Source organism: Astatotilapia calliptera, chromosome 3, assembly GCF_900246225.1.
Source record: "Astatotilapia calliptera chromosome 3, fAstCal1.2, whole genome shotgun sequence".
Lineage (NCBI taxonomy): Eukaryota > Metazoa > Chordata > Actinopteri > Cichliformes > Cichlidae > Astatotilapia > Astatotilapia calliptera.
This window is the reverse complement of record NC_039304.1, coordinates 43,944,425-44,010,712: the sequence shown is the minus strand read 5'-3', so window position 1 is coordinate 44,010,712 and position 66,288 is coordinate 43,944,425. Positions and strand designations below refer to the sequence as shown.

The window sequence follows — 66,288 nt, the reverse complement described above, 5'->3', positions numbered from 1 at the left end:
CTTGTGCTTGGTTGTAAATGACAAACTTAATCAATGCCGCCCCATTGTAAGAAAATTATTCTGATACCAACTAGCTGCAGAGTACTACTTTGCAAATGAGTGAAAATGACCATGTTTGGTGATGTTCTGTATGTACATACATCTTTTTAACTGTAATAAACTGAAAAATATTTACAAATTCATGTGCTTGTATTTAAATTTCACATTTTTTAGAGTCAGGATTCCCCCCCCCCCCCATTTTTCTATCGTTTTGTTTCCATTTTGTATTTCAGACAGACATCACAGCATGGGAATATTAAGTTAATATTAACGTTTCCCTAATGTTAAAGGGTAACAGTAATCAGAAGTTAAAAGAGACTTGAAATTAATAAGCTGTTTTTTCCCCCACCATGATGAAAAAACATGAGAACAAATCCAAAACATCCACATGATTTATTAAAGGAAAGTGCAAGTAAGTAAAAACTCATCGTGCTTAATCGTCATCAATCATCATGCTCTGAAAATCAAAACTTACTATAGGCTACTCACCTTTAAAACACAACATCAATAATTTCTAAAATAGCAGAAACCAACCAACCAAATAAACACACAAATTTTTTTTATGTAACCACAGTGGCAATTTTAAGAGGTGGTTGTGCTGTTAAAATGTGGCAACAGCAAGCAGCTGTACAGAGAAACAGTTCCAGTTAGTGGGACATGCACTGGGGCTTCATCACTGGTGGTGTGGGACTTTGCCTTGATAAGAAACTTTTGTAAGAGCTAGTAGTTTCTTCAATAACAAATCATTAAGATTTATCGTAGCCCAAAATGCAATCCGTCTAAAAATACAAAGAAAGAAAAATCTATTTATTAATTTGTAATAAAAGTGTAACGCGCGGCGGACACTAAAGCGGTCGCGCCAGAATGTCACGCTAAAAAGAAAGATTCTTTAAAATACAAGGGGGAGCAAGCGAGTCAGATACCACAGGCACAGAGAGGGAGCAGGTCTGATCAGAAACAGTTTATTACTAGGCCAGGGAGCACAAATAAAACACCCTTAAAATGTACATAATAAAATGTTTGCTCTCTACTAAAAACAATTCTAAAACCCATAAAACTACCATTTTCTACATTCACTAAAACCCCCCCTGCTATAATTAGGCCACATGTTCATTATGGGTCCATCAGCAGGCCAGGAATTCCTCCTTTAGAGCAGAGTCCACGCCAGCCCCGTCTTCAGCAAAGAAAGAGCCACCCATCTTCTTGTCCTTCCGCTGGCCCATCACTTCCCAGCCCGGCTTGCGTTCTGCACCCGAATCCATGATGCGACCACCGCCACAGCTCCCCTTGCATCGGTGTCCTGCAACATAACAAATAGGGGCCAGAACAATGGTCCCAGAAGCGGCCCTGGCTCATGGCCATGGTGACCCTCTCCCAATCCAGCTGCACCCAGTAAACAACAGTAGAGACCCTACTCACAAATGCAGGCAGAGGTAAACCTCTGCCCTGCTGTCAATCACACGCGTTGTCTCTTACTGTTGCCGTTCCATGAGGTCAGGACTTGGTCGCCACATCACACTGGCCGTCTTGCATTAACCTTCCAGTCTGGGACCTCTCTCCTTCGGTGCCCAGCTAGCCTGTTTTTAAAAGGTCTTTACACAGCTGATAGGCCACCTCTGGACACACCCCTGCCTCAGCAGGTGGTCCCTATCAGCTAATTTGTCCCATGTGCAGCCAGTCCACAGTGGATAAAAACCATGTCACATAAAACACTAAAACCATGCAATAGAAACAGAATAAAACCATGCAAATAAAACACTCTTAAATAAACACTAAAATCAGAATAAAAACAATATACAAGATAAATACAAATTTCCACTGTGTGACAAAAGTACACTCTTCTAATGTTCTAAAATGAAATAAACAAATGTTTTTCCACTGGTTCCACTTAAGCAGTGGAAGCAGTCTTTGTGTGTCACCCCGGGGACGATTTCAGCACTCACTGCACAACACGTTTCCTGTTTGTTTTGCATCGCTGCTGACCTGTGCCAGAGCTGAGTCTGTTCTCATTCACAGCTCATCTTGGAAGTGCTGATGTGATTCATTATTCACCTGTGCAGAGAATACAGCTGCAAACGCCACTGATGATAACGGAAGAAATAGGTTGCTCTAATCTTAAGTATTGCCCGCGGTTTGTCTGCATCCAGCATTCTCACTTGTCAGGTTGATGACATGCAGCATTGCCACAGATGTTCTCACCATATATCTATAATTCACTTTTCAGACTGGCTATTTTCACCTTGCCTTTGAGGTTAATACGGTTTCATTATGCTACATAATGTGTAACGAAAGATGGTAAAAGAGCAGCAGGTGCATTTTACACAATGTTTGTTTGTTTGTTTGTTTTTTTAAGTAATCACAGTCTCTCTAACGGCCTGAAGCTGTATCGGTGTCATCAGTCCAGTGCAACACCGCCCCCTGCTGGGGAGATGAAATTGTTTTCTAACTTAAGCTCGAAACGGGGTTTTCTTCTTTTTTCTTGTCTTCATTTCATCTTTTTAAATAAATCTATAATAATACTCACATGATGTCACCATGGAGCTACCAACACCATCTGAAAATCAACCCGATCAACCGAGTTCATCGTCTCGTCTAGTTACGCTCAAGTATGTACTGTGGGAGAGTGCTGTCTCCCACATATCTGTCTTTAGCAAAGGAAATCATAAACTTGGGGGAAAAAACACTGAGCTCATTGACCTCCTCCACTTCCTCATCGTCTGTGTTGTCCATAAATATCTTTTTTCCCACGGAGCTGGTTCCCGAAGCTGGGAGGCTCTTGCTGGAGACGACAGGTGTCACTGTATCCTTGCGCTTTGTGCGCGCCCTCATGCATCAACCGGCGCCACGAGACAATGTTTACCCAAAAACAGTCAGCCAGTTCCCTGTACGGCTGCTATCATTTCACCAGCCAGGACAGATAAGAGTTGGATTGTCAGGCTTTTTTGTGGGTCCTGCCTGTGAGCAGCGATTCGCAGGTGGGCACTTTGAATATTCACTGACTTCCCGTTAAAAGCTTTCCGCACATTTATCGGATAGTTTGTGGTTTATGGCTTCAACAGAAGACACTCACAGAGCAACCAAAATTTCTAATAATCCATTAAGCTATTGGGTTACATGTTTCTGACTAAAATCATGTCAATTTTCTCTTCCACATCTTGTTGCTCCTGCTTTGGAGTGAACAGGGTCAAAGACACACTTCTGTTTCCGTGATCCAAATCATCAAATTAACGGTGAATAGAAAATAAAAGATCCCCGGAAAAAACATCAGAAAATTTGACACTACATGTAAGCACGTGACTGTAAAAATCAGTGTATTATTAGCTAAAATTACAAACTAAAATATGGTTGGTTCATAATTAGAGCTGTAGTTTTAGCCGCTCCACAGCATAGACACCAACAGGGTGTTAAACCCACTGAAGTCGCCATTAACTGTTGCAGCTTTAGTTTGTTTGTGAGAGACGAGCACAACTGAAGTCAAGATTATCACAACACTTTTTTCAGTGTGTCTGCTGACTCCTGCATTCTGAGCGCGCCCGGCACACACTGATGATAAGCAGCGTACTCTGTGTCCTCTCTTCGAGATTTCCCTCCTTCGAGTCACCCTGCTGGAGCGATTTTTTTTAGTGGAACACAAACAATGCATTCAGCACAGTTTCTGTGGTAAGAAAGACTTTCTGAGAAGAGTCTGGGAGTTTGGACCATAATGAATCCCCCAGTGGATGAAATCTAAAGAAATGCTAAAAGTGTCCAAACCAAACAAAAGCGCAGGCTTCTCCAGCTATAAATTGTATACATAAAAAGAGGGGATTAGCATTTGTGGGGTTTGCGAAGTCTTGTGAGATTTTTGATCTAATGTCAGAGGAATACTGCCCACACTGTATGTGTCAGATTTAGGAAAATAACTACTTTCTAGTTGACTTAAGTAATACTTAAAACTGACTCTTTATTACTCTCTTTTTAAATGTTCCCTTGCTGTCTTAGATTTATGAAAAACATTTTCCGGCTTCGGCGCACTGTTGGTTTATTTTAAAGTTCAGTAAAGATCCAGTCTTTATCCTTTTTTCATACTGATAAATATGTTTTTAGTGTTAAATTGTTGCAGCTGTTGTGTGATTACCTGGCACATCCTTAGTCTATGGACGCAATGCATCATATGACAGGTAAATATAGTAAGTAAACTGGACTGGGCAGAGTAATGCAAGCATCAGGTGAAGTTAAATATTTGAATTCAAACATCAGGTGAACTACTGAACAGAGTTCATGACATGTAAAGAGACAAAGGGTTTCTATTCATAGTTATAGTCAAATTTCTGCGTGTTTGGGTGTGACTCGGAGTGACTGTTAATTAGGAGGTTGAGAGATAAGGTTTGTCATGATGTCAGAATGCTGAAAAGGAATATTTGGGCAGGTTTATTTCAGGTCACTGGGTAACTTTTTATCACTTTGCAGGATTTGTCTTGCAAAGTGGATTGCACAGTGACTCCTAATAGGCTTGTATTGTGATACATGTCCCACTATACAACTTTTTCACAAGAAACAGCTTTCGATTCTCATTACATGGCAAGACAGTCACACAGGACACATTAGAAAATAAATAGAAAGGCAAAAATATGTTTGATATTTATTTAATTTGAACCATTTTAATTTAATTTTTAGCTTTATCCTCATTATCCACTTTTAATGCCCTATAAGTCAGCAGCCACCATGAGATTACACTGAAGAAGAAAACCACCTGCATGTTTGAAGAAAAATATTACTTGGCAGCAATCTGTTTATATCACGAGATACTGATAAGATCGTCTGTGCCAATAAAAAAAAAGTTCTGCTAATCACTGAACTTGCTTCAATAAGTGGCCACAGAGAAACACACACACAGAGAGGACTCCTTATAGAACAGGTTGTATTTTTTTTAGATTCTGTTGGGAATACAGAGCTAATACTCTACATCTGCCTGAGCCTCTGCTACCATTGGCCACTTTGTTATATGTATCCTTCAGGCAAACAGGTCTGTGAGTCAGTCGGAGGTCCGCTCTCGAAAAAGTTTGGGGACTCCCTTGTGTGTTCTACATGGAGTGTGAAAGGTGGCCAAATAAATTAGGTTTGGTGGGTAATAAAATGCTTCTCTGATATCCACATGGTGTGTCCATGGCAGCTGCTTAGCAACAGAGTCTAGCAGCTGCACTGCAAAAAATATCTGTCCCAACACGGCCTGTACTTTACGCTTTCAATAGTCTCTTTTTGAACTGCAAAATGTGGCTTCTTACTCAGTGACCTGAATTAAAACCTCCATAACTTTGCCACAAAAAAGCGTTCTTTCTCTTGCAGTAATTCTGCCTTTAGTATCTATTTACTCTGGCTGTTTTTTCGTTTTAAAAATCAGGATCACGAGGCGTCATGTCAAACACCTGGAGCAGTAATTCTTGAAGGGGAACAAATTAAATTAAACAAAAATGTAACAACATCGCATGATCCAGATATACCTGTTATTTCGTTCAGAAGTTGCACAAGTTTTCTTTTCTTTTCATTTCTTTTCTTTTCCATCTCCGCCTCCCCGTTGCACTAAGCTTGCAGACCGTATTTTGTGTGCGATATGTTGCCAGGTAAACATGGCATGGCAAAACGCCAGTGTTGACACTCCGCGGAAGCACAGTGGCCCGGTGATGGGGACACTTTTTGCAGCGTGCGGAATATAAAGAGAGGGAGTGGCGCACTGGTTAACACTGAGGAGAGAAACTCCACACGCAGACAGAAGCACGGCAGCGCCCGGGATAACGTGATTAGCGCTCTATTAGGTCCGCTACTGAGCACAACTAGATGCAGCACAGAGATCATTGTGTGAGGAGAGAGAGAGGAGACGCAGAGGAAACGCTTCATCTGCCTCATGGAGCCTCTTTTCTTTCAAACGGTCTGCCTGAAGAAGTTACCCACTGACAGTTTTTTAATGCCTGTGCCTCTCATGCACTGGACACGTTGTGCCACTGCCCTTCATCTCAGGTAAGGCTGCTCCGCTCTTTTTTACGCTCTTTTCTCAGTGTTACTCCCTAATGTCTCAGACAGGTGAAATTAGTACATAAGTCATGTCATAGTTAAGCGAGAACAGAATTGTTAGCACTGAAGGATCTGATGTTTGTTTCTTTGTGTTGCCTCATATTTTCAGATGAACTGTCAGCCTTATAAATAATAAGGGCTAATTCTTGGAGGAGGCAGTGCACAATGAAAGAGAAAAAGCTGAGGAAAGCCCCAGAGGAGTGATTCATTTGCTTCCTTTCCTCATCCCTGCTGTGAGCTACAAGCTCTGTCCTTCCTGGTGGATGATATTTGTTAACCTCAGGTGAACTCAGATAGGCAGTGGGTCAACCTGCTCCAATGGAGTGTGCTATGGAGACCAACCAGACAGACATGAAAGTTTACACCCTCCAGATTGCCCTGCCACTCACAGTGCTGGTGGCGATCATGATCCTGTTGATAGTGTTTGGTAATGTCCTGGTGGTCATAGCTGTGTTTACAAGCCGGGCCCTGCGGGCTCCCCAGAACTTATTCTTGGTGTCTCTGGCATCAGCAGACATTTTAGTGGCTACCCTTGTGATGCCTTTCTCCTTGGCCAATGAGCTCATGGGATACTGGTACTTCGGTGGAGTGTGGTGTGAGATCTATCTTGCACTTGATGTTCTCTTCTGCACTGCCTCCATTGCCCACCTTTGTGCTATCAGCTTAGACCGCTACTGGTCCATCACCCAGGCCATCGAGTACAACCTGAAAAGGACACCGCGTCGCATCAAATGCATCATCTTCATTGTGTGGGTTATTGCAGCAGTTATATCCTTCCCACCTCTAATCACCATGAAGAAAGACAAGAATACTGAAAATGATTATAACAATAATAACAGTTTTACTAATGTTACTAAACCTTCGTGTAGGATCAATGATGAGAAATGGTATGTCATCTCCTCCTGCATCGGGTCTTTCTTCCTCCCTTGCATCATCATGGTTCTGGTCTATATTCGGATCTACCAGATTGCCAAAAAGAGGACACGAGCACCACCCGGAGACAGAAAGCGAAAGGATCTGCCAAAGGCTGCCACCGTCGCTGCTTCCAACCAGAAGCAGAACGGCATGGGGGATGATGAGGATCACGACAAGCTGAATGGCGAACAGGTCATCAAACTGAAGGAGGAAGTGAAACGAGGCGATGGTGCAGAGGATGAGAAAGGTGAGGCCAACGGGGTGGACATTGAGGACTCATCCTCCTCTGATCATCATATGCACAATCCATGCTCAATTAAAAAAAAATCGACCAAGGGGAAACCCAGACTGAGTCAAATCAAACCAGGGGAAGATGATGTCAGAAAGCGCGAGCCGAGCACCAAAGGCAGCCGCTGGAAAGGCCGCCAGAACCGAGAGAAACGCTTCACTTTCGTCCTGGCAGTGGTCATTGGAGCATTTGTGATCTGCTGGTTTCCCTTTTTCTTTACATACATGCTGAAGACACTGTGTCTGTCCTGCTGTGTCCCTGAAAAACTGTTCAAGTTTTTCTTCTGGTTCGGCTATTGCAACAGTGCACTGAACCCCATCATTTACACCATCTTCAACAACGACTTCCGGAGGTCATTCAAAAAGATTCTGTGCAGGAGGGACACTAGGAGATATGTATGATGGACTTGATCTTGTACATATATTCTTTTTTGCCATCCTGTACATAAATTGTAAAAGACATTGATCTTTGTGCATGGATCACCAGTTTGCTCTAGGTGTTACTGCTTGGAAAAGCTTTGCCAGGATGAGCTTCCTGTGCACTAGTGGGAAAAGTTTGCCTTTAGAACTTTCTGGCAGAAAATCTCGTTTTCTTTTATGCTTTTCTAGGTTTGAGCAACACAAATATTTGGTAAGATTTCAGAAAGATTGTTGTTTGGGTTAAGAAACATTCTATGAAATACAACAGAAAGAACTGAAGGCTAACTTCTCTCATGTCTTGCAGCATCTTTTCGAAACGTCTGCCACCCACAGCCTCAACATTGACCAAGTTCACACAAAAAAGAGGCTTAAAGTACCGAACACCACAGCGAGAACATGTTTTATTGTAACTGCTCTTTGTATTTTTATAAAAGAAACAAACACAGTGAAGTCCATGATATGTATTGTATTTTATGAACGTGTATTGTACAAAGTGATCTGTCTGAATATTTGTCTCTATTTTTGTTGTTATGGATACAGTATTCTGCATTTTTTTATGATATGATGTTGATGACGATGACGGTTAAGATAATGATGATGATGATGGCGGTGTGGGAAAAAATGCAGACCCTTTTAAAGAGTAAATAAAGGCCATTTCCTGAAGCAGTCTCAAGGAGCCATATAAAACTTCAGACTGGTGATGACATGTTATAATTTACAGTATGTTACTGTGTGTTTACTTCACACAAACCACACTAGAGGCGTGTAATAAAATGGCACAAAGGCAGCACGAACAAAAGAAAACGTCTGAATTTGTTCTCAGAAAATGATCACAGGTTAAAGAGTTCCCAAAGGAGAAAATAAAGCGGTCCTACGTGCCACCCGTGCAAGGGTGTGAAAACCTTCTTGTACAGTGAATTGGATACTCCAACAGAAAAGTGCAAATACGCAGGTCTGTTGAATCTGACCTTTGCAAGAGATTAACAAAGAGCTTAGCTCTTAATGAGCCTGAACAGAACATGTGCAAATGTTCTTTTGCGCTTTGAATTAACAAAGATTGTGATAAGATGCTCGACTTTTTTCTTTTTGGGAAGATGTCAAATTAAATTACCCTTCTAATCTTTTTTTCCCATCCCAAGTCTGTCTTGTGGAGCTTTAGATTTCAGAGTTCGTTTTGGATGATAAGAAGTAACGGTTCATTTGCTGTCTTGTGCTACCACAGTATGCGTCATTAAATAAAGACACGCAGCCTGTCAAACCAGATCCTGATTGACTGGTTCATCTCTCTTTTGCTCTCTCTCTGTCTTTTCACTGTCTTCCCTCCATCAGACTTCGAAGAGCAGGTGAAAAAAAAACAATTGAGTAACTATAATCTGTGCATCGAAAACAGAGAGCATAGCTTTTCCCCGCAGAGGAGGAGTATGTAAATGGATTCCTTTTGACTGTCAGGAAGGCAGTTGAGCAGCACAGTCCTCAGAAAGCTAAATGGTCTTTTGGGAGTTTTTCTAACTGTGTATCCACCTTATCCAACACAGCCTGATGTACACTTATATTTAGCCGGGGGAGTGTTTCTCTGCACGTTTACAACATGTATAAGTGTGGTGAGTCTGTGAGAAAAAGGCAGTGCATGTGTGTGAGAATGTGCAAGTGTATTTGCAGCACATATAAACACAGGGGGTGAGCTCCCACTGGACAGACATGTTTGCAGTCGTGCTGATACTCCATGCTCATTTTAAATGTGAGGAGAAATTTTCTGGGAGATTTTGTTATGTTGTAGAAAAGAAAAGAAAACTTTACCAGAGAGATGGGTGTCAATAAAGGTTACAGAACTAATACATCAAAGTCAAGTCTTCTCAAATTCTGGTCACTTGTTTAGAAATGGACAGGAAAGCCAAGCTTTTGCTGTCAGTCTATTTGTAATAAATTCTCTTGCAGTGCTGTGTCCTAATTAATGCCAGTCACAAACTATGACCTAAATCAACATGTTTGTTGTTACTTTTTTACAATACCCAGAACAGAGAGTTTTTCATTGATTCCCCAGAGCCTGATTTAAGTCCTTCTACTTCCTGTGAGGTTGCAGGTTGAGAACATAAGCTCTTCATATGTTTTTGCTGGAGAATTCTCATAACAGAAAGATACACATTGATATTTGTTGTGAAATATCCATTGTCAAGAAAGAGTAGCCAACTCATAAGATTAAACATCAAGTTAAAACTAAACTGAACTTATTTAGGAAGTTTAGATGTTTTGTATCCTTACAAAAGTATCACTACTTACTTTTTGAAGTATTTCATAATGAAATACTCATATTCACAGAACTTTACAGTACATTGACAGAGTTCCTGGTTAGATCTAAAAAATTTACCATCTCATTCCTCCTCTCGGCCCCAACTAGTCCCAGCAGATGGCCGCCCCTCCCTGTGCCTGGTTCTGGTTTCTTCCTGTCAAAAGTGAGTTTTTCCTTCCCACTATCTCCAAGTCCTTACTCATAGGGGGTTGTTTGATTGTTGGGGTTTTCTCTATATTGTATTGTTGAGTCTCTACCTTGCAGTATAAAGCACCTATTATTGTGATTTGGCCCTATATAAATAAAATTGAATTAAATTGAACTGAACCATGCTATTTTTTTTTGCTTCTTCTTATAATTACCATAATATTGATTTTTATAAATACTGCATACTGTTGCTGGTGTATATGGACAGTGTGCACACTGCTATAGTAACATATATACAGTATATATACACTGATGTGGTGTGACCAGCATGCTGGTATGAGCTAATATTAATAGATACACAATCCTGTGTAACTAAAGTCATTTTGCTTAACATAAACATTAATTAAATTTCTAAACTGGGAATTACTGACATTAATAAGTGGGAAGGTCAAAACAAAACCAACATATTGCCCTGTAAATTGATATGGCAACCCTTTTAGTTGCTTATTTATGCAAACGGCAGCTGTGTGACAGGAACATGATTCAACTGAAGCTGGGTTGCGGAACAGCTGATGAACATAATCCAATATTTACTGTCGTTTTTGCTCTGTTTTTGGATTCTAGCTAACTCCTGAGAGAAATATCACTAGTTACAGTATCCATCTGCTTTTTGGCGCTGAGCAGATTGCAGTGCTTTCGTATTGTCACTTTATAGATTAGTGCTATATCAATTATAGCTGATTTAAATGTATGTGTCGTCGTGATATCCTCTTCCTTTGAGACAGAGCTGAAATATTGCACAGCAGGTCACAGGGGTTTGTGAATGGATACTAACTAATATATATGTGTTGTGTGTTTACCTCGTCTCGTCCTCCTGTTCCTCTCTGTCTCTCCCGCTGCACCTTTCACATCAACAAGCAGTAGTGATATCATTAGGCGGATGTACTCGCTGACTGCCTATTGGAGGAAGCCAGCTGTCGAAGTCAGCAGACCCTCTACACACATACACACACACAGACATAGACACACACAAACATTTAGCCTCTGGGAATCAGGGCATGGATCATCAGGTTAGAGTGCACATCCGTCTCTAAAGGCAAAGCGTGGTTCAGTGCAGCTACCACTGAAAATGACAGGAACAAAATGTCAGTATGCTTCGAAAATCCTACAGGACAAATAATCAGTGATAGATGGAGGATGCATGTGGGGATAAAGTTGCATTTTACTTGGCTGCTTTGTTTTGAGATGAGTGCTTATAAGTGGCCGTGGGAGGATGGGTGTGTCTGTGTGTTGTGCACATATGCTGTAGGTGGCCGGGGTGAAAAGGTCATGATGACAGCGAATGTTGGCTGAGGCACCCACGTACTACAACCTGTACAGCTTTTTTTCAGAGTGACATCCGCCTATTTGAGGTGGCTTTAATATACATGATTATTCACAGTGTTACTGATGACTCACTGTGTTTTTTTCTCCTCCTACTTTGATTTGCCTGCTTTCCTTTTTGCGATTTCACAGGAGGCCTGTACTTGTCATCTTAACTACGATTTACACCACGAACAAACGACTAGAGAAGGATCATATTTTCTAGCAGTCTTAGCCGGCTGTCAGCTCCTCTTTGAGGAAAGAGAGAATTTCACAGGTGTCATCTAAAATGAAATTCCAGTCTCATTAACGACAAGCTGATTATCTGTCAGACTGGAGAAACAAAACAACGCAGGGCAATGGATATTTCCCTTGAAGAATAATTTGTCGCGACAAATCTATTTTCCAGGAACTCATTATGATTGAGTGCAATCAGCTCCCATCGTCCCAGAGACCACACAGCATTATGCAACGTGGTTATTAAACTTGTGAGGTACTTTGGTCTGCATTGGAGAAAGGATAGCATGCAGGATTTAGTGTTCTGGTCATGCACATAAAATTGTTGGCGCAGCAGATCAGTTTTCATGTGTCTAAAATATCTTTGAACAAAGTGGACTGGAAATATGCAGTCAAGGAAAGAAAAGCACAAAAGCAGTCTTAAAACATTTATACATTTAAGCTTCTACCATTTAAGAATCATACTGAGCCAGAGTGCACAAGTGTGCACATGCATCATCTCACTTTTAACAGCTGTGTGGATTTTGGCAGCAATTTTTAGCAACAGAATCAAAACATGTGTTTCTATTTTTTGCCAGTCAAACCCAGTTTTAGTAACAGTGAAATACAGCATGTAGAAAACCCCTCCTCATCAAAACAAAACAACAACAAAAAACAAACAAACAGAAAAATCATCCAATATGTAAATATATTTATTTATTATATAATTATCTTGAATACACAACATACCATGCAGTTAAATGCTCTCTGGTACAAACTAATATCATCTTACACTTTGTTTTTTAAATTAAATTAAATTAAATCTTTGTTTGTTTGTTTTTTACTTTTGTAACACATTAAATTTGATATTTTGTTATGATGTGCACCCTGTATATTCATTTCATCTCACCTGACTAGAGCCTAAACATAGACAGAGATGTTGTATTGTGATGCACACAAGTACAAGAGTTTTATTAACATAAATCAAGTTGCTTTACTTTGGTTTTAAAGTAAATAGTATAACAAATAATTAATGAATTAAAAATTATAATTGAGACAGAATAAATCGCCACAAGTAACAGAACATATGTCAGAGATGCATCATTACATCAGGGATGAAACTAGTTAAAAAAATCCACACATGTTCTTATTCATATAAATGCAATACAAGTAGTAGTAGATATTAGGCATGTATATGTTTATATACATTTATATTATATTCTATATTTCTTTTAGCAAGGTTTTTAAGTTGTGCAGTTCAACTTCCTCATCTCTGGAACGGAAATTTCATTCTGTAAGTATCCAGTTGTGCTGCTATGCCACATACACTATTACAACGGTGTATGTTCATGTTAAACATAGCCAAAACGTTAAATAATTAGGTTGAGGCTTCAGACTGCTCGAAACACTCGATTTCTGGAATTTCTTTCTACTCATGGATCTGTGTGACCTGTGAACACCCCCCCCCCCCCCCACACACACACACACACATTACATTAAAAACATCCTTAACATCCTAACAGCCAAATGTGTCATGATTGTGTGGAGCAAAGAGTGGTGAGGACCCAAAAGCAGACGCAGGGAGCCAAGCGAGTCGTTTTATTGTGGCTGAGTAAAGATGCAAATACAAGGGAAAAGGAGACCAATGCACTGCTAACAAACAAGGTGAAACTAAACATAAGAAACATGAAAAACCTGAGACTCAGAACGTACAGGATGACAAACCAACAAAAGTGGAAACACATGGGTACACAGCTGCAACAAATAGACATAACTGGGGAAGCAAAACTGAACACGCTGAACACACGACTGTTAAAATAAAACAGGAAACACATCGAGGGGGAGACTAAGACACACAAGCTTGACACTGGGACTGAGGGAGAAACAGAAAAGACACAAGACAGAAAAGGAACACCAAACATGGAGACAAGAGATAAAACATGAAGTCAAGAGTCACTAAACATGAAGTGTGGAACACAGGGGAGGCATGATAACAGAAACCAAATACAAACTAGAATAAAAAAAAAAAAAAAAAAAAAAGTGGAAACACATGGGTACCGTGGCTCAGGGGGTTGGGAATCGCATCTGTAACCGGAAGGTCACCAGTTCGATCCCTGGGCTCTCTGTCCTGGTCGTTGTGTCCTTGGGCAAGACACTTTACCCTACCGCCTGCTGGTGTTGGCCAGATATGGCAGCCTCGCTTCTATCAGTCTGCCCCAGGGTAGCTGTGGCTACAACAGTAGCTGCCTCCACCAGTGTATGCATGTGAGAGTGACTGAATAGTGGTATTGTAAAGTGCCTTGAAAAGCGCTAAACAAATCCAATCCATTATTATTATTAAAATAAACCAGAATCCAAAGAGTCAAAGCCCCCAAAACACAAAAAGATTGTGTTAAGGACCCAAGACCACGAGAAAATGAAACAAGTAGCTGTTAAATTTGATATTTCTGTATTTGTAATTGATTTCCTGTGTAATCCATTCAGCACTCTCTGCGCAGTCTCTGTCCATGTGCATGTGTATACTGTCTGTCCAAGCAGAGCTTCCTGTTGAAGAGCTATTTAACCTGATGGACACACCACACGCACCTGTCACACATCAATCACAAGAGAACCAGCTGATAAGCGAGAGTAGCATTTTGAAGAAATGATGGCTGAAAAAGCTTCATGAAAGAATGTTTAACAGGGGTGGAAGATTAAAAAAACAACCAATACTTTTCCAGCCCCGCGCGAACTGTGCGGCCCGCTAATTATCACAGACAAAAGCAACAAATGGCTGATCTCTCTCTCACCATTATTTAAGGTCTTTGTGCTGGAAATTCCCATCTCTCCATGAGTGATTGACAGCCGAGAAGAATATCTGTACGGTGACACGGGAACAGCAGAGTGAATGGGAGGCAGAGAGGGCATTTGAAGTAGGTTGCTGTAGTGTCTATAATGACTGTCTAGTGTGTCCTGATGGACAGGCCGGTGGGCGTTTGAAGGAGATTATACCTGAGCACTCTGCTGTTTCATTGCTGCAGGCCTTAATAACGATGACTTAATGAAAGCAGTCGGTTCATGAATAGCAGCTTTTTATGTGCGGTATAAATTTGGACATGTTTGATCTTTTTTTTTCATGGTACCATGATTGTAAGTTAATAGCATGTGTTTTAGGCAGCTTTTATAATCACAATAACTGGAAAGGAAACATGGATGAACATTTTCTTATTTTGAAATTACAGCAGAATTACTTTATAGTGTTGACAAAAGAAGTTCAGGTTGCAAATGCAGTCACTCTTTTTAGCTTGTTCTCACTCTGAGGGTAACAAATGTTGTCACTTAACTGTTTTATAGTAAGCATTTGAACCTTTGTATGTTAAAGTAAAAAATAGCTACAAAAGTGCTTTAGAGAAGTATCAATAAAAAACAAATTGTCCAAGGACAAAGTGAATGCTATTTTTTTAAGGTGTGAAGAGAGGGTGGTAAGCTGTTCTGTAGTTTTGGAGCCAAGTCACATGATTATTTTACTATTTCCTTAGAAAGATACAGTTTAAACATAGATTGGATATAAATGTAGGTGCTGAGAAGTCACACATTGGTTTCTGGACTCCAGCAGATTGTGCAACACACAGACGCGAAGAGCTGTCAGTTAGTACAGGTTAGTAAAATAACAGAATTTCGCTGATCAGAACCAAACATAGAGTTCCTGGATGGGCTTCTGACTGCAAGTTGTAATATTTGAGAGTTTATGATACCTTCAAGCTTGCTTCATTTTGCAACAGGGCTGTAAACTGTACCCATGGGTTTCTTTGAACCCAGTATCTATGATGTAGTTCAATTGAAATTTCAATTATTGAAGTTAAACATTTGGTAAATTTATGCAGCAAAGAGCATTTTTATTAAAAAGAGAAAACTAAATTAGTAGCCCCCCTACTGGTGCATCAACCTTTCTCTTTATCAATGAATGCTAGGGCTTCTAATACCAATTGGAGTTAAATCTGAATCACAACTTGCCTCATAAAGCAGTGTGAGAATAGTGACACAAGGAATAACGCAATGAACCTAAATCCGCAGCTTCCCTAAATCTCATTAGTTTTCAGATCCAGAAGGCAGCTATTTTCTCTGGACCTGCTCCAAAAGCCTTCTGTCCAGTAACGTCTTATTGCCACAAGGCTGAGAGACAAATTTGGCAACAAGACGTTGAGAAAAACTGGAAGGTTTATCAGTGTAAAACCCAGATATCTCCCTTAGAAGTTGGTAGAGACCAAAAACTCAGCGTAAATGGGACATTCAGACAGAAACATGTCTTTAAGTCAGTGACACATGACTCACATCCAACATGTACTGCATGTTATTTATTATTGTTTTATTGAACAGATAGTGTTAGTTAATGTGGTTTTATCATAACTGACTGACATAAAGAGACAGTCCTGCCACTATAATAAAGCTTTTATGCAAAAGTGGCAAAATCCATCCATCCATCCATCCATTTTCTTCTGCTTATTCACTCTTTCACAGCATGTCTCTGTCCTTTCTCAATCCACTCACCCCCAACCCGTCATGGCAAATACCCGTCCATCCGTGAGATTGGTTCCCCTGGAAGTGTCACGGGGCCGAGTGGCCTGTACTGAACAGGACTCAGGTGCAGAGACAGCAGATGATGTAACAATTTATTAGGCTAAAGTGCAAAAAAGAAAACGTAGCAAAGACAAAAAAACCAATAAGACGTGGAGTTTGACGAGGCGTGGCCTGGGAAACATGGCTAGGGCGAGGGAATGAGGCCTGAGATGCGGAGTGGAGCTGAGCAGGGAACAGTCACACTGAAGAGAGAAGATAGAGTTAGGGAGGTAGTGGAGGCAGCTCTGAAGTGGCCAGTTGTAAGAGTAGCAATTCTTACTTGCAGTAGGGGACATGGAGTGTTGAGAGGGGGGTGATGAGAATCCAGGGGAGGTTGAGTGCCGTGGAAAGGCTGGCCTGAGATCCGGGGCTTCAGATGGAGTGTGATGGCAGGAGGGCAGGCAGGTGAGGCACAGAGAGATTTTCAGAAGGATTGCTTGGTATCCTGAGATCAGAGGTGGAGCGTGAGCCAAGGTGAATACAGCAACTGCAGCACAAGAGAGTCGTGTTAACAAGATAGATCACAGCAAGAACTTGAAGTACAAGGCCTGTTACCAACATGTGTCGATGACAAACTGGCAGTGAATGAACATCAACGTGTGGTTTAAATCCCTCTGCTTTGATTGCCTGCAATAGGCTCCAGGTGTGCAGGAGCTGGAGTTGGCCCTGCCCAGGGGCGGATCACAGGTTAGTTCAGGAGCCTTATGGAAATTCCAGCCACCCACCGCAGACCATGACAGGAAGTTTCTTCCTGTTAAAAGGAAGTTTTTTTCTTTTCCACTCCCTGTATTATTGTAAGTTCTTTACCTTACAATACAAAGTGTGATGAAGCAACTGTTGTGCGCTATATAAATAAAATTGAATTGAACTCATCCTTTGACTCACCCATTCTTACCCACCTATGTCCATGCCTGTAAAACTCAAGCTGTGTTTCTCCATAAGTGCTTTCAGGAAATACAGTCCAGAGAATAGGAGCCATGCTACTGCGTGGTAATTATGAGTAATTCAGAAGCATGGCATTTTATGTGCGGTTTAAGCAGGAAGCTTGCAAATCCCAGAAAAAGAACCACATTATAGGCAATTATCAGAAAAAAGGGCTGTGCCAGTGAGCATGTATCCAAATGGTGTAGATGATCTGATATGTGGGTGTTACGACCTAGATCTCATTTGCTTCATGTGAGACAGGTGGAACAAATATAATGAGGAGAAGAAAAAAGACACAAGAGCAATAAAAGTGAGCAAGTAAACTCCCAAGATTATTTGAAATTATGAAAACAAACAGCTAACAGAGATCATTGCCAAAGTTTTACATGCAGCAGGTATATGTGTATTTAGGAAACTGGCAAAAGGGAGAGAAGTGAGTACACAGGGTACCTTGGTGGGAGTCCATCTCATCTACATGCCAAAACCTCCTGCTCCGTTTTGTACAAGACAATCTTCAGATCTCTACAATAAAAGCTCTGCCCTGGTTGCATTCTGCCCAAACTGTATTCAGGCTGCCATCTTCTCATACGACAGCCTTTTTTGGTCTAAGCAGATGTGATTCTGCCTCTTCCCATCAATGAGAATAATCCTATTTCCCTGAGACAAAAGGCTCATCTTTCGTATCAGTGCCAGTGGTAAATTAGTCTGCGGCTCAGGCATGGAAAATGGACATGATAGCCCATATTTATAGGTGAATTGGGTTATGTCACTGGCAAACACAGATGGAAGAAAACCACTGGTATTCTCTCTGGAACATTCCCAGCAAATGAGAAGGCTGAGACAAGCAGTGTATACATTAAACAGTGGATCAGTCAGGGAATATGGGTCTGGAACCCCTGGGACACGGTGCAAAATTGAAAAAGTCATGACATAAACAGCTGTATATTGAAACATCCCATAATAGAGCAGCAGCAAATCACACTGACTGATTGCCTTCATCTTTTCCCTTCAACCCAAACATAGTGAATCTCAGGCTGTGTCCTTTAAACCTTTAGAAAAAAAAAAAAGAGCATGGCTTCTTTCTGAGGGTGCTTGGCCTACTCACAAGCCAAGCTTTAAAGTCCCCCAGTAAATATTTGTTATGTGAAATATGAAACATAATTAGTCAAGAAAAATCATGTAAGAGATAAATATTCCTTTGTTGTCTTAAGGTAAATGTGGCAACGGCTGGACTTTGCTACCATGTAGACATTGTTCCTTTAAATGAAGTGATAAGACAGGCTTGTTGCAGCACTTTAGATTGCGCTGTACACTTGAAATAACAGGCTATTATTTATCAAAGAGAACACAAGGGATTGTTTAGAAAACCTGATATATACACTGTACGTAGTGCTGCAGTAAAAGGAGACAGCTTTCAGTTACACAACAGTCTTTTAACCTCACAGAGAAAAACAACAATGACAAAACAAAATAAAACCACTGACGCAACTAAATTTCCGTAATTTTCCTCTATGATCGCTGCTAAGGTTGACTCACACCTGAAAGGCTTTTTAAACTGTGTCACTGAATTCATAGCCTCCTTTCCCAACAAAGGTCAGCCTTAAAATTGCTCCCCGAACAAATCAGCAGGGAGCCACATAGTAACCATTCACATTACCATTTGTAAGTCTGTCTGTCTGTTTGTTTGCCTGTATCATCATGGCAAAAGCTGGTCCTGGAGACATCTACTTTGCAGGATCTGTTATTCATAAGTACCAGATTAACATTTTGGGAAGAGATCAGTGTGATTGCAAAACAAATTTCAGTGGACCCAAAGTTATTTCTAGCTGGAAACAGTTGTAATAAACAAGAATTATAATGAATTAGCCTCAGTTTTTAAATGCCAAAAAGATAATCAAACTTTTAGAGAAAATTGCATAGCCCAAATGTAGTTCTCCAGATGGCGTCAAATCTTGAAATCCTGAGGCAAAAACCTGCTAGAAATTCTAAACTCCTGCTTCAAACCTAAGGCAACCAAAAATTACATTTTGTTTATATAGCACCAGTTTATGGCAATAGTGTCCTCCTTTCTGCTGTAAGTTAAATTTCCTACAGTATAATGGAGAAAATGGCAATAGTAAAAGTAGGGAGAAAGAACTCCCTTCTGACAGGAAGAGGGGAGCTCTGGCAGCACTAAGCCCATCTGTTGTGGCTGGTTGGGTTCTGAGCAGAAGAGAAGACAAAAAGAGAGATTGAGAGGCATCTCATCATTGAGAGACAAGGACAAAACTCAAACTGCTGGAGTAAGTAGACAAAAGAGGCATATAAACACATCAGCATTGAAAGGCAGTAAGTGTAGAAGAAACGCTCGGTGCACCCCCCAGCAGCCACAGCCAATGACAGCATAACTCAGAAATGGTTTAAGGTCAATACATCGAGCCCAAAGTATAATCTTTACCTAAAAGGAAAGAGTAACGTCTTACTTAAATAATGGAAATGTCTCCCAGACCTAAACTGGGAGCTGGTTCTGCAGGTGAAGGGCCTGAAAGTTAAAGGCTCTAACTCTCATTCAACTTTTAGAAACACCAGGAACCACAAGTAAGCCTGCACTAGCGAAGTGCTCAATTAGGATATTTATGAGTGTACTATGAATTTTTTAAGAAATTCAATTGTGGCTTTAACAAGGAGCCAACGAAGAGAAGCCAGTAAGGGAGAAATGTGATTTTTCTTTCTGGTATTGAGTGCTCTGTTAGTACTCTTGCCACAGCATTTTGATGGCTTTCCGGGAGCTTTCAGAACAGCCTGATAATAATGAATTACAATTGTCCAGCCTAAAAGTAACAAGTGCATGCAAAAGGTTTTCAGCATCTCTCAAAATTTAGCAATATTGCACAGACGAAAACAAGATCTCCTAGAAATCTGTTTAATATCCATGCAAGTTTCCCTACAGTGTTTCTGGAAGCCTGCACAATGCCAGGAGGAATATGTATTTGATTAGACACCATGTTTCCATTTTTTATGACCAAATAAAATAAGCTTCACAAACATGTTTAACAGAAATAAAAGAAAAATATGTATATATGAACCTAAAATATTGCACAGAAAATAAGGTACATAACTCTTCCTACCAGACTGATGATGACTCGGCTTTTGTACTACAGCTTTTGAGATAAGTTGTTTCAGTCTATTTGTGCATTCATTCTTAGTTCTAAACTGCCTGCCTGATGGTGGGAGCTTGAACAAATGGTGTCCAGGGCCTATAGTGTCTTTAAAGATTTTCTTAGCACTCCTCACACAGCAGGTGCTGTAGAGATCTTCTGCAGTACTAGAGATCTGCTTTCCAGATCTGTTTTGAATCCTACTCATTGTATTTCCCCTTTAACCTCTCATCCATCTGCCTCTTCCCTTCCCATCCCATGTGGATATGCTTTGAAGGAAACTGCAAAATGCCCAACAAAAACACATACAGTTTTCATGACAGACTTTCTGCTGCTTTCTGCTAATTTATTCCATTATTTAATTATTTAATTCATCAAACCTTTTAGGTGGGAGCTGGTGTAGAGCTCAAAAAGAGATGCAGAATATGAAAGATGAGACAAAAAAAATGGCTTCACGTGGCTAGCAGCGAGGTAGATAGCAGTAGGGATAGGGCCTGGCTCTGAATACTGATGGGATGATCAGTTGTTTCGATTGCACTAGTCAGCTAGTCAGCATTGGCTTGGAAAAGAAAAAAGAAAAAAGGGATGAGAGCTACGCTTTGGGGAAGATTACATCTGGCACAGGCTTGCACTCTTTCCTCATCACGTTTTTTTGGTTTTTGTTTGTTTCTGGGGGAATTACTCAAGCCGTGGGGGAGTTGTCTGAGGGAAATACAGACATCAATCTCCCATAACATGTAGGAGAAATAATAACACATCAAAGTCGTGCTCTCAGCATGCTGTTGGGAATTAGTCAAGAACAGCGAGTTTCGATGGTCAAAATGCATGTCTTCATATTTCGAATGCATGGGAAACAGTTCAGCACCTTTTGTCTCTGTTTCATAAAACATGTCAGGATCTCTCCAGGCTTCTCCTGAGAAGTCGATTGAGCTCAGTGAGCGGATGTTTACATTGTGGTTATCATTCACTGTAATGCATTATTAACATCTTGACAGATAGGAAGATCTATGTCTTATGACTTAATGTCTTACTAAAACTGCCACTAAACATGTTCATTTCAATCAATATCTCAGCTGTCAAAATGGACTTTGAATTAGCAGGGGGTGAGCTGCTGCGTAACAGTTCTCAGTCCTCATCACTTAGCACCCTGCTGAGTTATGACTGGAGCTGAACTTCTAGAATCTGCGTGTGTGTGTGTGTGTGCGTGCGTGTGTGTGGTGCCTCTTGCCCTCTCCACATGGAGTCTGTCCAGGGTTCCACAGTAGTCAGTTCTCACAAGATTTCACCCTTCCTGAGGGGATTAACGATAAACATCCAAGCTTATTCTGGAACTGCACACCCCCGCTCTACTGCCTCTTCTCTCATTTTCCTTTTAATTTTTGGGGTTTTTTTTCCATTTCATTTCATTTCTTCCTTCTTCTGTCCCAGTTTTGGATTTTTTTTTACCCCACCTTCCCTCTTTACATTCCCATCCATTTCTGTTTTCTCTGCTGCCCCCCCCCCCCCCCCCACTTTAAAAAAAACCCCTGATCCTTCTTTTCTCCTTTCCTTTCCTTTTGTTCTTTTCTCTTCTATTCTCTTTTCTTCATCTTCATTATCTATTTTCCCCTTCCTGCACTCATTTATCCTTTTCCTGTCATTACTCATCCTCTCCATCTTCTCTCCTCCTCCTCCTTCTTCTCCCCCTCTTGTATCTGGTGACCTCTCCTCCCCTGTGACGATTTGACCAAGTGGGAACTTGTAGCACAAAAATGAAAACAACAACTCAGACGATAGGCAGGGTGGGGGGGGTGGGGGTGGGGTGGGGTGGGGGGGTTGGCAGGATAAGAGACAAAGCGCCAGAAACATTTTGGAGTCACTTCTCATCGTGCATATAAATATACATGCACAAACAGCAGGCAGGTAGTTGGTGCTGTTTTTGGTGGGCAGAAAGGGAAATTCAATGTGAAGGACATTGTGAGTAATTTCAGAGACCTCCCGAAGGCTTCCCATCCATTCTCCCATCACAAGGGGATGATGAACATTCTGATGCAACACTGGGGAGATGCAAACAGAAACATCCATGAGCTGCACAATATTATTGCAGCATTTTAGCGCACTAAATCTGATGAAGTGGAAAAATAACAACAGGCAATAGTGGGTTACACACACTGTAAAAAATCAAACTTGCAGTTGTTGAGCTTACAGTCATTTCTTTCACAATTCAACAATAAAAGTTCAGTTGGCCCATAAACTCAAATACATTAAGGGTTTCAACTAATCATTTAACGTTTTGGAGCAAAAGTTGGTCTCAGATGAAATTTATTGCTGGCAAAATGAATGAATTCAAGTTTTACATGAGTTGAAGCTGTTGGCGCCTTTCTGTGCCTGAGTACGCATGCGCATCTCATATTTTTGGATGCTACGGGGTCTACTTTGCGCTTTTGCAAGGACTGAAAGCCACCTGCCCGTCTGCCTTAATGAGAACGTGAGGCTAGGAGCTGGATAGATCGTTCATCTCAAGTTTCTAAAGGCAAGTAATGTTTCTTTTATTATATCAGACAGTATATGTTTGAACAGTCTCAATTTGTCTGTTAGAAATATCACAACTGAAGTTCTTCGTATTTTTCCGAAACTTAGCATAGCATTACTTTCTTGGCTAAGAAGCCTTGTGGCTAATGGGTATGTGTTTACTATATCATTTAAGATTCCATGTCACAAACTACGTGCCATGTCACAAAGCAATGAAAATCCGACAAACTTCGCTACTAAAGAGGCGCGCTCATATCTGACAAGCCTCCGCGACACCCCCTATGCGTATTTCATGAAGTGCAGTCTGTGGCCGCCATACCACCGAACGAAACAAAATAGGCTGGCTCACTCATGACCAACGGCAGCAACCCCCCGCCGCTATTTAAATAAAATAAAATAAAGTTCGGGGGCGCCTGCTGCCATGTCGTTTAATTTGTTCGAATCACATCTAGCCAATAAAATGTGTGCTTTAGTTTCTGTGTGAACGGGGTGGTGGAGTCCTCATGGCCAGCGAGCTCCACTAAATGAACTAAATGAAATATGAGATGTGACAATATAGTTTATATCGATATAGTCTACATTATCATTATACTCGTGGAGCCGCAAGTTTGCCTCTCTTTCGTCCACTTTTGTCTCTACGCTGTGTTACTCCGCCTCTCTCCTTCACTGAACACAACTCCCCCTCCCCCATCGCTTCACCTGCAGGCAACGACAAGATGGACACGGCAGCTATCAAAGAGGAGCTGGTCGGTAAAAAGAAAACATTTGAAGATTACTATTTTAGTACTGTCAGCGTAAAGTTAATGCCATAACTGCATTAACGGGGCAAATCTCCGTTAACTAGTTACCGCGGATCACCCCGTGCGTGGGGCTGGGTGGCGTTAGTGAGCTAACCGGGCTAACGCGTTGACGCACGGCCTAAAATCCTTTCATCTCAAAAATCGACAGTCTGCCTTATGTATGAATTCTGGTTGTGCTTACTGACCTCGAACCAATTTTATGTGGTACACAGCTTAAAAAAATATGTCAAAAAATGTTTTGGTACGACTTTGGTAAGCTATGAAGCTGCACTGCTTGATGGATTGTTGGAGCATTACGGCTACCGAGGAGCCTCGCAGAGTGATACGTACTCTGCTTCAACGTAATATTACCATATTATGCGTGTAAGGACCATAAATGGCGCCTGTAAGAGACACGGTTACAAAGAGGATTTCAAACTCCAGGCTGTCAGTTGCGCAGTAGAACTTGGAAACAGAGCAGCTGCAAAATCTGTCTTTGTTATTATGCTCAGCATCTTTTATTTTACATTTTGACTGCACAATTGTGAGCTTTTTGTTATGCACAAAACAACATTGTTTTGGTTTATTTATGGAGCACCATTAATAAATGCACTGATAATTTAAACAGATGCTTCAGGAGTTTTATCCCACTCATACTCTCAATCCAATGTTTGTCATTCTAAGTTGTAAAACCAATCACACAAAATTATCCTTGGCTTACATAATACATCCCAGTATACTGTTGGTGCATTCCATGTAGAATACAATTTGTTAATAATAAATTAAATAAATTAAACATTTGATGTAATGTATGTTTTGTAAATTATTTGTTTTACTGTGTTTCACATGGCATTTTACAAGGCAGAATCAGCTCACTTTAGTGAGCCAAAAAAATTCTTAAGTAATGTCAGGAAGCTGGTATTTTATTTTAAAACTAATTGCTATTTTTATTTATTTAGAGAATTAAAAGCCAACTCCAGACCACTGCTTGTCCTGATTTATGAGGGACTGATGAGGAGTTGGTAAGGAGAGGAATCAGAACAGGAGTGCCTGCCCCCCGCCCCAAACACATTATCAGGTAATGTAACTTTGGTAATTTGAGATTAATTCAGGTTTCTTTTGAATTGTTGACACTGTCCTCTCCTCTCTTCTCATTATAGCTTTTGTATGCAGTGCCAGTTCTGCTCTTTTGTCTGTTCAAGCCAAGAAGTACTCTTAAGACATCACCAGCTACGACATAGAAGAGGATTTCATTTGCCCTGTGTTTACAGTGACTGCGTCTGTTCGTTCAGGACACGAGGGGCATTGAAGTCTCACCTCAGCAGATCACACAACAGGGCTAAGAAAAGGCAGGAGATCTCAACATTTTTTTGTGATTTTTGTGAATTTAAGGAAAACTGCTCACAGCATACATTTATTTCACATATTTTAAGGCACTTAAAAAAAAATCAGACTGTATCCTGTCCTTTCCAAAAATGTGACTATGCTACCAACAATTTAACAACCTTTACGTCACACACAAGCAGAAAGCACAAAAACTCAAAAGATATAAAAAACTGTATTAGACTGATTTCTCATGCAAATGCATGTCCTAGTGAAAGTAGCTCCCCTGATAAATCCTTAAATACCTCTCAGGAGCCAGAGACATTACCAAGTGGTTCAGGTGTAGCATCAAGTGATAAAGAGGACAATGAGTTTGTAGATTACCAATGTCTTGAACATAAAATAGCTAGACTTTTTCTATGCATGCAAACATTGTTACATGTTTCTAAAAGTGCTTTGCAGAGAATTATTGAGGAAATTAGTGACATTTTAAAATTTTCTCAGGTTCATTCATTTCAAAGAATCAAACAGGTGCTTGCTGAACAGAACATTGAGGCAGATGATGATGTAATTAAAAATATAAATGATGCACTTTTCAAAACCAACCCAATAATTATCTCAACAGAACCAAAAGGTGCATTGTCTACTGATTACAAGAGAAATATTTATTTCAAGAATAATTTTCATGTAATTGAGCCTACAGAGTACATCTACAAAGCGAGAACTAGAAATACATTTGTTTATGTCTCAGTAAACCAGGTCTTGGAGAACTTATTGAAAGAGAAAAGTTTCTTTGAAAAGTTAGCATTTGATAAAGAAATTAGTGAAGGTTACAGATCATTTAGAGATGGGCAGTATTTCAAAAACAACAAGCTTTTAGGATTGCAAGATACTTGCATTAGTTTAGCTTTGTATATTGACGACTTTGAAATATGCAACCCTTTAGGAACATCTCGAAAAATTCATAAAATAACTGCTGTCTATTGGGTTGTACTCAACTTATCTGCAAGGTTTCGTTCTACATTACACTCAATACAGCTTGCTCTTCTTGGTAAAAGTGTAGACGTTAAACAGTTTGGGTATGATGCTTTTCTTTATCCACTCATTGAGGATTTAAAATGTCTTGAAAGCACAGGGGTGTATGTTGAATCTTTAAATAGTTTTTTAAAGGGAACTGTATTTTGTGTCTGTGCAGATAACCTTGGGGCTCACAGCCTTGCAGGCTTTTTGGAGTCCTTTAATGTCGACAAATTTTGTCGATTTTGTAGTATTGATAAACATCAGATTGCAGCTCTTGATCCTACAGAATTTCCATTAAGAACTGTGGAACAGCATAACATTTTTCTAGAAGAGCTTGAGGATGGTCAAAGACAAAGTGTGTGTGGTGTCAAAGGTTCCTGTGCCTTAAGTGCGTTGTCCTATTTTCATCCAGTCACTGGATTTCCTCCAGATATATTACATGATTTCTTTGAAGGTGTTGTCCCTGTGGAATTGTGTTTGTGTCTTCAAGATTTAATCAGAAAGGGTTTTATTACATTTGAAGGATTAAACAAACGTATAAAATCATTTCCATATAAATTCTCTGATAATCTCAACAAGCCACAACAAATTACAAAAGCCAGTTTTGGAACAGGAAGAGTGAGTGGCAATGGACATGAAAACTGGACACTTTTGCGTTTGCTGCCTTTTATCATTGGGACCCGTATACCAGAACATGAGCCATCATGGGAAGTATTGATGGACCTTAAGGAGCTTGTTGAAATTGTTGTCTCGACAACTCTATCAGAAGAAATATTGTCATACTTGGACACCAAAATATTGGATCATCGACGATTACTGATAGAGACTTTTCCTGATTTTAATTTGAAGCCAAAACACCACTATATTGAACATTATAGTCATCTTGTGCGTTGTTTTGGTCCCTTAGTTGATTTGTGGACTATTCGATTTGAATCTAAGCACAACTTTTTCAAGAAAACTGTGCATGATGTCCAATGTTTTAAGAATATACTACTAACACTTTCTTCAAAGCATCAACAAATGATGGCATACTTGTTAGATGGTCACAGTCTTTTTAAACCAAGTCTGCATGTTGATAATATTGACACAGTTGACATCTGTTTCTTGAATGAAAATCTTCAGAAGTGCTTGAAACTGAAATATCCACAGGTAAAAGCTGTGTCATTTGCTAAATGTGTTTATCTGTATGGGACCCAGTATGTTAAAGGCATGATCATTTCATCAGGACAACTGAGTGGACTACCTGAATTCTGCAAGATACTGAACATTTTGGTAGACTCTGGGAAAGTGTCATTTGTTGCTACAAAGCTCTCCTCTTGGTTTATGGAACACTACAGATCATATCGGCTTGACAGCAGCTACAAAGATCTGGAAATACTTGACCCAGAAGATTTGAATGATTACCACCCTTTAGCTGAATACTGCGTAGATGGACAACTGATGGTGACACCTGTTACGTGCCTCCTGCATTGAAAGTGGTGGTATGTATTATTCATAAATAGTTTTCAGTTGATTACTTTGAATTTGTCAATTATTTAGAATTGCGCCCTTTTTTTTTGGTTTGTCTTCACAGGCCCTGTTACTGCGAGTCCACGTCAGTCCAAAACTTATCAGAAAAATCCAACTGTCCACTGTTCCAGAATCTGTGAAGCAGCTTCAAGATGAACTACAAGCAAAGCTTGGACTTGAAGGTGACTTTGCAATACAATATGAAGACCCAGATTTTGGGAACGCACTTTGCAACCTGATGGATATTAAGGAGCTACCTGCTGGACGGGCAGTGTTGCACCTCATTTGGGAGGAAAATGCATCAGCCTCGCCACCACAGACTCCATCTGATCATAGCGCTATCTCATCTATTGATACAGCCAGTGTGAGTTCAGCATCTTCTTTCAGCCCATCCTCATCCACAAAGACCTACATGCGTAGCACTTCACAGTGGCCAAATCCATTTCCTATCCCAACCTTTTCCTATGATGTAGCGTTAAAACTTCGCAAGGGCAATGAGGTATATGAGAAAGCAGGGGCAAATTTAAGTGTAACATGAGACATCAAGATGGAAATTCTAGACAAGTTGGCACAAGAAATGTTTGCAATCAAAGCGTACCCTGACAAGAATGAAATAACATCTGTTGCACAGGAGCTAGTTTCCAAACATCCCTGCCTCAAAGAGCCTGGCAATGGCACAGGATATGATGGTTGGGCAACAAGCATTAAGTTCAAGCTTGGCAACTACCGTTCCAAGCTAAGTAAAGCTGGATGTAGTGAAGTTGCAGTCAATCGAAAAAGAAGAGGGGAAGAAGATGACAGTGGCTCAAATAGATTTTCCTTAAAGAAACCAAAGCGAGGTGAAGTCAACTTTATCCCTGATGGCCCAGAAAACTACAATGATGAGTCTCTTGAAAATGAAAGATGCATTTTGGAAGATGAAATGAAGAAGAGGGATAAGAACATGGCACTCATCACCCAAAAGATGGACATCACATTCTCTCTCAGGAGGAAAGAAGTTGTGGAGATGCAGCCCTTGGTCAAGGAAATGCAGCTCAGATGGCCAGCTCTCTTCCTGAAAGAACAGGTAAGATAATCTCTTAAATATTTAAAGGAAAACTTCCGGGTTTTTTTCTTCTTCCCTTTTCCCCCAGTGTGGTCTTATTTCTAAAATGGAAAACGTTCATTTATTCACCCAGAAAAATTTCAAGGCATTTGGAGTTGTTAGAAAGAAATTTTAATCCCAATGTTACGAGTCAGTCGTTTTGCAAGAGAGAGCTGAGCCACGGTTATGGGGAAAGGATTCACTGAGACAACTAAGAAATGCCTGAATTAAGCCAAAAACCACTCTGGAGGGTTTTTAATCTAAGGAAATAACATTAAAATGTGTTTAAAAGCTCCAAAAAGTTGATTTTACATGATATAGGACCTTTAAAAGCATCTGTTTGTATCACTCCAATATCTTGTAGAAAAGGTTGAAGGCTCGCGATGAGCTAACAATGCTAGTGGTAAAATATAAAAAAAATACTTGGCTCTAAAAATATGAAGCTAATTTTGGTATTACCAACAACTATTGAAGTGAAATCTATTTACTTGTCAACTTGCTGTGTATAATAACGGATTGCTTTTATTTCGCTCTTCTCTGGGCACCCAAAGCGCTTTACAATTCCACTACTCACTCACTCTCACATTCACACATCGGTGCAGGGAAACCACAGTTGTAGCCACAGCTGCCCTGGGGTAGACTGACAGAAGTGACGCTGCCATATCGCGCCTCTGGCCAACACCAGTAAGCGGTAGGGTAAAGGGTCTTGCCCAAGGACACAACGACCAGGACAGAGAGAGCTGGGGATAGAACCAGCATCCTTCCGGTTACAGATGAGCTTCCCAACCCCCTGAACCACGGTCGCCGCAATGACGTGTCTTCACTGGGCATCTAGAACAGTGGTTCTTAACCTTGTTGGAGGTACCGAACCCCACCAGTTTCATATGTGCATTCACCGAACCCCTCTTTAGTGAAAAATTTTTTTTTTTTTCAAATTCAAGACATAGATATGTTTTTTTACTGGTGCACAAAATGAGCCGTACAAGAACATCACCTTGTTCAAAGAACAAAACCAACACAATGCATGAACTTACAACAAATTACATACCTGCAAATCAGTGTGACTTCTGCTGTTGCCTTTGAGAGACCAGTTCAGATATGCGTGGCTTCACCTTGGCAAGTGCCAGTCTCATGTCATTTTCACAGAAAAGTCTGTTCCTTTTCTTCGTTTTTATGTCCAGCATCGTCGAAAAGGATTGCTCGCAAAGATATGTTGTAACAAATGGTATAAAAAAATCCAGGGCTTTCTTAGCAATAATTGGATACCAAAACGTTGAGAGTGTTGTTGTTCTGAAGAGTTGCTGTTGAACCTGGCTCTGCTGAATTTCAATGATTTCGTCAAGGTATTCATCATTGACATCTGCTGTCTCAACAGCAAACGTGAACGGCTGTCTCACCCATGCTGGATATGACTCTCTTGTAGGGAAATATCTGTCGAGAGACTTTGCAAGCTCATCTAAGTGTGTTGCAATTGTTTGCTTCAGTTCCGTGGATACAGAAACATCTCCGATTCCAGACACATCTTCGACCTTACTTACACAGTTGTCCAGAAGGGGGAAATTTGCAAAGTTGTTGTTCTCTGTTCGTCGTCTCCATAACGTTAGCTTTTTTTGAAAAGCCTTCAGGTGTTCTTCCGCTTCTATGATATTGACTCCACCACCCTGCATCTGCTGATTGAGATGATTGAGAGCTGCGAATATATCAGCCATGTACGCTAAAATGAGAATGAACTCAGGATTTTTGAAGCAATCTGCATGACAGTGTTGGTGCTCTTGCAAAAACAGGGCTAATTCCACACGCATGGCAAAAACACGATTCAGCACCTGTCCCCGGGATAACCACCGAACATTAGAATGGTACAGAAGTACCTCGAATTCAGAGCCCATTTCTTTACACAGCTCACTGAAGATGCGGTGCCTCAGAGCACTATTTCGCACATAGTTCACACATTCCACCACGGTTTTTAATACTTCTGCCATTTTTGGAGGCAAGGTTTTTGTTGCCAATGCATGCCTGTGCAAAATACAATGAGTCACAATGATGTGTGGTGCATCGGCTTTTACTAGCGCACCAAAACCAGAGTTTCTTCCCAGCATGACGGGAGCTCCGTCTGTACAAACTGCAGAAACCATGTCCCATGAAAGATTGTTGTCTCCGAAGAAGTCATCCACAAGCTTCTTCACATCGGCTGCCTTAGTTGTTGTTGTAAGAGGCTTACAAAATAAAAAATCTTCTTTTATCATGTCATCTTTCACATAGCGCACAAAAACAGTAAGCTGGCTTAGATTAGCAACGTCTGTGCTCTCATCGAGCTGAAGGCTGAATTTTGCCGGGCTTGAAATCAGATCGGGGACTACTTGAGCCAAGATGTCTTTACTCATGTCTTCTATTCTGTCGCTGACGGTGTCATTTGAAAGAGGAATTTGTGATAATTTACCTTCGGCCGCTGTTCCGAGTATCAGATTTGCCATCTTTAACGCGGCTGGTTTCACGAGTGTTTCACCAATGGTGTGTGGCTTGCCCTGCTTTGCGATCAGGTAAGCAACTTCGTACGATGCTGTGAGGATTGGTTTGTTAACGGGTACAAATCCAAGAGCAGGCAGAGTGGGCCTTTCATCGAATCTGGCTCTCTTCACCTTGAATTCAGCAAGTGTTGTGTTCTTGTATTCCCCGTCTCCATGCAGCTTCAAGAAGTGTTCCTTTAGTTTTGCCGGTGCGAGACTAGAGTTGCTCAACTTGGCGTTGCAAATCATGCAGATAGGACGCTCACTCCCATCACGTTCCGTGATACATGTAAATCCATATTGTACATATTCGTCCAACCACTTTCTTTTTTTGCCCGACATAGTTAGTATGGATTAAAATGTTTAAAAAAAAATCACGCGAAGTACTACCACGACATTCACATGTTGACTACTGCGCGCGCTACATTCCCCGCAGCCCTGATTGGCCAAGCAGTGTAGCATGATCGTCTGCAGCCAGTGATGGCCAGAAGGGGGCGTGTCATCACAAATTTACACGATAATTCGGGCATGGCTGGACCTCTGCGACCTCCGCAGTGGAGGCTCTGCCGAACCCCTGAGACCGACTCACCGAACCCCTAGGGTTCGATCGAACCCAGGTTAAGAACCACTGATCTAGAATCTTTTGGTGCTGACCCTTAGCAGGCAACAGCCATGAAACTCACAGAACAGGATTGAGAAAGTCACTTACGTGTTATGAAAGTATACAAATTTGACCACAGGATGTTATTCTTACTTCATTCCTACATAACTATAAAATTAATGGAATTTTTTCAATGAATTTAAAATACAATTTATTTATTTATTTCTTTTCTGCAATGAATCCTGTAACAATTGAAACCATTATTTTGTCTTATCAACATTTGATTAGGTATTCTATAGACTTACTGTAAGATCTGCCGATCAGATTTTTCTTGGGGTTTTTTTTTTTGTTTTTTTTAATACGTCAGTTATAATTTGTACCACCACTACCACTAAAGGAAAAAAAAAATCCAATCAAGGCCTGACAAATAGATCAACCGAGACTAAATGTTTTGAAATTAAGCTGTTTTAACCAAATTTGAAAACAATGTCATTTTTATATAATGTACCTTTAAAAGTTTTCTTCTATATTTTTTTTGTTGCTTTGTAGATTTGTGCGGAATTCTCACGCATTACCACCAAGGATCTCATGGGGACCTTCATGACTGCCCTCGACACTTACTCACTTCGGCTGATTAAGCTGTATCGAATTAGAAAAGCTGCTTTCCGCAATGACATGGATTCCCTGTTGCAGGAGTTTGATGAACAGGTATTATATATAAAAATGTATTTGTGTCTGGTTTATGAGGAACCTGAAGTTCCCACTGTAACGAAAGATACTTTATTAAATATTTACTAAATTGATGTAAAAATTGTTAGTTTTCAAAAAGTGTGTCCTGAATGGGATTATAAGCTAACAAGCAGCGCTGTGTTTGGCAGATTGCAGGTCATGACAGACAGTTCAACTCTCATCCCACTCATGGCACTTTTTGTTATAAATGTTGTAATAAGTGTGCTACATTTGTTGCACATCAAAATTACTTAAAAAATAAATAAATAAAAAAAATCTGACAAAAACATGACCAATTATCTGTAATAACTCATTTCAACATCTTATTTCTTAAGGCTGTATTTTGAGCAACAACACTTAATGTGTTTTAAAAACAAAATGGTAGGTTTATAAATGAGACTGAGTCTTATTTGATTTCCTTGTTTTAGGTCTCAAACATAGTCCAGCATCGACGAACCATCAGTTTGGAAGGGTTACCGATATTTGTTCGCGACGACGAGACCAAACTCTTCTTAACATGTCTGGTGAGTATGCAAATCTACTCAATCTTCAGTTTTGGTTTTCAGAGACTTATATGTACTGTTGTTTTTTATTTTGCATAGGATACAGATCCAGTTGAGAGGGCAACCCGAGGTGTTACGGTGGGCATCCTCACTGTTCTGGAGGACTATGTGGGACCCAACTTGCAGTCCACAGTGGTCAACACTGCCATTGTTTTGGAAGAGGACATTATTCTTGATGATCTGCCAGACCTTCCCACTGCCTTTGCCTACTTGTTTGGCCTACTTTATGGGCTCAACATGCAGTTTCCCAAAGAACTCAAGTACACATTTGAAGCTGTGCAACACATTTTTATGGAGTTGACATCTACCTGTTCCCAGAGGATAAGAAGCTTCAAAACCAAGCTCTTAACCAAAGTCTAACCTATTTGACAACATGTTCAACTCAAATACAACTTGTGTAAAACAGAATGGCAATTTGTTTTGATTTACAGTTTTTGGGTTTCGTGGCAAGTTGCTCTGAAAAAAGTTAATTTCTGTCTTTAAGAAAACGGTAAGGTGCAGAAAGTTCTGAATCAATGTCTTCTGTTCTAACTTTACTTAATGTGGCTTGCATGACTGATTGCAGATTTCATGTATAACATGTTATTATAAAATGTTGAAAGGTTTTATTCTAACTTGAGCTGTTTTAAACAATTTTTATAATCTGGTTTTAGGTACATTTGTACTAGTTTTATAACAAATGTGGCGCGATACTGAACTTCACAGGAAATTGGAGTGTTGATTACTATTAAAAGACAAGTGGTGGAAAAATTTGTTTGAAAGTTGTTTGCTGTATGGAAACCAGATAGAAGTTGTTCACATCCTGCCATCTGATGTTTTGAATCCGTTTGTTAGTGACTATCTATCAAGATAGGTTTGATATTCTGTCTGACAACACCACCTTTAAAATTGGATGAGTAACATTTGTTACAAAAATTTGACTTTTTTTGTGTTTTTGGAAGGACTTTATTTGTGGCTGAATGTTGTCAGTATGTTAAAAATGGCTGATCTCAAAAGTCAACATTGTCAGTGGTGCAGTTGTGTTTGAACACAAAGTTATTTGAAAATCAACTGTGTAAACATTCATTGGTACAACAGGGAGCACCTCATGAAAACTATGAAAGATACTTTTTCTAAACTTTAGGAAATTGATTGGCAAAACAAAAAAAAATATGTTGTGTAAACTTTAGGAAATACGTTGCCGAAACTAAAACTAATACCTTGTGTAAACTTTAGGAAATACGTTGCCGAAACTAAAACTAATACCTTGTGTAAACTTTAGGAAATACGTTGCCGAAACTAAAACTAATACCTTGTGTAAACTTTAGGAAATACGTTGCCGAAACTAAAACTAATACCTTGTGTAAACTTTAGGAAATACGTTGCAAAAACAATAAAATATGAGTTGAGAAAAAGGACAATTATTAATTTTGTCAACACAAAAACATTAGCTAAAGCAACTTATCTCCTAAACTTGAAATTATAAGTTATCCATCAGAACCTAAAAACGTAAATGCAGTCGGTTGCCTTGAGTTTTTAAGTTTTAGCAACGTTTTTTTTTTTACAGTGTACTCTTAGTACCATTGATGTTAAGTTAGACTCTTTTTCTCTAATTGATCTTTCTGAGTTAACTTCAATAATTACTTCCTCCAAACCATCAACGTGTCTTTTAGACCCCATTCCTACAAACTCAGGTACCAGTGTGGTTAAGATGATTTCTCAACATTGATTTTGAATTAATAAAGAAATCTTATTGAAGTTCTAAGAGATGTGTCTAATGAACAGGTGACTGGTTTGGTTGGTTATGGAGAAAACATAGAAACTTATTTTTATTGTTAAACATCAATTTAGAGTAAACTTGTTTTGTTTTGTTTTAGATAAATAAATGTTGAAATATCTTTTGAATTAGTGAAATGTCAGAATAAAAAGAGGGAGCTGTCTAGTTTAATCACTTTCATCAAATGTAGGAGTACATGTACACTAAGTTTATTGTTAATTAATAAGAAACTCCAGACGATTCCATTCTGAGCTGAAGAAGCTTCTGATTGGTTAGTAGAGTCCATGTGAGTAAACTCTGCTCATTAAACTCTGTAACACTAAACCCACCTCTGACTACGAGTCTTCCTATAAACCAACAGACAGAGGAACAGGTCTGAGGTGAAACTAACACTGATTCACTGTCAGAACAAAGTTTGTTTAAGTTGAAGACATATTTCTCTTATTAAAGTTCTGGTTTGGTCTTTATTGAATGTTGATGTTCAGTTAACATGATATTTCCCTTTGTCCAAACACCTGCACTAAGATCAGTTTTCTCTGAGTCAATGGATGCATTCCAACACTCCATGTTTCAAACTACCTGCTAAGTTTTTACCTGTTGATTTACAAAAGCACTCTAAACATTATGAGACACTTGAACTGATGAGAGTGTGGTTAAAGTCCTCTGTAATCACTTGGTGAGGTTGCCGTGCTTCAGCCTTCAGGATTATTATAAATTAATGTTTACTGGAGGCAAACTGGATAGATGGAGGGAATTTTACTGCAGTCACAGAAATCCTAAACAGGAAGGACAAAGTGGAGATTACTCCAAGATGTGACAGTTATGGAGTGTATGCACCTATAAACCCAATCGATATTTAGTACTTAAGTACTGAGTAGGTGTATTTTTTTATTTCTCATCTCTCTGTCCATAATGTAAAAGAGAGTCTGACTTAGAAAGCAGACTGAGGCCTGAAGTTGTTCGATTGTTGAGGGTTTTTTTGCAGAATATCAGGTGAAAACTGTCTGACTTCATGCTCCTGTAGGCCTAAATCCAGCCAGACACTAGTGTTGTTGTTGCTTTAGATTGTAAGGTAAAGACCCTACAATAAGAATGAAACCCCCAAAAGTCACATGACGCCCTGTTACCAAGCACTTTGACATCAGTGGCAAGGAAAACCCTTTTAAAAGGAAGGAACATTTGGTAGAACCAGGGGCGGCCATGGGGGGAAAAACATGCTGTGGAAGAGATGAAAAGCAAGTATGATTCCATGCAGAGAGGTCTATTAACACATAGTGACTGAAGAAGAAACACCCAGTGCATCATGGGAGTCCCCCAGCAACCTACGTCTATTGCAGCATACCTAAGGGAGGATTCAGGGTCACCTGGTCCAGCCCTAACTATATGCTTTAGCAAAAAGCAAAGTTTGAAGCCTAATCTTGAAAGTAGAGATAGTGATTTTTAGGAATTCAGCAACAGACTGTTGCAGGCTTTTCTCAATCTAAATATTGTACTTTGGTAGAATTAAAAATAAGTGTAGTGCAGGTCTATGATGATTTTTAGTGCTACTATCATCTAGTTCTGATTCTGGTTCTGTCTTGGTTAAGTCCTCAGTAGTCCTGATTTTGAACTGTTGTAGTCCTGTTTTAATTCAGGATCAGTTGTGGGTCTGGTTGAATTGGGGTTTAGTCCCTGTGTCTTGATACAGCCCCGACTTTGTTCTGCCTTGCTGCTTAATTAAAAACTAGTTTAATGTGATATTTATTTTTTTCCCATATGAAGTCATTCTTTATTGAACAAAACTCAAAACAGAGCCTGATAATCTTTCAGTCATTTCTACGCTCACTTAATTTCTTTTTGCTGCTCAGCTCTCACACAGTGGCTCAGCTATGCTCCAATCCCTCCATATTGTGGCCAATCACATGCGAGGATATAGGATAATATCATTATGTGAAAACAGAGAGGGTGAGAAACGCGACAGTCAAGTGTAGCATCCGTCTGTCCTCTCAGTAAGTGAGAGAGACAGTAGACAGCGGTGAGGAGGGTTGTGCGAAAGCAAAAACACATAAATATGCCTGACACCCGTAAACGACGCAACATCTGGCTGCAGTTTAAAGACTTTTTTTGTCTCGGTCTCGGTCTTGTCTTGATCTCGGATTTGACTACAAGTCTATGACAGAGTCACAGGAGGGACCCGAGGCTTTCAGCTGTATTATGGATTTATGGATTTACACCTTGAAAGGTGTAAAAGGGCAAAATTGTTGGATTGATTTTTATCTGCAAGGCTAATACCTCATTAATAGCGTCACATATGTATTTTATTTTTTTTATTGCACGCAGTTTATTGTAGAGAACTTTTGGAAGCGGACTGTTACTAACAGACACACAGACTAAGGCCTCACAGGCCTCGGTCACATGCACTGGGAGTTACAAGGGACAACGGAGGATAGCGAAACCATACACTATGAGGGACGACACAACAATGTACAGAGAAAGACACAGGGCTTAAATACACAGGAGAGTAACGAGGGAAGCAGAAACACATGGGGAACACAGCTGGGAGAGATCAAACATAACGAGATGGGGAGGAAGCAAAACTGAAAACACTAACATACACTAACAAAAATACAACATTAAGCTTTGATCTTTATTTTTAGTTGTGTTTGTCATGGTCCTGGATCTGGTGACCCAGTGTTTGTGGGGGCTTGGTTTAAGTTCTATACCTAATTTGTTGTTTTTAATGGTTTTGTGTGTCAAACTGTCAAAATATCAAAGTAAAACAAGAAACACAGGAAGGGCACAGAGACAGAAACCTAATGACCAGAGACAAACAAAACCATTAAAAACAACAAATTAAGTATAGAACTTAAACCAAATAAATAAATAACCAAAAACATAAATTTGGTTGTAACAGCAGCCAGAAAGACACATATACAACAAACAGTACACAGGACACAGAACAGAAACATACACAATTTATCTTACAGCTGCAGGGAGGAAGGAGCTGCAGAAACGCTCCTTCATGCATCGAGGATGCAGCACTCTGTCACTGAAGCAGCTCTGCAGCAACATCTACATGCATGGGGGGGAGACTCTGTCCATCAGAGATGGTATTTTGGCCAGAGTCCTTCTGTCTCCTACCACCTGCCCTGGGTCCAGGGTGCATCCCAGAACAGAGCTGGCCTTCCTGATGAGTTTATCCAACCTCTTCCTCTCAGCTGCCGATAAACTGCTGCTCCAACATACAACACTGTAAAAAATGACAGATGCCACCACAGAGTCATAGAAGGTCTTTAAAAGCGCTCCCTGGACTCCACATGACCTCAGCCGCCTCAGCAGGTAGAGTCTGCTCTGAACCTTCCTGTAAAGAGCATCAGTGTTGTGGCTCTGTCTGTACTCTGAGTCGTCCTCACCTCACAGGTGAGGACAACTCACAGAGGTCATTCCACATGTGGTCCACCCATTAAAGGGGGACAGAGGGCCTTAGGCGCAAGAAGAAATGGGCCCTGCAACACTGGATTGCAAGATGTAAGTGATCTCTTTAAAAAGAGATCAAAGGGGGAATTGTGAATTATTATATTATCTTATGCCACGTTATACCCCTAGTTAAAGATTGTGAAATTATTATGTAGCTTTAGTTTGCATTATTCTCCTGACTTAAGATAAGATAAGATAAGATAAGATAAGATAAGATAAGACTTTATTGATCCCACAACGGGGAAATTTTGCAGGAAACCCCTCTGTGGAAAGGGTGCTGGATCCAGTTATCTCACTGCTGTTATGATCCCAGCAGTCTTCAGAGTGTTATCGTATGCACAGTACAGTGACACAGCATTAGGTGATGTTCATAGTAAACTGCTGTCATCACCACCATAGCTTCTGGTTCCTGTGCTTTTCACAGAATCATGATGTCATCCTCGAACTCCCCCTGCGCTGTCGATAAAGCTTGGCATGCTCCCCTCATCCTTCAGGTGCCCATCTGTCATCCACAATCTCCTCTGTTGGCCTCTGGAAAGCCCCCTTGGCACAGCTCTCATTCCAACGTAGCTTCGTGGTCCTTGCTGTGGTTCCAAAGTCTGATCTCATAATGGGCCCCAACCAGCTCGACCTTTGACCTCAACCACTGCCTGGGCTGTCAGCTATGCCTGGAATGGTTCTTGCTTCTCACTGGGCCTCTGAAGATTTCTCAGGAGATTCCTTTCAGCAATACTCTGACTGCTGCACCTGTATTTCCGTGCTAGGAGGAAAAACTTCTATTTGGAGAGCATGTCAATCATCATCAAACCACATTCTTTAGTTCGGCGAACTTCACTTATAGGCTATCAAAGCCTCATCGAAACATGGATGCACCACTTGCATAGGTTTGATACCCGTAAATGAACTGTTAATCACAAAAAAAATCATAAAAAAACATAGTTTAGAACAGAGGCGCAGCCAGACATCTGAAACACCCGGGGCTTAGCCCTAAAGGGTAGTATGTGTGTGGGATTTTTTTTTTTTTTGGGGGGGGGGGTAGAAATGACTGAAAGATTAATTGGCTCTGTTTTGAGTTTTGTTCAAAAAAGAATGACTTCATATAGGGAAAAATATATATCACATATGCAGGACACCTTAAACTAGTTTTTTAATTAAGCAGCGAGGCAGAACAAAGTCAGGGCTGCATCAAGACACGAGGACTAAACCCCAATTCAACCAGACCCAGAACTGATCCAGAATTAAAACAGGACTACAACAGTTCAAAATCAGGACTACTGAGGACTTAACCAAGACAGAACCAGAATCAGAACTAGATTATAGTAGCACTAAAAATCATCATAGACCTGCACTACACTTATTTTTTAATTCTACCAAAGTACAATATTTAGATTGAGAAAAGTTTATATAATTATTTAGCCTTGTTGTGCAAACAAGCCTGCAGAACTTAATAAATATAGAATTTGAAAAATAGCAAACCTAAAAAGAAACACTAGGTACGAGATACATGAGGACCTGTGATTCGGTGATACTTTTTGTAAACAACCATTTGACGAACATGTGCGTCTCACCTGCTCTTGTTCATCTCTGTTCTGTCCTCGTTCTCCATCTCCCTCTCTCTCCCTCTCTGCTCCTCTCTCTCTCTCTCTCTGTTCCTCTCTCTCCCTCTCTGTTCCTCTCTCTCTCCCTCTTTGTGCTGACAATCATCAAATATACAGTTGAAACCAGATATTTACAAACTCTTCAGATAAAAACACTTTTTTAATTGTCAAACATCAAATCAGACTAAATGTTTATTTTTTAGATAAATATAAAAACATATTTGTTAACTTTAAGAGTAAAGAGAGAAATTGTCTGTATTTCTTAATTGTAAATGGCACCAAATTGTATTCAAACTGAGCCACACTTATGGAGCTCCACAGTTGTTTTCCTGGTGTTTTGGTTGACATCTCCTGATGTTCCCATGTCACAGAAACAGGCTTTGTGTTTTGCCTTATATGCATCCACAGCTGTGCCACCAATTTACTCACATGGACTCTACTAACCTATCAGAAGCTTCTTCAGCTCAGAATGGAATCATCTGGAGTTTCTTATTAATTAACAATAAACTTAGTGTATATGTACTCCTACATTTGATGAAAGTGATAAAAAATAGAAGCTCTGTCTCTCTTTATTCTGACATTTAACTAATTCAAAAAATATTTCAATATTTATTTATCTAAAACAAAACAAGTTTATTCTAAGTTGATTTTGTACAGTAAAAAAATGTTCTTGTGTTTTCCATAAAGTGTAAATATCTGGTTTCAACTGTGAATATCCTGCTGTGTATTGAAATTCCTCTTGTTTTGCATAGAAATATACTGAACAACATACAAAGCATAATATATAAAATACTACCAGAGTTTTTTCTTTGAAAGAAGCCCCTTATGTCCATTCTTGTATATCAGTGCATTACTGAAACCGATTTATTTAGCCGTGGAGGGAAACAACTGAAAATATGAAATAAAGACACATGTAAGCTGAGACTCTCTAAAGAAACAGCATTTTTGTTGTTCGGCTTTTCATTTCGCCATTTGTTGATTCACTTGAATCCCACGTAATATGGGTCAAGTGATCAGTTTGATATCAATCTTTCGTGATTCACTGTCATATTTACATTATTTGTACAGTACGAATGATTTTCTTTGGTACCTTTAAGCTCTCCTCTGTCTGCCTGGCTCCGTTTCTCCAACAGCGCACTCGCAGGCAGCAGCTGCCCCGCCCCCTCGCTCAGTCGCTTAGTGCCTGAGCTCGGATCATACCAATATCAGGGGGGATTCACGCACAGTCGTAAATTCCCACAGTGTGCACTATGTGCTTCGAATGTTGTGTGTAGTTTTTTGCTTTATACAGTTGTCAGCCAGGCATCTAACTATGAAAAAATTACACTCCAAAAGACCCCGGGCTTCTGAAAAAACAACCCGGGCTTAAGCCCAGTAAGCCGCTACTAAGTTTTAAAATTACTCATACTAATCTTTCTGGGTCACAAAATAAACTTTTAACATATTTTCAGGCAAGAAAGTAGTTGTGTAAACATCAAATATCTGCTCGGTTTATCAAGATATCGCATATTTGCAAAAGTTTTTCGACGTTTTCGGAGACGTCTGCTACCCACCAGCTCGATAGCTAGCCGGGAGCTCGAGGGTTACTGATGCGGCCGAGAACGGCACAACTCCCGGCACAACTCCCGGCACATCATTTTCAGATCACCGCGGACTTTCGCTGCTCGGGTTAAACGTAATATATGTCACTTAGACAACCTAAAAATGTTATTGTTGGGCTGTTTTCAGTGTTTTGTTTGTTCGTGAGTAAATCGGTTTGGTTGAGATTAAAGTTATTAGATTAGATTAGATAAAATAAAACTTTATTAATCCCCCGGGTGGGTTCCTCCTTGGTTTTTACACAGCTGACTAAACGTCAAACAGAAAACTAATTAAACAGAAGTATGAGACAGTTGAGAATTTACGCCAGTGTCCTGTTATACTTTAGATAGCAAGGAGCAGACGGCTGAGTTTATTAAACTCCACCGAGACAGCGGTGACGCTAATCAGAAGGCTAGACCGTCCAATTTCACGGCCGTTTATTTCCGGCGTACCCGATCTTCTGAGGACCCGGCCCACGTAGACCGCGAAGGCCAGGTCCTCAGGAGGATGCAGCCCATGAATTTGGACACGACCACAGTTTCATGTAATTCTTGTAATTCTGGACCGCTCCTCTTGACGCATGGACACTCCCATGAGTCAACTCATCAAAACCAGATTCCTGTCTTAAAGAAAAAGGTTAGCTAGATCATGTCCCAGGCAACATCAGGGCATCTCATCCTGTGGAGCAGCACCACCCCGGACCTATAATCCTGCGATAAAAGATGTTAGTGTGTTTTGCATATTATCCATCCATCCATCTTCATCCGCTTTATCCAAGGCCGGGTCGCGGGGGCAGCAGCCTAAGCAAAGAGGCCCAGACCTCCCTCTCCCCAGCTACCTCCTCCAGCTTGTCCGGGGGAACACCAAGGCGTTCCCAGGCCAGCCGAGAGATATAATCTCTCCAGCGTGTCCTGGGTCTGCCCCGGGGCCTCCTCCCAGTGGGACATGCCTGGAACACCTCACCCAGGAGGCGCCCAGGGGGCATCCTTGTCAGATGCCCGAACCACCTCAGCTGGCTCCTTTCGATGTGGAGCAGCAGCTGCTCTACTCTGAGCCCCTCCCGGAGGGCCGAACTTCTCACCCTATCTCTAAGGGAGAGGCCAGCCACCCTTCGGAGGAAGCTCATTTCTGCCGCTTGTATCCGCGATCTCGTTCTTTTGGTCACTACTCACAGCTCGTGGCCATAGGTGAGGGTAGGGACACAGATCGACCGGTAAATTGAGAGCTTCGCTTTTACACTCAGCTCCCTCTTCACCACGACGGACCGGTGCAGCGTCTGCATTACTGCAGCTGCAGCCCTAATCTGTCTGTCGATCTCCGGCTCCCTTCTCCCATCACTCGCGAACAAGACCCCGAGATACTTGAACTCCTCCACTTGGGGCAGGAACTCATCCCCGACCCGGAGTGGGCACTCCACCCTTTTCCGGCTGAGAACCGGCTGAAGCAGTGCTCCACTAGCACTATACACAGTGCAGGTAGAGCACCGCTTTCCCCTCCTGAGACGCCTGACGGTTTGCCAGAATCTCTTCGAGGCAGTCCGAAAGTCTTTTTCCATGGCCTCTCCAAACTCCTCCCACACCCGAGTTTTTGCTTCAGCCACTACCCGAGCTGCATTCTGCTTGGCCTGTCGATACCTGTCGGCTGCCTCCGGAGTCCCACAGGCTAACCAAGCCCGATAGGACTCCTTCTTCAGCCTGGTGGCTCCTGGTGGCTCCCTTCACCTCTGGTGTCCACCATTTGGTTCGGGGATTACCACCACGGCAGGCACCAACCACCTTGCGGCCGCAGCTCAGTGCAGCAGCTTTGGCAATGGAGACGCTGAACATGGTCCATTCGGACTCAATGTCCCCAGTCTCCCTCGGAATGCTGTTGAAGCTCTGCCGGAGGTGTGCGTTGAAGATCATGCGGACTGGGGCCTTTGCTAGACGTTCCCAGCACACCCTCACTACGCGTTTAGGTGCACCAGGTCTGTCCAGCGTCCTCCCCCGCCACCTGATCCAACTCACCACCAGGTGGTGATCAGTTGACAGCTCAGCACCTCTCTTTACCCACTCTTATGTTCGAACAGGGTGTTCGTTATGGCCAAACTGTGATTAGCACAGAAGTCCAAAAACAAAGCACCGCTCGGGTTCAGATCAGGGAGGCCGTTCCTCCCAATCACGCCCCTCCAGGTCTCGCTGTCGTTACCCACGTGAGCATTGAAGTCTCCCAGCAGGACAACAGAGTCTCCAGGTGGAGCACCCTCCAGCACCCCCCCCCCCCCCCAGGGACTCTAAGAAGGCTGGGTACTCCGAACTGCCACTCGGCGCATAAGCGCAGATGACAGTCAGGACCCGTTCCCCGACCCTAAGTCACAGGTAACAAACCCTCTCGTCCACCGGGAAAAACCCCAACGTACCGGCAGCAAGCCGAGGGGAAATTAGAATACCCACCCCAGCCCGCCGCCTCTCACCAGGGGCAACTCCAGACTGAGACAAAGTCCAGCCCCTCTCCAGGAGACTGGTTCCAGAGCCCAAGCCATGCGTAGAGGTGAGCCCGACTATATCTAGCCGGTACCTCTCAACCTCACGCACTAACTCAGGCTCCTTCCCCACCAGAGAGGTGAAATTCCATGTCCCTATTGCCAGTCTTGGCAGCCGGGGGTCAGTCCGCCAGGGCCTCCGCTCCTGGCCGCCACCCGGCACACATATTTTTTGCATATTAAGTTTGCTTAAAACTTGGCTCTGCCAGGAGCCTGCATAGACACCATCATGGCCTGGAAAACAAGATCGAGAAGAGAAATCAAACTTCACACTTATAAACAATTGTATCATAAGAGTAATAAAGTACTGTGTGTAAAATGCCATCAAAAAGTCAATATATAAATATATATACATATTTTATACATATATATATATATATATATATATATATAGTCAGATTATAATATTATTTTATGCCATGTTATACCCCTAATTAAAGATTGTGAATTATTATGTAGTTTTAGTTTGCATTATTCTCCTGAATTAGAAGAATGTGATAACTATTACATTTGTTAAACTGATTTACATTACATTAGACTGCTGATTTATTGTGAATGAATGATATTGTTTATGATGCATTATACTGCTGAGTTATAAGAAAATACTGTTTGCAGAAAGTCATCGCCTTATTTGTCTGATTAGAAGAGAACGGAACAGTTTTCTGCCCCATCTCAGCAGGAGTAGATAAACAGGGAGCCAAGGTCGTAGCTTATGCGCCGTGTGAGAGAAAGCAAGTGAATGTTTAGGCTTTTATGATAAGGTGGGGGCACCAGAGGCTATAAGAGTTTGATCAATGCTCCACCATTTTGAGATCTGATGCTGTCTGCGTACGGTGTCCATCTCCCACGTGTGTGATCATTAAAATCATCGTTTGACTCAACCCGGCCGGACCAGTGTTGTTATTGCGGTTTTTCCTCTTGTCTCCATCCCCAATTTTTGAACCCGTAACTATATATATATATATATATATATATATATATATATATATATATATATATATACACACATATACATATATACACGTATATATACACACATATATATACACACACACACATATATATATATACAACATCCACAATGACGGCGAAAGGGACTGCTCTCACAGATAGAGATTGACGAAGTACAACATAAATGCTACGGCAAGGAGGAGTCAGGACGCCAGGTCAGGGGTCACCCGAGATTGGGTACATAGCCCCAAGTGCGATAGGAGAAGGATCGTTGAGTGCGAGAGGAACTGACCTGAAAAATAGGATCATGGCCAAGCTTGAAACCTGGATCCCCCGTAGCCGGTTACCAAGATTACGTGAAGTACCCTCAGAAGGACTGCTAGATGATGTTAATGCAGCACTACGGACAATACCTACAACCACGATTACCGACACTAACAAGCTGATCTACAATATGGCAGCAGTGATCAGTGAGATGCTTGGCTACAAGTTGAACAGCCACAAGGGGCAGTACCCTCCATGGAGAAGGAGGCTACAGGGCAAGATCAAAGTAGCACGGAGGGAGGTTAGCCAACTAACTGAGTTGCAGAAAGGTGTGACAAAGAAGGTCCATAAGAAATACAGCAAGCTGTCCATACCTGAGGCCTTGGAAACTGCCAAGCAAAGACTCACAGTCTTGGCCAGCCGCTTGAGGAGGTACACCAGAGAGATAGAAGGCAGGAGAATAAACCAGCTGTTCTACATAGAACCAGCAAAGGTGTACTCTCAGTGGCAAGGGAACAATAATAATAAGAGAACAGCACCACCAAGGCTGGAGACGTAGCAATACTGGAAGAGCATATGGGAGACGGACGCAACCCATAACGGCAATGCTCAGTGGCTAGTGGATCTGAGGGCAAACCACAGCCACCTCCCTGAACAGGGTCCAGTAACCATCACAGTGGCAGATATCCAAGAAAGGGTCTCCAGTATGAAGAGTTGGACAGCACCAGGGCCCGACATGGTTCACGCCTACTGGCTAAAGAAGCTGATTGCACTCCACAAGCGTTTGGCAGTACAAATGAACCAGCTGCTAGTTAACGAGGGACATCTGGAATGGCTAACCGAAGGTCGGACGGTCCTGATCCTCAAGGACCCCCAGAAGGGACCGGTCCCCTCCAACTACCGACCAATAACCTGCCTCAGTACATGGAAGCTCCTGTCAGGCATCATATCGGCTAAGATGAACAGGCACATGGGTCAATACATGAGCGGGACACAGAAAGGGATTGGCAAGAATACCAGAGGCGCAAAACACCAGCTACTGGTAGACAGAACAGTCAGAGACTGCAAGACCAGACTGACCAACCTGTGCACTGCCTGGATTGATTACAAGAAGGCCTATGACTCAATGCCCCACAGCTGAATACTGGAATGCCTAGAATTGTACAAGATCAATGGAACCCTAAGAGCCTTCATCAGGAACTCAATGGTGATGTGGTGTACAACACTAGAGACCAACTCCAAGCCCATAGCACAAGTCGCCATCAAGTGCGGGATCTACCAAGGAGATGCTCTGTCCCCACTGCTGTTCTGCATAAGCCTGAACCCCCTCAGTGAGATCATTAACAAGACTGGCTACGGATACCGACTACGGAACGGAGCAGTTGTCAGCCACCTCCTGTACATGGATGACATCAAGCTGTATGCCAAGAGTGAACGAGACATCGATTCACAGATCCACACTACCAGGATATACAGCAATGACATTGGAATGTCATTCGGACTGGAGAAGTGTAGTCGGATGGTAACAAAGAGAGGGAAGGTAGTCAGAACTGAGGGGATTGAACTACCAGAAGGCAACATTGCAGACATAGAGGACAGTTACAAGTACCTGGGGATCCCGCAGGCGAATGGGAACCATGAAGAGGCCACTAGAAAAGCTGCAACCACCAAGTACCTGCAGAGGGTCAGGCAAGTCCTGAGGAGTCAGCTGAACGGTAAGAACAAGATCCGGGCCATCAACACATACGCCCTGCCCGTGATCAGGTACCCTGCTGGGATAATAGGCTGGCCAAAGGAGGAGATAGAAGCCACTGACATAAAGACAAAAAGCTCCTTACCATGCATGGAGGGTTTCACCCCAAGTCCAGCACCCTGAGGCTGTATGCTAAGCGGAAGGAAGGGGGCCAGGGACTGGTGAGTGTCAGCACCACAGTCCAGGATGAGACAACGAACATCCAAGAATACATTGGGAAGATGGCCCCAACTGACCAAGTGCTCAGTGAATACCTCAGGCAGCAGAAACCCAAGAAAGAGGAGGGAGACAAGGAACCAGCATGGAAGGACAGGCCCCTGCACAGTATGTACCACCGGCAGATAGAGGAGGTGGCTGATATCCAGAAATCCTACCAGTGGCTGGACAAAGCTGGACTGAAAGACAGCACAGAGGCACTAATCATGGCAGCACAAGAACAAGCTCTGAGTACAAGATCCATAGAGGCTGGGGTCTATCACACCAGGCAAGACCCCAGGTGCAGGCTGTGTAAAGATGCCCCAGAGAGAATCCAGCACATAACAGCAGGGTGCAAGATGCTAGCAGGCAAGGCATACATGGAACGCCATAACCAAGTGGCCGCAGACATGAGCGAGACAGATAAATATGAAGGCATGCCGGCTCGGACGTCGCCCGGATCAACAAGGTCCACGTCAGGTGTTGAGGAACCAGGGCACCCTGACGACAAGTGGGCTACTGGAACAAGAAGGCATCGGTGGGCAAGAGACGAAAACAGGGCGTTGTTGGAATGCTACTACACAAGTAACCCCGGCGGAAGGGGCTACATGAATAGGATGAGGGACCTATGGATTCTTCGATACCCAACATCCACAATGACGGCGATAATACCAAGGGCTCAGAGAAGAGCTCGAGAGGATGTGGAGGGTGAAGGTGACAGTGGTCCCCGTGGTAATCGGAGCACTAGGTGCGGTGACTCCCAAGGTAGGCGAGTGGCTCTAGCAGATCCCGGGAACAACATCGGAGATCTCTGTCCTGAAGAGCGCAGTCCTGGGAACAGCTAAGATACTGCGCAGGACCCTCAAGCTCCCAGGCCTCTGGTAGAGGACCCGAGCTTGAAAGATAAACCGCCCGCAGGGGCGTGCTGGGTGTTTTTATATATATATATATATATATATATATATATATATATATAAGCAGCTCCTCCGTCACTGCCAGCTCCCCAGCCGTCGCTTGCAGCTGCTGCTCAGCCACCTGCTGCTCAGCCACCTGTTCCATGTCCACGTCGGATTTGGAATCAGCGGCCACCTTCCAGGCCGCTGACTGAACCTCATCGTCAGCATGGTCGACCACCAGACCCGCTCAGTGGCCGCCACCGTCTTCTGCGTGGTTGGCCTCCGGATCTGCTCAGTCGCCTCAGCCGATGGCCACGTGGCCGCCCACCAGAACTGTTTTGTCTTGGACTGCTTTGTCTTGTCCACTTTTTATAATAAACAGAAGGAGCGTCTTTAGGAGGAGCGACGAGGAGCGTGGAGCCCAGGAGCGCTGTAATCGGGACCGTGGGGAAACTGCAACAGAAAGAGGAGACACAGTTAATAGCATGCAGTTTGCCAGGGAGAGGAACAGCTAGACTTCATAAATTGCCGAGGCTTACAGGTAGAGCAGGACCGTGGAGCTTGGAGGGGAGAGCTGCCCGTGGAGGGAGGCAGTCAGGCAAGAAGACAGGCAGGCCACAGGCTTCCACGCAGAACGCTGGTCACACTGGGAGGAGACTTGCGGATTGGCGAGGAGAAGCCATCAGAGCTGGCTGAAGTAGTCCTCCGGTGATTGTCTCAGATGGGACGCAGGTGGTTTAGAGGCGGCCCAGTCCGAGGGTGTGGCCACCGCAGCCTCCCATGGCTCCCTGGATGCTGAGCCAAGGGCCGTGGCAGCACCCCTCCAGGCAGCCTCCCGGACAGCTGCCTGTGAAGGGATGCGTGGAAGTCAGCAATGAGAGAGGAGAGAAGAATAAACGACCGCAGAACCCACAGATGATCCTCGGGGCCATACCCCTCCCAGTCCACCAGATACTGCCATCCCTGCCCGCGCCGCCGCGCCTCCTCGATCTGACTGAATGTTTAGGCAGGATGACCATCAATGAGCCGGGCGGGAGGAGGGGGCTCAGAAGGAGGGCACAGAGGACTATGTCGAACTGGTTTGACTTGGGAGACGTGGAACGTGGGATGTATGCACCAGGAGTCAGGAAGCTTCAGACGAACAGCAGCCGGATTGATGACAGCCACGATTTCATACAGGCTGATGAAGCGGGGAGCCAATTTGCGGGACACCATTCGCAGCGGGATGTTTTTAGCAGCCACCCAGACCTTTTGGCCGGGCTGATATGCAGGGGTGGGGGTCCGGTGGCGGTTCACATAGCGTGCCTGTCATTCCTTGGACCGCAGGAGAGCTTGGCGGACCCTGTGCCAAATCCGTTGGCAGCGCCAGAGATGATGCGGTGCAGAGGGGACAGCGAGGTCAAGCTCATTCTCGGGAAAAAGCGGGCGTTGGTATCTGAGGGAGGCTTCAAACGGTGAAAGTCCCTTAGCGGAGGTGGTAAGAGTTGTGGGCGTATTAAGCCCAGGAGAGATAGGAGGCCCAAGTGGAGGGATTTCGCAAGGCGACACAGTGCAGTGCAACTTCCAGCTCTTGATTAAGCCGCTCAGTTTGGCCATTTGACTATGGGTGGAAGCCGGAGCTCAAGCTAACCTTAGCTCCTAAGAGTGAACAAAAGCTTTTCCAGACTTGCGAGGTGAACTGTGGCCCCCGATCATAAACGATTTCAGAGGGAATGCCATGGAGACTGAAAACATTATCCACTAGGGCTTGAGCAGTCTCAGCAGCAGTAGGTAATTTTGCCAGAGGGACAAAGTGTGCGGCTTTAGAAAACCTATCAGAGATGGTAAGAATTACACTCTTCCCTGAGGAGCTGGGGAGGCCGGTTATGAAATCCGAAGAAATGTGGGACCAGGGATGGTGTGACGTTGGGAGTGCGTGGAGCAGGCCCGCTGGGTGTTTGGTGGACAGTTTATTACGGGCACAGGTGGAGCAGGCCGACACATAGTCTTTTACATCTTTTATTAAAGATTTCCACCAGAACTGTCGTTTTAGAAGGTTAATAGTTCTACTCACGCCAGGGTGGCAAGAAAATCGCGCGGTGTGAGCCCAGTGAATGACGGCTCCACGGGCGGCAGCAGGGACAAAACGCCGCCCAGGAGGCCCAGTACCTGGGTCAGGATCTCCCGGGAGAGCCTGGTGGATGGTTTCTTCTATGTCCCAGGTGAGGGCCCCCACCGCACAGGCAGTGGGCAGGACAGTTGCTGGCAGCGATGATTCCGCATCCAGGGAGTATTGACGGGAGAGAGCGTCGGGTTTGATGTTGTGGGAGCCTGGGCGGTAGGAGAGAGTAAAGTTAAACTGGGTGAAGAATAGAGACCAACGAGCCTGGCGGGAGTTTAACGTTTTGGCTGTTCTAAGATAAATTACATTTTTATGGTCAGTCAAAATGAGAAATGGTTGCTCAGCTCCTGTCACGGCGAGTGAGATGAGCCGTGTGGAGGAAATGAAGGGGGATCCAAACGCAGGCAGTAGTGGAGAAGTGAAGGTGGTTTATTGAACACAAAATAAGAACAAACAGCAAATGGAGCTCGAGCTAAACTATACTGGGAAACAACTAAACTATAGCGCAGATAGATCCATCTTTGGAGATCCATCATAGATCTTTGGATAGATCCAAGATGGCGCCGCGTATGGATGCCCTGGTGCTTCAGTGCGTTACTTCTGTTTTGTTTTTGTGCATAACTTCTGTGTCTGGGCACTCCTCTGGATATTCTTACACCAGAGAAGAGCTTCTTAACTACAGGACTACAACACCTGTGGATTTACTTCCAATATTTGTCGCATCTGCGGCAGATTTAATGCAGACTCTGATCAGGAAAGCGAGACGCCGAAAGAGAGGTAAGCGAGCCGGCGCACTCGTGCGTCTGAGGAGACGCGGACTGCGAACTGCTCTTCCTGGGATCTTCCTTTCCAATGTACGCTCACTCAGGAATAAGATAGACGAGCTGGCCCTGATAAGAAGCATGAACAGAGACTTTGCCTCCTCCTGTGTCTTATGTTTTACGGAGTCGTGGCTCTGTGAGGACATCCCGGACTGCGCGCTCAAGCTGGAGGGCTTTCATCTGCTGCGCGCGGACCGGCAGGCCTCTCTCTCTGGTAAGACCAAAGGTGGAGGTGTCTACTTCTACATTAATAGTGGCTGGTGCACAGATGTAACAGTGATTGCTCAGCACTACTCTTCCTCTCTGGAATACCTTTTTATTCACTGCAAACCGTTTTATTCTCCGCGGGAGTTTGCTTCATTCATCCTGGCCGCTGTTTACATCCCGCCAGATGCACACTCGCGGAGCAGATACTGCACATGGAGCGGACATTCCCGGACTCTCTCATTATTGCTCTTGGGGAATTTAACAAAGCCAATCTGAGCCATGAGCTTCCCAAATACAAGCAGTATATTAAATGCCCGACCAGAGAGGAGAGGACATTAGACCACTGTTACAGCACGATCAGCGGGGCCTATCGCACGGTGCCCCGCGCTTCACTCGGACTTTCTGACCACGTCATGATCCACCTGATCCCCGCGTACAGACAGAGGCTGAAGCTCTCCAAACATGTCGTGATGACCAAAAAACTGTGGAGCAACGAGGCTGTGGAGGAGCTTCGCACGTGTTTGGAGTCTACAGACTGGGACACAATGAAGGCTGCTTCTAACAGCTTGGACGAGTTTACGGACACTGTCACCTCCTATATCCACTTCTGTGAGGACAGCATCGTGCCATCACGCACCAGGGTGAGTTATAACAATGACAAACCCTGGTTTACTCTTAAACTCAAAAAGCTGTGGCTGGAAAAGAGAAAGGCATTCAGAAGCGGAGACAGGGACTGCTACAGAGAGGCCAAGTACAGGTTCACTAAAGAAGTGGACATTGCTAAACATCAGCACTCTGAGAAGATGCAGCAGCAGATCTCAGAGAATGACTCGGCCTCTGTGTGGAAAGGTTTTAGGAATATCACCAACTACAAGCCTAAAACCCCCCACTCCACTGATGACTTGCTCTTGGCCAACACCCTTAACGACTTTTACTGCCGTTTTGACGAGCCATCAGGCAGCCTTCACACCTCCAACGGCCCCAACAATAGAGACACTTTGGACACTCATTCACCCACCTCTCCCCCCTCCATAGAGCCATCACCACCTTCAATCTACAACACCCCCCTCCTCACCCCACACAAAAGAGGATTTCACACCACCTCCTCCCACCACAACTCTTCATATTCATGAAGCAGGTGTGAGGAAGCAGTTTAAATAGTCCATGATCCAACCTACCAGTGGGGCGTCCACCTGCATTTCCATGAGCTTATTCAGCAGCAGTGATGGTCTGATCGTGTTAAAAGCACTAGAGAAGTCAAAGAACATGACCCTCACAGTGCTCCCAACAATGTCCAGGTGAGAATAAGCCTGGTCCAGCAGGTAGATGATGGCATCCTCCACACCGATACAGGGTTGATAAGCAAACTGTAGGGGGTCCAGCCAAGCAAGCACCAGCTGATGCAGATGTCTCAGGATGAGTCTCTCCAGCGTCTTCAAGACATGTGAAGTCAGAGCCACTGGCCTGTAGTCACTGGGGGTCTTTTAAGGGACAGGAACCACGCAGGATGTCTTCCAGAGTGATGGGACCCTCTGCAGTTTCAGACTCATGTTGAAGATCCGTTGTAGAACTCCAGACAGCAGGGAAGCACAGCACCTGAGGGCCCTGGGACTGACACCATCCGGGCCAGCAGCTTTACTGGAGTGGAGTCTGCCCAATTCCCTTTTGATGTTATCTTCTGAGAGGGACAGGGTAAGACAGGCTGAGGGGGCAGGAGAGGGGGGAGGAGAATGGAGTCGATGGAGAAGATGAGAAAAGCTGGGTGTGGAGACAGGAGACGCGGGGCAGTCGAATCTATTGAAATGTAGATTTAGGTTGTTTGCACTTTCAACGTCCCCATCCATCCCAACACCTCTGTTTTGTTTCAGGCCAGTAATGGCCCGCATTCCATTCTACACCCCCCTGGTGTTGTTTTCCTGCAGTTTGATTTCCAGCCTCCTCCTGTAAGACTCTTTTCCCTCTGCAATCATGGCTTTCAGCTCCTTCTGCACCATTTTTAACTGACCTCTGTCACAATTTCTGAAAGCTCTTATTTTGTTCTTGGTTATCCATGGTTTATTATTGGGGATGCAAAGAATGTTTCTTTTGGGAATAACAGTGTCCACACAGAAGTTGATGTAATCTGTAACACAGCCTGTGAGATTGTCTATATTGTCCTGATGAGACTCACAAAGAACATCCAAGTTCGTTGCCTCAAAGTATCCCTGCAGAGTCTCTTCCGACTCCCTTGTCCATGTTGTAACTGTTTTTTTGACTGCAGGTTGTCTCTGAACGGCAGGTCTGTAAAGGGGCTGGAGGTAAACCAGGTTGTGAGCTGCCCTGCCCAGAGGAGGGAGAGGGATGGAGGTGTATGCCTCAATAGCATTGGCATAAAACAAGTCCAATGTTTTATTGTCTCTTGTTTTGCAGTCCACATACTGCTTGAATGTGGGTAGAACAGTGGAGAGGTTCACGTGGTTGAAATCACCCGTTACAGCCACAAACGCAGAGGGGCTTCGATTCAGGAGATTCGCTGTCGCCGAGCTGATGACGTCATAAGCCTGTGCCGCATTAGCGTCAGGGGCAATGTAAACAATAATGATAATGGCGAGAGAAAACTCTCGCGGTAAATAATATGCTTGAAGACCGACTGCTAACAGTTCAATGTGTTTGTTACATACAGCCATCCTCCCCTTAACGTGACTGGGGGAACACCAGCGGTTGCTAACATAAAGAGCGAGTCCTCCTCCACTCTTCTTCTCGCTGCTGCCTGGATCCCTGACTGCTCTCACACACGTAAATCCGTTTAGATCCACCGCCTGATCCGGGATGTTTTTATGCAGCCATGTCTCCGTGAAACACATAACACTGCATTCTCGGAAAACTTTCTCTGTCCTTGTTAGCGTCTGTTAAGGTTCAAATATTGAGGAAGGAGAGTACAAACAACCATGGTCCAGAAGATCTATGTACTACGTTGAATAAATGTTATAATCAAGAACCTCTACTAAAAGCTTAATAAAAGAATATAAAAGTATACCAGACAATTTGAATAACCTAGTAATTAAAATAGCCTCGTCTAACCTGCTCCTCAGAATAACTTCACTTCTGCAAACTCTCTGCAAGCCTGCAGTTTCCTGTCAGCCTGTGACTTAGTCTTTCTGAAAGACACACACACTGTTTAAACATCTGAATGCAATATCAATGCTGTAGATTATATTATTAGTGCAATAGTAATGATGATGATTATTTAACAATAGCAGTAAAATAATTTCCCTGCTCCCCACACATCACAATCTCCTCCATCTTATTAACCAGCGATCTAACATTACCACTCACTACTGACGGGAGAGCAGGACGTAGTCTTTTCCTCTTAAGTCTTTGTTTTTTCCCAGCTCTGCAGCCACGGTAGTTCCTTTTGATCACCGCAGGGATCTCGTGCTGAGCACCAGCAGCAGGTCTCCGCTATAGACAAAGGGGCAGCATGGCGTCGCGGTCATCACAGTAGTTTACAGGGAATTAGTAGTTTACAGGGAAGTGTTGGCGTGGGCTGAATTGTATTTATCTTTTCACCCGATTGATCGCTGTCACGATGTGCTTTGAGATTTTCTGAATCCCTTTGTTTTCGTATACCTGGATGCCATTCTTATTTTTTCCAGGACTCCCGAGGAACACCAGGTTCACGTGAGGAGTTACAGCGTTTGCTGGAGAATAGACTATATGTCAAGGCAGAAAAATGTGAATTTCACGTTTCATCTGTTTCTTTTCTGGGTTATATATTGGCAGGAGAGCAGGTGAAGACAGACCCAGTGAAAGTCAAAGCAGTTCCGGAGTCTGGCAAGAAGCTCCAGTGCTTCCTCGGCTTCACCAATTTTTACCGGCGTTTCATCCGGAACTACAGTCAGGTGGCCGCTCCTCTCACTCATCTCACCTCCCCTAAGGTACCGTTCACCTGGCACCCAGAGGCTCACAAGCTCATCAAACTGAAACAATTATTCACATCAGCCCCAATCTTGATTCATCCCGATACCAGTAAGCAATTCATTGTGGAGGTGGATGCGTCTGACACGGGAGTGGGGGCTGTACTGTCTCAGCGGCCAGACTCTCTAGGGAAGCTCCAGCTGTGCGCTTTCTTTTCACGCTGTCTCACTCCTTCTGAGAAGAACTACGATGTGGGAGAATTATTGGCCATCAACCTAGCCTTAGAAGAGTGGCGCCACTGGCTGGAGGGAGCTGTCACGGTTCTGGGTCCGTTGGACCCAGTATTTTGAGCTTATTGTGTTTTGATTTAAGTTTGCATCAGGGATTGTGTTCTTGTTCTCTTGTCGTGTTATGGTGATGATTATGATGTCTATTATTAGAGTTCCATGTTTCTGTATATCTGGGTTTAAGATGTGGGTTTAGTTTCATATGTCATTTCCTGTCTGTCTCTCTATGTCGAGCCTGCGTGTGATGTTTTATTGTGAAGGTCTGCGTCTTATGTGAGTGTGTTCAGTTTTGCCTCTGTCTCATCTTACGGATTATTCCCAGCTGTGTCCACCACCTGTGTGTAATTCCCGTGTTTCTCTGTGTGTATTTAAGTCGTGTCCTCCGTCATTGTAGTTGCTGGTCCGTCTGTGTAACCACCGTGTCTCGCTCGTGTGTTCACCCTGCTGTTACCCTGCTGTCTACCATCGTCTGCCTCTGCTCGCCCTGCTTCATGTTCTGGTTTCTCAGAATCAGAATCAGAAAGGGTTTTATTGCCAAATGTTGAGCAGGTTTACAACATTAGGAAATTGCTGCGGTGCTTCAGTGCAAGCATAGTGTCATAAATAGCACTTAAATAGACATGAAAAAATAAAAGTAAGAATAAGAATTAAAAGTGCTATGTAGAAAGATATATACATGAGTGCAGGTGGTGATCAGTGCCAAACATGGAATGATGCAGTGAACACAGCGTAGGGTCATGTGTTAGTGGCGGGAACAGTCATACGGTTATTGTTCATGTGTCCAACAGCAGAGGGGAAGAAACAGTTCTTATGGCGAGAGGTTCTGGTGCGAATGGACCGGAGCCTCCTGCCTGAGGGGAGCAGGTCAAACAGACTGTGTCCAGGGTGAGAAGGGTCAGCTGAGATCCGAGCTGCACGCCCCAGTGTCCTGGAGGTGTACAGGTCCTGCAGAGATGGGAGTCTGCAGCCAATCACCTTCTCAGCAGAGCGCACAACACGCTGCAGTCTCTGTTTGTCCCTGATAGTGGCTCCAGCGTACCACACGGTGATGGAGGAGGTGAGGATGGACTCGATGATTGCAGTGTAGAATTGCATCATCGTCCGTGTTGGCAGGTTGAATTTCTTCAGCTGCCTCAGGAAGTACATCCTCTGCTGGGCTTTCTTGATGACGGAGGTGATGGTGGGCTCCCACTTCAGGTCCTGGGTGATGGTGGTACCCAGGAAGCGGAATGAGTCCACAGAGGTGATGGGGGTGTCAGACAGGATGATGGGGGGGAGTGGAGCTGTGTGCTTCCTGAAGTCCACAATAATCTCCACTGTCTTCTGGGCATTCAGCACCAGGTTGCTGTGGCTGCACCAGGACACCAGACGTTCAACCTCCCTCCTGTAGGCAGACTCATCCCCGTCCGAGATGAGTCCAATAACGGTGGTGTCATCTGCAAACTTGATTAGCTTGACAGACTGGTGGGTGGAGGTGCAGCAGTTGGTGTACAGGGAGAAGAGCAGAGGAGAAAGAACACAGCCCTGAGGGGAGCCGGTGCTGATGGTCCGGGAGTCCGAGACATTCTTTCCCAGCCTCACATGCTGCTTCCTGTCCGTCAGGAAGTCAGTGATCCACCGGCAGATGGGATCAGGCACATTCATCTGGGAAAGCTTGCCTCGGAGATGGTCTGGAAGGATGGTGTTGAAGGCAGAGCTGAAGTCCACAAACAGGATCCTGGCGTAGGTTCCTGGGGAGTCCAGATGCTGCAGGATGAAGTGTAGGGCCATGTTGATGGCGTCATCTAGAGACCTGTTGGCTCTGTATGCAAACTGCACGGGGTCCAGGAGGGGGGCCGTGAGGGTCTTGAGATAGGAGAGAACCAGGCGCTCAAATGACTTCATGACCACAGATGTCAGAGCCACGGGTCTGTAGTCATTTAGTCCAGTGATCCTAGGTTTCTTGGGGACAGGGATTATGGTAGAGGACTTGAAGCAGGCAGGCACATGACATGCCTGCAGTGAGCAGTTAAAAATGCCAGAAAACAATGGGGCCAGCTCGTTTGCACAGTGTCTGAGGGTGGCAGGAGACACACCGTCTGGGCCGGGAGCTTTTCGAGCATTCAGACTCTTAATAGACCTCTCTGCATTGAATCATATCTGTTATTAATCTCTGTCTCTCTTCCACAGCATGTCTTTATCCTGTCTTCCTTCTCTCACCCCAACCGGTCGCAGCAGATGGCCCCGCCCCTCCCTGAGCCTGGTTCTGCCGGAGGTTTCTTCCTGTTAAAAGGGAGTTTTTCTTTCCCACTGTCGCCAAAGTGCTTGCTCATAGGGGGTCATATGATTGTTGGGTTTTTCTCTGTATCTATGAAGCGCCTTGAGGCGACTTTTGTTGTGATTTGGCGCTATATAAATAAAATTGAATTGAATTGAGCAGTAAATACTAAATATTGAATGTTGTTGTGTAGCAAGCAGGACCGACAGCACACATTGTGCTTGGAAATAGCAGCCAATAAAGATACTGTTTATGTCTATGAACAGTGAACACCCGTGTGCACACCTGTGTGGATCAGCGCGCTTGTATTCAAATGGTTTCCCCATGTAATGGTCTGCTAGAGGATGTAGAGAGCCGTAGCCCTGTCCCCCAGGGCATGAAGCAGGCATGGAGGAGATCCAGGCCCCAGACATCCAGAGGCCCCAGAGTGCGAGAGCCCAAGGAGGACCCCCAGAGCAGTGGCGTGTCTAGAAAATTTTTGTTGGGGGGGCCAGGTAGGGGCACAGATTTGGAGAAGGGTGGCAGATTTAATTGGCAGATAATGTTTAAAAAAAAAATTCTACCAACCGTTAACCATAATTCAATAATCCTATAAACCTAATAACCAAATGCACTTTTAACTCTTATTAGAATGAGATTTTAACCACTACGGTGCAAAGTTTTTAGATACTGCGTTGATAAAGTACAAGAGATACAATCAGTGTTTTGTCAGTGTTTACTCAGCATTCAAGGACAGCAGTATTTGCATAGTGTTTTTACTGACATGTAGTGCACATATGTTTTGGGCAAAAACATTTTTGAATATTAAAATACGAACATTTGTAACAAACAATTGACAAATTAGCCAGTGCCAATGTAAAACTTTATCTGCCTGTTAAAAAAAGAAGATCATCTTCTCACAAACTGGTGTTTGATTTTGAAACAGGAAAAAAGTGGAGAAACAACTGAAAAGACTAATATTTGAATAAAACCTGAAAGCAAGTAAATACTTTCTATGCTGCCTTATGGTCAACTTTGGTAACATTGATCAAGAACAACACTGGCTGATGATGAAATACAGTCAGCTGGCATGGTGACACTGCCAGTATTAACCTGCAGGGCTGGACTGGGACAGAAAATTGGGCATTTTTACTACAGACCGGCCCCCCAGGTATTAAAGCCATAAAGCCTTTGACTGAAAACAAACCCTGTGGTGACAGTGATGTACAGTCTTGTTGGTATATGTATGATTTCTATACATTTTACGTCAGATAAAAACTTTGGTTGTAAGATTTAGATAATTATTTAATAAAAACTAGGTATTTTAAATGAGAATAAGAAAGAAAAGTATTTCTTTGTGCCCCCCTCTCCCTGTTAATGCCCTACCTGGCCCCCTGGCAAAACTTTGCTAGACCCGCCCCTGCACAGTTACCAGCTGTCAGCTGCTTAGAAAAGGATCCTGGTGTTATTAGTCTCTCAGAAACAGTTCATAACTTCAACTCATCCATGTCACCTAAAAGGTAAACCTGTTTCTCCATCACCTGTTCAGCTCTGATGATTCAGTAAGGACATCTCCTGGTTTCATCTTCATGTTTCCCTCTCACCACATATCTAAACAGACATCATGACCAGCAGCTTTACAGCTGTGGCTCCAGCAAACATCAGCTGATACTAGAAATTAATATTAAATACATTCTAACAACAGCTGATCAAGCTTAAACGACATCTGCTGGTTTCCTCTTTCTGGCGCAAAGTGGGCGATAAATAAACAAGAGAGAAAAGCCGATCAGCTGATCATTGATCAGTTTCATGATTGAAGTAGCAACAGGAGAGGGAGGGGGGAGGATGAGAGGAGAAGAGGCAGCTGTGCAGCGTAACGACAGAATAACTCCAGCTTTGTGTCTTTTTTTCATTCTAGCTAAAGTTCGGGACAAACTGCGTCTCTTCTCAGCTCAATACGAAACGTGTAATATTTTCTCTGATTGAGGGACCATTCAATTTTTTTAAGGAGCCGTTGGCAACTCTACTAACCTTATGAATAAAATAAAGTTCACTATCAGTAACATCATAGCACCCACCCAGCTGTATAAAAACTCCGTCAAGCTGGCTAGAACACAGTATGAGTTATTGCAACTGACAGTAAAAAGTCAGCAACATGAAAATAAACTCCACCTAAACTTGGTTTATATCTGACCCAGATAGACTGCAGGTCATAACTTCTTACCTGAAGTTCAGTTCACCTGACACTCGGACTGGTGGCTGCCTCGGGGCTCTCCTCCTCCTCCTGCCTCCCCTTCCCTCATCTACCTGCTGGCCTCTGTGGAAGCTCCGCCATAGCCACCACCAAACAACTGAGTTATTTCTACACATCGACCTGCATCTGGCCAATCCACCACCTCTCATTGTTCATGCCGTTACAAAAAAATAAAAAATAAGTCACTGGGGATATGCCCGGTATGCCCGATGGCCAGTCCAGCTATGTTAACCTGCAACCAAATCTGCAGCTCCATACAGCAATGTTACGACTTAGATTATAACTCATAACTCTTATGTTAGCTGCCCTCAGTAGCATACTGTCTGAAATATTCCACGGCTGCAAAAATTCTTTAAGTGTTATTTTCTCCTTGGTATTCTAATTTCACCAAAGTTTACTAAACTCAACAAACTTAATATTACTTACCGGGACATTTATTCTGTCCTCATTTTCTTTCACCGAAAAATTGTTTCCTGCAGTGCGTCTTTCGCGCTTGGCTCTCCTACCTTTGCTAACGTGATGCACATAGCGCAGAAGCGATGCTGCATTCACTTACACTCGGATATCTGAGCGTCACCGTGAAAACATAATCGGACATTTGATATTTGATTGAATTTTATTGTTTTGCCTTTGGGGTGGCACCTGGGGTGGCCAGTCTGGTTTGGGGGGTGGCCTGTGCCCCCCCAGGCCACCCCGCTGGACACGCCATTGCCCCAGAGGGGCATCTATGCCACCCTCCTGGGAAGAGCTGAGGAGAGCCCCAGAAGAGGGATCACCCAGTAGCCACGGAGCAGAAGCCAGAGGGGGCTGCAGAGGTCGGAGGCCCGAGGGGCCCCTTTGCCCCGGAAGAGGCCTGACTGAGCAACAGAGTCGGCTTTTCCTACTGAGGCAGCTCAGATCCTTTAATGTTTGTAGGAAAATGCTGACAATGTTCTATCACTCTGTGGTAGAGAGCGCTGTGTTCTTTGCAGCTGTGTGCTGGGGCAGTGGGGTGAAGACAGCCGATGCCAACAGGCTGAACAAACTGATTAACAAGGCTGGGTCTGTCCTGGGTGTCAGACTGGAGAACCTGGAGGAGGTGTCTGAGACGAGAATGCTAAAAAAGCGTCTTTGTATCATGGACAACCCCTCCCACCCCATGCAAGCTCCGAGCAGACATAGCAAAAGACTCATTGCCCCGAAACGTAGAACTGACCGCCACAGAAAATCATTTGTGCCGGTGGCAATAAAACTGTACAACTCTTCCTCACTCTGTAGGTGATTTTCTGAGGATTAATAACAAAGCTATTCTGTTCACATTCAGACCGTGCAATATCACCCAACAGAATCTTTGTTTCATCTCCCCATCATATGCTGCTGTTATCCTTTTATCCATTTGCACAATACTATGTCACTTTTAGAATCACCTGCACTGATAGCTAAGCTATTTATTTTTTTTAGGATATAGTTATATTCTGTTATATAGTTATATTCAATATTATATTTTGCACTAACCTACTGTATATTACTGTATACTTGTATTATATTGTAAATATTGTATATCTTATTAATCTGCTCCTCTGTCTCTCTTGCTACACTGAGCATGTGTATGACAAAAGAATTTCCCTCGGGATAAATAAAGTTATTCTTATCTTATCTGAAAGAGTGCAGTGGTCAGTGTCTTCAACTTGGTCTTGGTACATGTGACAAAAACGGCACTTACATCACAATTTGATGACATTACAACTAAATAAATATGAACTGTGGCTTTTTGAGCAACTTTCTGGTTTGAGTCAATCACTCTAGAGCAGGGGTGGCCAACTCAAGGCCTTGAGAGCCGGTGTCCTACAGCAGACTAAGAAAACATGTAGGGAGGAAACACAGACGACATGACCCTGAACACAGGAAGACTGAGGACTTAAATACACACGGGGTGTTGAGGGGAAGTGGAGACACATGAGGACACAGCTGACTAGAATGAAGATAATAACGCCACAGTAAACAAATAACATAGAAACAAGACTTGACAGTGAAAGCAACCTTGGGTTCATTTATGATTCCAAATTGGCTGTAGGTGTGAGTACAAACATGTCTGTTTCACTGTTTTAGCTTTGCAAAATATTTGCCACCTGCGCTCTGTGGGCACTTACTTCACAGTGCATATTTTCATGATGCCGCCATGGGTCCTTTAACATATCATGTACTTCCTTTGGTAGAACTTTTAACCACACAAACTCTGTGACATTTCTAGGCCATTGCATTTCAGAGGGTTGTTGTTCCTAAGCAAACTAATTGAATCAGTGACTCAGGTTTTACACATTCAGACACAGAACACTAATCATACTACAGGAGATTAAAGCATGCAGTGATTTTGCACAGTGACTCAAATGTGATACACAAGGATAACCACTGCAGGCAGAAGTGAAATACAGTTATTCTGTACATCTTAAATACAACTCAGAATTGTGCAAATTCAAATAAAAGTGAGCCTTCAGAGATGCAATTTCATGCAGTCTTTCAAAAAAGCTAATCATAGCCAAAAATAAAAAAGCAAGCATGAAAGGAAAGACTGACTAACACTCAGTTTCAGTGAACTGTAAACTAATTGCTTTTGTGGTTTGTGTTCGTGTAATAGGATAAGATGACCTACCACAGCCTACAAGCTGGAAGACTCCTTCTCACACCTTGTTGTTGAATTGTGCTATACAAATAAATTTGCCTTGCCTTGCCTAATTACGTCCTGCCCCACATATTTTTGAAAATGCCTCTGGGTATCAGTACACACCTGTATGGTGCGACCTTCCCAAGGTAAAGTATTACCAGCTCTGGATACAGTAAAACTGAGATCCTAGTATTATATTATATTCATATTATAGTGTTGTGGTCCAGTCAAGAAATACATTTAAGTCAGTTGTTTTTTTAGGACTAGACTTGCTTATAAAATAAAAATGCCAAATATGTGTTCTGCAGAGAAAGCAACCAAATGCTAAGTGTTGTCATATAATTTTTTGATTGGTTTACATTATTCATTTTATTGAAAAAGGGATAGAATGTTTTTGTTTGTTTTGTTTTTTCCTGTTTGTTTGTTTGTTTGTTTGTTTGTTTGTTTGTTTGTTTGTTTGTTTGTTTGTTTGTTTGTTTGTTTGGGAGGGGGGCTTTCATGTGCTGCCATTAGAAAATGTTATTTTTACCATTTCTAAGTAAACATGATGACAGTATTATGGAAAAAAGCAATGAGTAAATCTTTTATCATAACTCTGGTTTTGCTTGGCCTTTAAAAACAAGTTTTTTTTAAAAACAGGTGAATAGTCCACACTTTTCACCCAACTCTGTCGACTCCAGAATCAAGAAAAAAGTAAAAAATGACCCCTTTCTTGAGTAACTGCAAAGAGATCAAGGTTGTCATTAAGATTTGGAAATTGCCAACCAGAACACTAGGTGTGGCAACGCACAAATAAAGCTCATGACACCTGGTGCTCCACCTCGTAATGCTTCCCAGTCAATCTGAGGGTTGTGCTGGCTAAGCGAAGAATAGCTGTACTCACACTCAGCTCCAGTTAACCCAACAGTCAGCGTCATGGACTGGTTTGCACTGTATTTCTCACTCCTGACAGCTCTGATGCCTCTTTACAGTGGTGAGTAACATAATTAATTTTTCATTTTAAATGTGCCACGATTCATGTTTAAATTACACACACAGAAAAAAAAACATACACATGGTGAATACAGGAAAAATCCACTGATTAAATAGTAACTGAGGTAGAATACTGCATTAATTGTTTGCTTTTTTTAATACAGAAAAACAGAAACTAGACAAAATTAATTGATTAAGTGTATATCTTAATATATATCTTATATAAATTTATTATTCAATTTGTTATGCATTCAGTTTAATGTGTGTCCCCTGAATGTCTGTCTTAGTTTAATGTGCTGTTGAACAAGCACTTTGTGTTGAAGCTCAAAACGTTCTCACTCCCAAAGCATAACATTTTATCCCAGTTGACAAATTGTAAGTATGTTATGCTTCCAGGCGTCCCTAGATTACGAGATTGGAAAAATTGGGAAACATGAGAACTGTTTGGAATGAATCTACACATGAACGTTCGTTATCATCGTTTTAGAAAGTCTGCGTTTTTTCCTGTGTCCACACTGCGACGGGACAGCTGCGTTTTGAAATGTATGCTTTTTCGAGAGCATTTTCAAAACGCTGCGTTTTGACTTGAGGAAAGCACCGTCTCAGTGTGGACGGGAGGTCAAAATGGAGCGAAAACGTTGCGTTTTCAAACAAAAACGCATTAGTGTGGACGTAGCCTCAATCTGATAACTATCACAGCACTTGTGTCACATGTTGTTAGGAACAGGACCCTAAACACAGGACTTTCTTGGTGAATGACAATGAATTTAATTTACAGTGTAAGAATAAACAATGTGACGCAAACAGTGTTCCAAACTACAATTTTTTTCCGTGGCAAAATTCCCAACTCCCATGGGTGCTCTCCTCCTGATCCATGGTGTTAGAGTAATACAAACAGCACTGCTCACTCTCTTGGATCCTCATTCCATGGTAACCTAACAAACACTTCAGTTTCTACGAGCTGGGATTGTACTAACAGATACATTCAATGATCCAGCATTGATCGAATGACAATCAGCCACACCTGATTGTCAATCAGGTGTGGCCTCAAACCAAGCGTATAACATTGAAGACAAAGCAGATTCACTGGTGCAGACTGATAACCCCTCTCCTCAACGGAAGCCTCCCAGCAACCAACCAAACTTGTCATGGTGCCATCTCTGAAATTCTTGAAATATGTTTTTATTGTGAATGGCTAACTGTGGCACCAAAGAAGGCTCTTCCCGACCATACCCTTCCTAATCCACCACATATTTGAAGCCATTACCACAGCATAATCCGTTTTATGGAATAAGCCGGTGCACCATCGATGACCGAAGGAGCAGTGGGGTCTTTGTTTTCAGGATTAGACTAATGCGTGAAATAAATCAGATTATTCTGAAAAAATTCAAGTTTTTATTCATTATTTCAGTCACTGAGGATTTTCTAATGACACTAGTTAAGTCCTCTGATAAGTTCTGTCTCTGCAGAATAAGCCAGCCAGATTATAAAAAAGCTTTATTGTGAAAATTATAATTACACAGAAAAAAAATTCTAACATGCCTACAGTCTAAATGTGTAATGAATCAACAAAGAAGTCAAATGTATTACTTAAGTCAATGTGATTCACTGTAGATACAATTTGTCACTGAAATATATTGGTACTGATGAGTATTATTTTTCCCTCATAGTCATAACTGAAGGTTTGCACCTCAGTTTCTGTTGTAGTGAGCCAAGGCTAGTTTGTTGACAATTTCTAAAGTAGTGTTAAGATATTTATATATATATTCTTAATGCTTATTTGCTGATTAGATTGTTTTATGAGAGGCCCAGACTTGAGTGTAAAATAGGTGTTTTTGCAGAATATGAGGAGCAGACAGAGAGTGAAACTAAGTTCATACAAAGGGTGACAGGTTGCCCTGGCAACAGACCTCAGAAAGGGGAAGTTATTGCAAGCTGCACAAGAGGTAAGACACAAAGAAAGGAGAAACTGAGTAGAATGAGTTGTTTGTATTGAAACTGTGTGTGACATCTGAAGTACTAAAATAACACCTATATGAGACTCATCTTGAGCTTCAAATGTTAGAGATTCTTTAACTGACTTTGGGCTGTGCAGATGATTGAATAAAAATATAGAAATGTTTTGACCACTCTAAGTCGGGTTTTCTCTGTTCTATCATGGGAATCAAAGAATCGGGTTTAATAGTAGTCTGGAGGAAAAGCTCCCTAGCCTTTCAATTTTTTTCATTGTATGGTGGCTCTTTTTCACTTATTTTCCGGAGAAATACTTTCCTGGAGAATAATGAAGAAATGACAAAAAAAATTACAAGAATGCCTGCCTACAATACACATGCGCTTCTAGAGTTAAAAGAATGAATAACTTTCAATCACAATAATGCAAACATTTTTGCCTCGTAGACTTTGAGTAACATGTTAATGATGACATTTACCAACTAGCAAGAAATCATTTCTACACAATAATATGCACAAGCTCACATAAGTCTAAGTCTTTCATATGACAATACAATACATGTTTTATATGGAATATTTGTATTCAAGGTGCTCAAAGCTGTTTGGGCCCACCAGTTCTGTGTTGCACTGGTGTAGACAACAGCTGTCGTAGAGGATGTTACTGTGATGAAGCGTGTGAGAAAGCTGGCGACTGCTGTCCTGACTACTTTTCAACCTGTAGACAGTGTAAGTAAAGACAAACACTAGAACTACACACAATTTTAAACATTTATATTATGACTACATATGTTCCCACTGCAATTCCAGGCACAGAAAGCACAAAAAGCCACAGCATTTCATCTACAATGTATACATACAAAAATATATATATATCCAAATATTATAACAGCTTCTTTGTCCACGGTTGCCCCGGCCTCCACCGTTGCCTCCACCGCTTCATCCACCGCTG

At 42.7% G+C, this 66,288-nt stretch overlaps 1 protein-coding gene and 2 long non-coding RNA genes across 3 annotated transcripts; 2 read left to right on the top strand and 1 right to left on the bottom strand.

Moving 5' to 3' along the window:
• The first annotated feature begins 5,774 nt into the window (after positions 1 to 5,774).
• On the top strand, positions 5,775 to 10,284 carry LOC113019601 (alpha-2A adrenergic receptor-like). Its single transcript, XM_026163373.1, has 2 exons — positions 5,775 to 6,033; positions 6,197 to 10,284. The coding sequence occupies exon 2, from the start codon at positions 6,406 to 6,408 to the stop codon at positions 7,690 to 7,692; it is 1,287 nt and encodes a 428-aa protein (XP_026019158.1). The 5' UTR covers positions 5,775 to 6,033; positions 6,197 to 6,405; the 3' UTR covers positions 7,693 to 10,284.
• A 6,073-nt stretch (positions 10,285 to 16,357) lies between these two features.
• Positions 16,358 to 16,958, bottom strand: LOC113013431 (uncharacterized). Its single transcript, XR_003270833.1, has 2 exons — positions 16,599 to 16,958; positions 16,358 to 16,521 (listed from the first exon to the last, which is right to left on the bottom strand). It is a non-coding gene; the product is annotated as an uncharacterized LOC113013431 (long non-coding RNA).
• A 15,446-nt stretch (positions 16,959 to 32,404) lies between these two features.
• On the top strand, positions 32,405 to 33,108 carry LOC113013426 (uncharacterized). Its single transcript, XR_003270832.1, has 3 exons — positions 32,405 to 32,418; positions 32,868 to 32,963; positions 33,042 to 33,108. It is a non-coding gene; the product is annotated as an uncharacterized LOC113013426 (long non-coding RNA).
• Positions 33,109 to 66,288: the final 33,180 nt, after the last annotated feature.

Bases quoted from the DNA above. Each gene is read 5' to 3' on its own strand.
- LOC113019601 (XM_026163373.1), top strand. From the start codon at position 6,406: ATGGAGTGTGCTATGGAGACCAACCAGACAGACATGAAAGTTTACACC.